This window comes from Podarcis erhardii (assembly GCF_964252035.2).
Source record: "Podarcis erhardii genome assembly, chromosome: 16".
NCBI lineage: Eukaryota > Metazoa > Chordata > Lepidosauria > Squamata > Lacertidae > Podarcis > Podarcis erhardii.
In genome coordinates, this window is record NC_138514.1 from 15,452,314 (window position 1) to 15,522,535 (window position 70,222).

At 42.9% G+C, this 70,222-nt stretch overlaps 4 protein-coding genes and 2 long non-coding RNA genes across 11 annotated transcripts; 2 read left to right on the forward strand and 4 right to left on the reverse strand.

The window, feature by feature from the left end:
* The first annotated feature begins 1,227 nt into the window (after positions 1-1,227).
* Positions 1,228-4,641, forward strand: LOC309331580 (indolethylamine N-methyltransferase-like). The gene is made up of 3 exons (XM_081843844.1): positions 1,228-1,430; positions 3,012-3,219; positions 4,070-4,641. The coding sequence occupies exons 1-3, from the start codon at positions 1,274-1,276 to the stop codon at positions 4,497-4,499; spliced, it is 795 nt and encodes a 264-aa protein (XP_081699970.1). The 5' UTR covers positions 1,228-1,273; the 3' UTR covers positions 4,500-4,641.
* A 10,841-nt stretch (positions 4,642-15,482) lies between these two features.
* LOC309331868 (NXPE family member 2-like) lies at positions 15,483-26,836 on the reverse strand. Of its 2 annotated transcripts, XM_081844408.1 has the most exons (6): positions 26,672-26,836; positions 25,582-25,651; positions 22,971-23,667; positions 20,862-20,923; positions 18,374-18,592; positions 15,483-16,543 (listed from the first exon to the last, which is right to left on the reverse strand). In XM_081844408.1, the coding sequence occupies exons 1-6, from the start codon at positions 26,756-26,758 to the stop codon at positions 16,008-16,010; spliced, it is 1,671 nt and encodes a 556-aa protein (XP_081700534.1). In that variant the 5' UTR covers positions 26,759-26,836; the 3' UTR covers positions 15,483-16,007. The 2 variants fall into 2 exon arrangements, with proteins under 2 accessions (XP_081700534.1, XP_081700535.1); XM_081844409.1 differs by lacking the exon at positions 26,672-26,836 and having other exon boundaries at positions 15,484-16,543; positions 22,971-23,663; positions 25,582-26,138.
* A 1,292-nt stretch (positions 26,837-28,128) lies between these two features.
* LOC309331904 lies at positions 28,129-30,299 on the forward strand. Its single transcript, XR_014151998.1, has 2 exons — positions 28,129-28,946; positions 29,894-30,299. It is a non-coding gene; the product is annotated as an uncharacterized lncRNA (long non-coding RNA).
* A 371-nt stretch (positions 30,300-30,670) lies between these two features.
* On the reverse strand, positions 30,671-31,259 carry LOC309331908. The gene is made up of 2 exons (XR_014152003.1): positions 31,159-31,259; positions 30,671-30,834 (listed from the first exon to the last, which is right to left on the reverse strand). It is a non-coding gene; the product is annotated as an uncharacterized lncRNA (long non-coding RNA).
* Positions 31,260-31,421: 162 nt separating this feature from the next.
* On the reverse strand, positions 31,422-47,064 carry LOC309331863 (NXPE family member 2-like). Of its 5 annotated transcripts, none has more exons than XM_081844394.1 (7): positions 47,024-47,064; positions 38,772-38,879; positions 36,521-36,581; positions 35,121-35,817; positions 34,518-34,573; positions 33,957-34,172; positions 31,422-32,765 (listed from the first exon to the last, which is right to left on the reverse strand). In XM_081844394.1, the coding sequence occupies exons 1-7, from the start codon at positions 47,036-47,038 to the stop codon at positions 32,230-32,232; spliced, it is 1,689 nt and encodes a 562-aa protein (XP_081700520.1). In that variant the 5' UTR covers positions 47,039-47,064; the 3' UTR covers positions 31,422-32,229. The 5 variants fall into 5 exon arrangements, with proteins under 5 accessions (XP_081700520.1, XP_081700521.1, XP_081700522.1 ...); XM_081844395.1 differs by having other exon boundaries at positions 46,950-47,064; XM_081844396.1 differs by lacking the exon at positions 47,024-47,064 and adding an exon at positions 45,711-46,070.
* Positions 47,065-53,323: 6,259 nt separating this feature from the next.
* LOC309331902 (NXPE family member 4-like) lies at positions 53,324-62,954 on the reverse strand. The gene is made up of 7 exons (XM_081844487.1): positions 62,882-62,954; positions 59,088-59,250; positions 58,849-58,909; positions 57,705-58,425; positions 56,828-56,889; positions 55,798-56,019; positions 53,324-54,070 (listed from the first exon to the last, which is right to left on the reverse strand). Exons 2-7 carry the CDS (start codon positions 59,184-59,186, stop codon positions 53,535-53,537), a joined length of 1,701 nt encoding a protein of 566 aa, XP_081700613.1. The 5' UTR covers positions 59,187-59,250; positions 62,882-62,954; the 3' UTR covers positions 53,324-53,534.
* Between the last annotated feature and the right edge of the window lie 7,268 nt (positions 62,955-70,222).

The window sequence follows — 70,222 nt, forward strand, 5'->3', positions numbered from 1 at the left end:
TGCACGGGTGTGCCGTAGTGCTTTGTGCAGAAATTATAATCACATACCACTGGGCAGTTCTGTGTTTTCCCCTTTAAAAGTCCTGGCATGGTTCATGGAAGCTTTGTGAAATCTCTGCCCAGAAGGAGCCTCTCATAAGGGCTCATAGCCAAAAAATGAAGGGAAGCTCTTGCACAATCGAACATTTAACTTTAGCCTTTGGACTGGGTCTTGAACTTCTGTTCCGAAATTCCTGTGTGATTTGAACTGTGGATTCAGGCATGCTGATGTGCCAGACAATTTGAAATTGAACAAAGGTGGCATTCAAAAGCACACCAAAGCTCTTGGAAACTAGAGTGGGAAACGAAGATGTCAAAAGGGCATAGATACATGTTTAGGGTTCCCAGATCTCTAACTGGAGACTGGAGATGCACCCTTCCTAACAACAGCTACATATGAAGAGGCTTCTAGGTGGTGTCACGTATCTCTAGGGTTAGTATTTTTTATTTCCTGTATTTTAATGCCAGAGAAATCTCCACATGGTTTACAAAAACATAACATTAAAAAAATATTCCAAACAATAAAGCTTGAAAAAACCCCTATGATGCTGTGAATTTCAAAACATGAACACGGGTGCAGCAAAGAATAGGGTGTTGCCAGAATGCCTTGGGCTAATGTACCAAAGCATTCTCTCAGTAAAAGTCAACAGGAGAACCTCAACGAGAGTCTTGGCTCAATTCCAGGTGGGCAGGACACTGGCTGACTTCCCCCTTCCCTCCTGATGGAAGGGCCTGGCTGGGAGAAGCTACACCAGGACCCTTTGAAGGCTCAGAGGAATGGCAGGGCCTTGGAGGAGAAAGGGCACATGGCTCCACAGGAAACCTGTTGCTCTTCCTCTTCCACAGCCCCCTCCATGGGCTCACTCTCATCAGCATGGAGCCCCAGGGAAGGTTGCCAAGGCAAATGGCTTGGTTTTGTCTCTGCTGACTGACTGGCAGCTGCTCCCCCTGAGATTCAGGGAGTTTCCAGTCCTACCTGGAGTTGCCATTGGGGATCGATCCCATGGCCTTCTGCATGCACAGAAGTCTGCTGTTTCAACATCACATTTAATTTGGCCCTTGCAGGAGGTATCTTGTTAATAATTCCAAATGTTCCCCAGATGAAGTCCACAACTGGACAGAGATTTCATTCCAGGAATAGGCAGGGATATGTTTTGGGGTGGAGTGGGAGGTTGGATCAATGAGAATGGAAAGGAACAAATGTCATTTGTGTGTATTGCAGACTTGGAGGAAGGATGGAGGGGGACTTCACTGGGAAAGATGTTTACGGGAAGCATTTTGCTCCAAAAGATTATTTAAAAATGTACTATTCCTTCAGCAAGAAAGACGGCTCTCAAGAAGATGCTCTCCTAAATTTTTATCTGCAAAAATTCCACAAAACTTTCACTGTGGGTGAGTACCCCATAGACTGCTTTCTGGCACTGGTGGGCTGGCTGAGCTTTGTCAATTTGTCATTCATGATGTAGAGAATGCTTCCAAATTAATATTCTTTTTTTTACAAGCGTGTCCACCTTTTGCAAAATTTGCAGAGGTCATCCCTTTCCCACAAGAATCATGGTGGGAGGCAGAAGTGGGATCAACCACCCTTTATCCCTGGAGCATTTGTTGTTGGGGCCAAGGACAGTGAGCCTGTGGGTCACTTCTCAGACCAATTAGTTATTTCACTGGGCAAGTGGCCAAGAGGACTCACTGCCCCTTTGCTAGGTCCCCAAGCCGCTATTCAGCCGGGTCAAGAATTTTGTTTTGATCCAAACAATCACTTCCTTGATCAAATTTTCCACAGCCAGCTGGAATAGTTCAGTTCATAGAGTGGCGGCATGTCCAGCTTTGCAAAGAACAGCCCTCACATGAAGGAGTGCCAGAGGAACGATCCTCTCTCTGGACATCCTCTGTCCCGTTCAGTTTTTCCTTAAAGATGCAAAACCCTAAGAAAAGTGAGCAGAAGGATTGCCTTGAAATTGCCCTCCAGTGCTGAGCTTCTAGACAGCAGACTGAGCTAGTCATCCGGCCACAGCAGTCCCACTGCGGTGAAATGGACTGTGATTCTGTTCAAATTATAGTATAATGATTTCAAAAAAGAAGAGATGAGGAAGAAAAGCATGTAGCATTTTTTAAAAAACAAACCAGCTTAATCTAAGCATGCATAAAAATCCATGTGTTGGTAAAGATGCATTCTATTTGGGGAAATTGCTTGGAAAACATGCATGAAATGGATGCACCTTGCTCAACCTTCTGCATGAGAAGCTGCCCTAAAAAATCCCAGTTGTTCTTTTGCGTCTGATCACTGTTGGCCATTGCTGGGCAACCTGTAACCTCCATGGTTGTGCACTCCTCTCAGCCAGCATGGCCAATAGGCAGGGGCGATGGAAATTGCCAGCCAGAAACATCTGGAAGGCAAAGGTTTCTCCTTCCAGGGAAAACTGTATTGGCCACTGACCCTAAAAGGTGTGGCATTAGATGTTTTGCATGAATAAGTGTATGGCAAGCGAGTTCATATCAGAGCAGTCATTCCAGCTTGCAGTAGGATATTCCGTAGCACTGGAAAAACTTCAATTGTCTTCCTGCCCACAGCATAACTGTTGGGTGGGAGGAGTACCCCTTGGAGTATACATTGTCTCCTTTGAGCCTGTAAGCTCCCTGTTGCATTCTATAATGCCCCATGCACAGTGGTGGTTAAATATATTAATTAATATTGTTAATAAGGAGGAAGAGGATATTTTAGTGCATACAGCTGGACATATAGACATACCAAGCTTGTGTTATTATCTAGAAACTTTGCATCATAGAAGAGCATGCGTCTTATGATTCAGACCCCATGAGCAAATAAGTCTACCGACACTTCAATTTGTCACCCTGTGCAAAAGATGCCATCATCATCCCAATGAGGGCAGACAAAATGTGGCCAAGATGAGGAATCGTGCGGGTGTGTGGGTGTGGGTGGAACAGTAACCTCATTATCATTTTCAAATGCAGATGGCGTTAAAGGAGACACTCTGATTGATATTGGAAGCGGACCCACTATCTACCAATTTCTCTCTTCCTGTGGGTCATTCCGAGAGATCATTGCCACAGATTACACTGACCAGAACAGGGAGGAGATTAAGAGGTGGTTGAAGAAGGACCCAGAGGCTTTTGATTGGAGCCACGCTCTGAAATATGTGTGTGAGCTGGAGGGAGACAGGTACTGGGCTTTTAACTTCTATTCATTAATAAATTCATGGAACCCTACAGTTTGAAAGTACTTCAATCTAGTGCAACCTCTTGCCAATGCTGGGAACTCTCTTTTGCAGCATCCTTGATAGATTTGGACATTGCAGCCATCCTTTCCCCACAAGTTTATACCCAGTAACAACATTTATAGAGGGGCACAACACAACATTCTGGTTTCTGATCAGAGTGACCATTCAGGGACCTACACTTGGGAATACTACAGAAAGGGAGGTATTTGTGAATTGCTTTAAATAGCTTGTCCTAACAAACACATAATCTCCATGCATCTGATGAACTGGACTTACTTTCTTAAATCTCTTAGGCTGCAACAGTAACCTAGCAGTAAGCGCTGCTAAATTCAATAGGATTTATTTCAGAGTAGGCCTGATTAGGATTGTGTTAAAGGTGCTGCAAGAATCTTCTGCTGCTGTTTTTAGAATGCATATTCCTTATAACAGAAATATGGCCACGACCTAGGATGGGACCAGAATGTGGCAGCTGGCCTGTACACACCCATCCTCATTTCACCTCTAAACAAGGCTGGCAGGTTTCATACTTCTGCAAAAGCCTGCCAGGCCAATTTGACCAGTGCAACAAAATTAAGGCACATGCTGTCCACCACCAGCAGCAAAGCACTTTTCACACCCCTTCCAGCTCTGTAATCCACTTTCAGCAACTGGGGAAGCGGTAGCTGAATATTTTAATAAACAGGTTGCTTTAGTTCACATGCTCCTGCAGGGGGACGATGGTGCTGGCTTTCCAGAAAAGGAGGTTTGCATGCTGACTGTTTCCTGCTCTTTCTCACCTTTGCTCTTCCCCAGGGAGAAATGGGTAGAAAAGGGAGAGAAGGTTCGAAGCACCATCCGGCGAGTGCTGAAATGTGATGTGACCCAAGTCAACCCTTTGGCTCCGCTGGTGGTGGCCCAAGCTAGCTGTGTGACTTCCACACTTTGCCTGGAGGCTGCGTGCAAAGACCTCACTGCCTACCGTGCCGCCTTGAAGAACATTGGCTCCCTTGTAAAGCCCGGGGGGCACCTTGTGCTCCTGGTAACTCTCGGAGGAAACTTCTACATGGTTGGCGAGCAAATGTTCTTCTGCCTTTACCTTGAGAAGGAAACTGTAGACAGTGCAGTGACAGAGGCAGGCTTTGATATCTTATGGTCTGAAGAGGCCAAAAATAGCTATTCACCAACATATAGTGATTGTAAGAATGTCTATTTCCTAGTTGCCCAGAAACGTATCAAGGTGTAGGTGCTTGTGGGGAAATGACAGGAGGCCAAAGGAAAGCAATAATCTTATAATGTCCAGACATAGCCACACATGCAGATCAATGTGAGGGCAGCTCTATATCTATATCTATATCTATATCTATATCTATATCTATATCTATATCTATATCTATATCTATATCTATATCTATATCTATATCTATATCTACCTATATCTATATCATCTATATCATCTATATCATCTATATCATCTATATCATCTATATCATCTATATCATCTATATCTATACACACACGTGTCAAACCCTCCAATATTTTTCCAGTGAAAATCAGGATGTTCTAAGGAAAAGCGGTACAGTGGTACCTTGGTTTTCGAACATCTTGGAAGCCGAATGTTTTGGTTTTCGAATGTCAAAAATCTGGAAGTAAATGCTTCCATTTTTGAATGCAGCTCAGAAGTCAAACGGCTTCCATTGAGTTTTTTCCCCTTCATTTTTCTCTATTGAATTTGCAGACCTCCCTTTGCACCTCGGTTTTCAAATGTTCAGAAGTCAAATGGTCTTCTGGAATGGATTACGTTCGAAAACCAAGGTACCGCTGTACTTTCGATGATCAAATCAGAAAGTAGGGCGGCTTCTGTAAATCCAGGACTGTCCCTGGAAAATAGGGATATGGAGTCTCTCTCTCTCTCTCTCTCTCTCTCTCTCTCTCTCTCTCTCTCTCTCTCTCTCACACACACACACACACACACACACAAACAAATAACCTTGGAAATTCCGCTACCTGATCACCACATAGGCCTGCCTCTCATGACACAGTCATCCAAACTACAGCTGAAGAACTTAAGAAGAGCCCTGCAGGATCAGGCCAATGGCCCATCTAGTCTAGCATCCAGTTCTCACTGTGGCCCCCCTGATCCCTGGGGAAAACCCTCAAGCAGCAGCTGAGTATCCCACGCTGGTTGGGAGTGGATATTCTTCGTTATGTTCAAAGCTTTGCAAATTCTAATGTGAAATTCTTGGTAGTAGGCATAAGTTTGATATCCTGCAGCAATATGCATAATAATGAGCTACTGCATTACCTGCAGAATTATAATCTGGAATATACATGGCATTGGTTCATTCCAGCATGTAACGCTATAATCACCTCTTTCCTTTTGGCTAATGTATACAGTATGTTTTATGTAATTCTGAACATTGTCAATCATATGCAATGTGACCAAATATATGAATAAAAAATCTGAAACCAGACAAGAGAGCATTTTCTTTTTTTTTTAAGAATAATTTTTTATTAACTGACCAATCACATCAAATCAAACCAAATTACATAAATTCCAAATTACACAGCCGAATTTTAAATTTTTGTTTGGGGTACCCATATTTCAAGTTCCAAAGGGATCCAATCAACTTCTTGCTTCTTACTGCTGTTTTAATGTCCACAAATCTAAGCTTATGATGTTCACAGTACTGTCCAGTCCTTTCTTATTATTTTTCCACATCTCTTGTTGTTATTTTCATACATTTTTCCTTTCTCTTTGTGACCTCTGATAGTCTCCGCAAGCTGGTTAGAACAGTTTGTAATCCTGCGTGGATATTATTTTTTTTATCCAGTAGCCATATCCAGACGTTTTCCATATAACATCACTTCCATACATCAAAACAGTCTTAGCATCATTAATCTTCACCAATCTGCCTCCTTTCTCAAAACCTCTGAGGAGATTCACTAGGAATGCAGTCTGACAAACAAGTCCATTTTTCCTCCCGGCTATAAATCCTTTGGCAAGATGGCGACTCCGAATTAATTGCTGCGCCATTCCCAAAAGCTCTTATTGCTTCTCGGTCTCCATAAAACATACTTTTGGTTAAAGTTTATCCCCACACAGACCTTAATCATCCTGCTTGGGTCAGTTCAACCGACGGTTCTAATGAGGTTCTAATGAGGAGGGGTTCTTGTAAATCACATAGAAGGAAAGTAAAAGAGGTCCCCCCCCCATTCAGCCCCGTTGTCAACATACCCCGCCTTTGGTGTATCTTCATCGTAAAATATTCCTGTTTCTCCAGCCCGTCGTCTTCTTTCGCAGAGGTCACTTAAATTAGCAGACTTCTTCTTTTTTCTTTTTTAAAAATAATATTTATTACTTTTCCAACAATTTAAACACTACAAAAAAACAACAATACAATACAATACAATACAATACAATACAATACAAAAACACCACACAACACCAACACAACAAACTAACAAAACAAAACAAAAACAATTCAAAACACATCAAACAATTTCGGCATCCTATCCCTCATTCACTTATTTCCGCGACCTCCTCACACCTCCCTTTTTGTATTCCACTTCTGTTAATTGTTTCAGCAATTCCTTTCCATCTTCCTCTGTTTTCAATCCTATAATTATCTTAACACATTCTAACCTTATTTTTTCCTTTAATGCTCTATTAATCTATTTATACTTAATTCCTTATAACATTTCTACTAAAGCCATATAACTTCATTCCAACATTTTTCTAGCATTCATTAATTTTACAGTATTTCTGTAAATAATCTTTAAACTTTTTCCAGTCTTCTTCCACCAACTCTTCTCCCTGGTCTCGGATTCTGCCAGTCATTTCTGCCAGTTCCATATACTCCATCAACTTCATCTGCCATTCTTCCCGGGTGGGTAAATCTTGTGTCTTCCAATACTTCATGATGAGTATTCTTGCTGCTGTTGTTGCATACATGAAAAATGTTCTATCCTTCTTTGGCACCAATTGGCCGACCATGCCCAGGAGAAAGGCCTCTGGTTTCTTCAGGAAGGTATATTTGAATACCTTTTTCATTTCATTATAAATCATCTCCCAGAATGTCTTAATCCTTGGGCATGTCCACCAAAGGTGAAAGAATGTACCTTCAATCTCATTACATTTCCAACATTTATTATCGGGCAAATGGTAAATTTTTGCAAGCTTGACTGGTGTCATGTACCACCTATAAATCATTTTCATTAAGTTTTCTTTTAGGGCATTACATGCCGTAAATTTCATACCTGTGGTCCATAACTGTTCCCAGTCAGCCATCATTATGTTATGTCCAACATCTTGTGCCCATTTAATCATATCAGATTTCACCATTTTCATCCTGAGTGTTCCATTTCAACAGCAAGTTATACATTCTTGACAAATTCTTAATTTTTGAATCTAACAATTCTGTTTCCAATTTTGATTTTTCCACCTGGAAGCCAACTTTTTTGTCCAAATTGTATGCCTCCATTATTTGATAATAATGGAGCCAATCTCGCACTTTATTTTTCAATTTTTCAAAACTCTGCAATTTTATTCTGTCTCCATCTTGTTCCAAAATTTCCCAATATTTCGGCCATTTGGCCTCCATATTGAGTTTTTTCTGAGCCTTCGCTTCCATTGGTGACAACCATCTTGGGGTTTTCCTTTCTAACCAATCCTTATATCTTATCCAAACATTAAACAATGCTTTCCTAACAATATGATTTTTAAAAGCTTTATGTGCTTTTACCTTATCATACCACAAATATGCATGCCAGCCGAACACGTTATTGAAACCTTCTCTTAGCCAGCAAAAAGCAGCTGATTCATAATACAGTTTAAGGTCTGGCAGGGCAAATCCACCTCTTTCTTTAGCATCAATTAATATCTTAAATTTTATTCGAGGCTTCTTGCCCTGCCAAACAAATCTGGAAATATCTTTCTGCCACTTCTTGAAACAATCCATCTTGTCCAACGTTTGAAACAATGCAATGTTTGAAACAAAGCAATGTTTGAAACAAAAACAACATCCTTGGCAGCACATTCATTTTTATCACAGCAATTCGGCTTAACAATGATAACTTCAAATTTGTCCATATTTCTAAATCCTTTTTCACTTCAATCCAACATTTTTCATAATTATCCTTAAATAAGTTCACATTTTTGGCAGTCATATTAACCCCTAAACATTTCACTTTCTTAACCAATGTTAGTCCTGTCTCCTCCTGAAACTTCTGTCTCTCATTTACAGTTAAATTTTTCTCTAAAACCTTAGTTTTCATCTTGTTCAACTTAAAACCTGCTGCCTGTCCAAATTCTTGAATCAGTTCCAATACCCTTTTAGTACTAGATTCTGGCTCCTGTAAAGTTAATACTAAGTCATCAGCAAATGCTTTCAGTTTGTACTGTTTAGCTCCCACTTGTATAACTTTAACCTTTCTAATCATATTTAACAAAACCTCAAGGACCGATATAAAGAGCAATGGAGAAATTGGGCAACCTTGTCTTTATGAATTTCTTCTACGAACACCTTTTTTAATCTTTTAGCCAAAATATCTGCAAAAATTTTGTAATCCACATTAAGCAGCGATATTGGGCGGTAATTCTTAAGCTGTGTCTTTTCAGTCTCTGTTTTCGGTATAAGTGTAATGTAAGCTTCCTTCCACGACTCTGGTGCCTTTCTCCCTTCCAATATTTCATCGCAGACTTCCTTCAATGGTTGTATTAACCATTCTTTCAGAGATCTGTAATATCTTGAAGTCAAACCATCTGGTCCTGGAGATTTACCTAATTGCATGTTCTGGATGGCCCCTTCCACCTCCTGATCCGTTATTTTGTAATTCAACATTAGCTGTTTTTCCTGAGAGATTTTGTGTGGTCCATTTATTTTCAAAAATTGATCAATGTCCATTTCTTTCTGCTTCTCCTGTGTATAAAGTTGTTTGAAATATCTCTGAAAACACTTCCTGACCTCCACTGGGTTCTGTATATTCTTTCCTTCCACTTCCAAATTCGTAATAGTATTGAGTTTTTGTCTTTTTTTCATTTGCCAGGCCAACAATTTTCTACACTTATTTGCCGTAAATTAGCAGACTTCACTCCCCTTCTTCACTTGAAGTATGTCCATTTGCTTCTTTTGTAATTAATTATTCCAAATTGCTGCAACTAGTGCGCGATCAGAGACAGTGTCCAGGAGAGCCGAGGTCCACACAGGAGCATTCTGCCTAGGGCCCTCACCCCTTTCTTTCGAATTAGGGGGTGATTTATGGGCACAGCAGGCAAGGGCAGTGTTCCCCATTTCCTTGGGGCAACAAGGGAGGCTGCCTACTCCCATAACAGCCTCTTAATTACCCCATGTGGGTCGGAGAGATGGTATTGTTGGCCATCTTCCAATGAGCCCCCTAGTGGCCCCCCAACAAGAGAGCATTTTCAGATGATGGCAATGTTTACCATTTAGGCAAGCTGTATTTTTTAAAACAAAAAATAATTTTAAGACCATGAGAATTCAGTTGTCAAGCATTGCTGACAACAAGGACATGATTAGTCAGATGATGAGGGTAAGGATGAACCCACCTTTCCCCCTCAGCTCCCACGGCAGTTACTGTACAACAATTAAAACACAATATTAAAAACAACTTACAGAAATGAGGTGGGTCATAAAATTATCTCAGGTGTTAGAAGCCAGAGTTTTTAGGGAAAATAGAGAGGCATAAGCCACAAAGCCACTATGTTCCTAGTACTCCAGGAGGGAAATATAACCAAAATTGCTCAAATCTGCTTTTCACACCATTGGCATATTAGAACACCATCCCTGAAATCAATAGAGGTGAATGAGAATAATGCCAGATGAAAGGATTCTGCTTAAACCTCGTCTATTTTATTTGTGTTACATGCAACAAGCAAAAGGTAACAGCTGAAAATTGCCTGTTGAGTAAACTGCAACAGAACCTTTGCAGGGAGTCACTGCTGAAGTGTATAAAAACCATCAGGTCTAGTTTACGACAGCTTCTGCCATTGCAGAGAAGCTTTGCCTTATTTTGACATTGCTAGAAATATTATTTCCAGGCCACTCATGACATCACCTTATTTGACCCAAACAGACACACACACACAGAGAGAGAGAGAGAGAGAGAGAGAGAGAGAGAGCGCCAGCCAGCAAGAGAGAGCTAAGAGTTCAATCTGGGACAATATAAAACTGCCTTCCATTCAATATCAATTAACACCTCATTTATTCCAGTGGTTTCTGCAAGAAGAAGAAGAAAAATTCTCCAATGTACATTTAGAGGGGGAGAAATTGTCTAGCAAGTTCTCATCTAAATTGTAGAAAGGTTGACTGACCACCTAGCCAATCATGGATATGGTTGCTTTGGAGAATTTCCTATTTGCTTCAAACAAGGAGTATCTGATTTTAATATTAGGTTTTTACACTGTTGTAACCTGCATTGGGACTTTGTGGTGAAGGATAGGCAGGAAAACTAATCATTATTATTTATTCATCATCATTATTAGTAGTAGGCTGTCTCTCCCATTCACAAGCACAGAGGTGAATTTTAGGACTCATTTACTTGTCTCACTGCTCCCTCCTGGGAAAACTCACTGTTTACCTCTCAGTTGGTTTTTCTGCAGATTGATATTTGTTCTGATTCAGCAGTAAACAGCGGGTTTCCCTGGGGAAAGCAGCGGGGCAAATGAAAAATCAGGAAAGCACAGGGCAAATGGCAAACCTCTTGGACCTGAGCTTTCTGGGCACGAGACAAGCAGAAGTGTGGTTGAGCCTGTAATGTTGCACCAACACTGTGGCAATGGAGGAATTCAATGCAATAGCTGCACTTATGGAAATTCATTGCGAAAGAGATTGCACATTTATTCTGCAACGAAGTTACCAGCAACCTGCTTTTGCATTCTCTTCTGCAACAATATTCTGTTGCATGCTCAGGCTCTGCACTCTCTCTGCTCCCCACCTCTTTGATGGAAAGGTAAATAAAGGACACAGTGGGGTCAAGTTTATTGACAGCAAATGTAAGAGGTTTGGCACAGGCAATTGGGCAACCATTTACTTCTGTCCCGCCTGCCAGAAGTGACACCAAGGCTCAACCCAGCAGCGGGGGTTCCTATGACTTACAACAAATAAGGGGGACCCCTGCGGGCGTCACTGCCAGTGCCGGATTTACATATAAGCTAAACAATCTATAGCTTAGGGCCCCACTCTCTTGGGGGCCCCCAAAAAATTTAAAGGAAAAGAAACTGGATGTACATTTCCAAAATACAAGATAAAAAACAAATAAAATAAAACCTACATACATCAACAGTGTTGTGTGTTGTGTAGGCTCCTATTAGGTCCATAAATTGCCTTATTTATAGCATATTTTCAACACAAAAAAACAGCAACAATTTGTTGTTGACAAAGGACAGTTGGACATAGAAAGGGCCACATTACCTTCAGTAGCTTAAAAAGGTAAAGGGACCCCTGACCATTAGGTCCAGTCATGACTGACTCTGGGGTTGCGGCGCCCATCTTGCTTTATTGGCCGAGGGAGCCGGTGTACAGCTTCTGGGTCATGTGGCCAGCATGACTAAGCCACTTCTGGCGAACCAGAGCAGCGCACGGAAACACCGTTTACCTTCCCACCAGAGCGGTACTTATTTATCTACTTGCACTTTGACGTGCTTTCGAACTGCTAGGTTGGCATGAGCAGGGACCGAGCAATGGGAGCTCACCCTGTCGCGGGGATTCGAACCGCCGACCTTCTGATCGGCATGTCCTAGGCTCTGTGGTTTAACCCACAGTGCCACCCACATCCAGTAGTTTAGGGCCTTATCAAATCTAAATCCAGCCCTGGACACTGCTTTGAGGAGTGCTGAGGTCCAAGCTCCTGCCTGGGCATACAGACACAGAAGCAACTCCTCCTGGACCCCTTTAACAAGATACCCTAGATTTTGGGAGGCGCAGGCAGAGATTACAATCTTCTCACTCCCCAACCAAGACTAAGGCTTACCCAATGCCTAAACCACTGAATTGGTGACGTTTCCTTCTTAGAATTACTTTATTATTTCAAAAAGTGAAAATCCAAACATGAGAGTTGTTGGGCTTTTGCAGGGGGCAAAGTTATTGTTGAGCCCTTTTTTTATCTTTTTAGTTGAGCTTTCTAAAAAAGCGTTTTTGAGCTATTTTTAATAAAATTTGCCAAAATCGACACTTCCGACATGGGTTGCCATACGTCCAGATTTTCCTGGACATTTCTGCGATTTCCGCCTGTACGCTGTTTTCCAACTGCCGTATTCTGCCTACGTCCGGGAAATTCTGTATGTATGGCAACCCTAAAATAGAGGACAATTCCCTCTTCAAAGGAGGGTACATGACCACTCCAGCAGAAGTGCATCTTCTTACCACCTCCTGCCCCACCTCCAGGGACAGCGGGCAGGGGAAACAAAAAAAACTGTGACAGAGCCAGTGCCTACAGACAATGTTAGAACCCCTTTAGGACCAGCAGACTACGCAGGCTTTCTGTTGGCTCCACACCGTTGCTGGAGCAATGATTTGAGTATTTAATTTGCCACTCTTTTAAACCAAGTTGTCATTAAGGATTTATGGAAGGATGACTGTACTTTCAAGCCACATCTTATGCATGCATTTAGAGTTATAACCTAGCCTGAAAAGCTTGGAATCGGGAAGAAGAAGCAGGGGATTCAAATGTGATTGGACCTGGTCTCTTGTTACTGTGAGCCAGGCCCATGCTGAGCTTCTCTGAGGCCCAGGTCCTGTTCTTGGCATGACAGCCTAAGTCCGGCAGGCCCCTAGTGGGACCCGCTGGCCAGCTGAGCCCTCTGAAGCCTGGGGCAACTGCATACCCTCCAAGTGTCCCGATTTTCCAGGGACAGTCCCAGAATTACGAAAGCCATCCCAGTTTCTGATCTGATTCCGGAATGTCCCCATTTCTTCCACCAGCACTGCCACCACTGAGCTCAGAGAAGAGGAGAAGCCAGCCCTTGTCCCAAGCAACGACAATGGGGTTGGTGGCTGCTGTGAAGGAGCACACTGTTGCCTCTCCGTAGTCGCCGCTCCCAGTCTCCTCCCTTGGGCGGCTCATAGCGGCTGCTGAAGAACAGGCAAGGAGGAAGAGAGGTTGCCACTGCTGAGGCCTAGCCCTGTGTGATATGCTGGCTCTGAGGTGCAGGCAGAGGGCAGGACCACCCTGAACAGAAAGAAAGGGGAAACGGAGCTCATGGAGCCTTGTTTTTTTTTTTTTTTTTTTTAATGCATTGTGCATCTGCGTCTAATCTTTTCCCCTTTCTAAAATGTGTCTTTCTTTTTTCTAAATCTACCAAAGAATAAAATTCAGTGAGCCCAATAAAAGACATTGCATTATGAAGGAAAGTATTTGTTTCTGCACATGTATCTGCACAAACCGCTCTAAGCTGAAATATTCCTAGGATGTTCAGTTCACAGTTAGTTCACATAAACATGGCATTCTGACCTGTTCTTAATGCATAGTTGATCACATCTATGGAACGTGATTGATATGTCCTTTTAAGTCTTACATTATCAATCATTAAGTAATTGTTTTAGCTCTTGTTCAATTAATCACAAGTTATAATTTAATTAGGAGGTTTTCATGCCTGTCTAGTTCTATGCTCCCTTTCTCAGCCTTTAATCTAGCAGTGATTAATACCTATATGTAACCTTTGCTTTGTACTTGTTTTGTACTTGTGTTAACCAATCAGCAACAAGCACATATGTGGCAAAGTTGTAATATTCAATAAAAGGGACTCCCCGAGACATGCTCAAGAGGATGCCTCCCATATGACACCTGCTACTCGTCTGTCGTTTATTCCAGCCCAACAGCATTAAACATTGGGAATAAGCACTAAATCACTAACCAGTAAGAGAATGTTGCAATGATGACCCTAGGCCCTAAAATCTCTGTTCTCCTTGGTTTGTGATAATGGAACAAATAAAGGATTTGGCTTCAATCAATCTTGAGATTGGCTAACTCAGCGCAGAAAGCAAATTGCCCCACTCTAAGATTTGATTTACATTCTCCACTGTGTAATGTCTGTTAAGCATCAGTGGGTCCTCATGAGGACTTTGGACTTGCGTTTCTTTTCATTTGATTCTGTATGGATTTGCACTCTGCTCATTGCCCAACACACTCATTGTTATCTCTACATTGGCTCCCCCATTTGGCCTCGGTCTGTAGGAAAAAATACTTGTTTCGTTTCTTAATCAGATGGCATTGGGACCACAAAAAGATGTCACTTGGCTCACCTTCAAGATGCTGCAGAATTATCTGTTGATTTTTTTTTTTCCTGCTAGGGCAATACACCAGCTTGGGCTACACCCTCTAGAATGCTAATGAACTCTAATGGCTTGCTCCTTTGGGAGCAAAGGCAGGATACAAATTAAACAAACATAGGAATTAAATAATTATTTTAGGACATCTACCAGAGCTTTCCTCTCAATTCCCAGTGACTTTTGGTTTTACCACATGAAAGGTGGATTGATGGACTTTTCATTCAAAACCTGGACCCAGAGATCACAGCGAGTTGTCTGTACCGTTGGGCAAGGAGACAGTTTCAGTGTGTTGTCTATGGAATATTGACCATTAGTTCTGGCTCTACATGGGTGCTGCTAGATTTAAGAAACGGGGTCAGCTGTTAAACACAGTTCAGAAAAAGGGGGAGTAGGGAATCAGGTATACGTGGTTAGTCCATTGTATATGGATATAAAACGTATCCCCTTTGCAAATGGGGTAAGGGGCATCATGTGGGTGACATTTCTGCTATCACTGGCATAAGGGCAGATCACAATCTTTGTATATTTTAAAGTACTGTACAGTTGGAACCTTTTCTTTATTTTCTTGTAAACTGCTTTGAGTTCTGGGGTTTTTAAAAAAATCAAGTGGTGTAGAGATTTTATGAAATAAGTAAATAAGATTTGCAAAATTTCATGAAATAAGTAAATGAGATTTGCATTCTTTGACCTTAAGATGGGCTATTAAACCCCAGGTAATTCACGTAATGTTAGACTACAGTTCCCATTACCTCCTGGTGCTTGGCTGTACTGGCAGGAGCTTATGGGAGAAACTAAGGACATCTGGAAAGCCACAGGTTAGCTGCTCCTAGACAAAATATTGCAGCGCTACTGTTTTCTTTTCCTGTCCTTTGGTGTGTCATCTGGATGAAGTAGGACACCAAAATAATTTTTGGAGCTTAGGAGGTGATGATGTATTCACAGAATCCTAGGACTGTAGAGTTGGAAAGGACCATGAGGGTCATCTAGTCCAAACCCCTACAATGCAAGAAACTTTCACACAAATTGTTGCCGTATCATGATAGTGTAGCAACAGCAGTTCATTCTCTGGTGCTCCCCTTGGTACAGAATGCAATGACCAGTTTACTAAGTGCTACAGCATGTTGTGATCATATTACATCAGGGGTTCTTTTGTTTGTTTGTTTTTGAGTAGGAACTCAGGGGAACAGAGTTTTTCCTCTTTTTTGAATTTCTTTTTGTTGTTGTTGTTGCCGGGGTGGGGCTGGAATTTTTCATGAGGCTTGGATGAAGTTTACGAGCAAGTTTAGGTGATACTAGATTGACCCTCAGCAAGGCTCTTCTGGGATTCTTATGGAAACCCAATGGGACAAAATCATGCACATGCAACATTTGACAAAGGGTCTCATGCATTAAACAAACATACTTGCTGATCCAAAATATGCTGCTCTGTTTAATTAAAGTTTGCACACTAGCTGTGCTTTAGTGTATTAACAAATATGAGTTAGAAACATAACAATTTGATTCCAGACTACGTCTTCTGGTGGGTGACCTTGGTGAGCTTTGTAGGCAATTGCCATGTCCCAGGCATCAATGAAACCAACATTAAGATGCCGAAAAATATCCTTTGTTGCAAGGTATTGGGCATAGCCATGGAAGTTGCTATATAGCTCCTGGTCATCGTCCATTTCCCGGGTGTTCTCTGCTTTGATGATGACCTTTGTATCTGGGCTCCTCAGGAGAAGGCGCTGGATGGCTCCCCGGATGTTGATCATCCTTCGAACGAAGAGCTCAATGGGGAAGGGGCGGAAGTGCTGGCCCAGGGAGATGACAACCACCGTGTCTCTGTTGCCTTCCATCATGTCAATCAGTCGAGCAATGTAAGTGTGAGATTTCAATGAGTGCATAAAGAAAGATAAAAAGGGATGCCCATGCCTTCTCCAATGGATTGTAATGTTGTTCATCATGCCCACAATGACAGAACTCTGGATTATGCTCTGTCCTTGGGTATCAAAGTACGAAAGCGCTAATATGGGAACAGATGCAAAATAAAGACAAGTTACATATATATATGTAAAATCCTCTGATTAATTACTGGACTATTTCAAGTGGGGCAAAACAGAAATGGAAAAGGAACAGGACAAGCCACTTAATTCCCGTATTTTTCGCTCTATAAGACGCACCAAACCACAAGACACACCTAGTTTTTGGAGGAGGAAAACAAGGAAAAAAATATTCTGAATCTCAGAAGCCAGAACAGCAAGAGGGATCACAGTGAAAGCAGCAATCCCTCTTGCTTTCTAGCTTCTGTGATAGCTGCACAGCCTGCATTCGCTCCATAAGACGCACACACATTTCCCCTTACTTTTTAGGAGGGAAAAGGTGAGTCTTATAGAGCAAAAAATACGGTACCTTGTACAAAGTTCTGAATAAAACACTAAAAGATAATCAGGAGACCAGGAATTGAAAAACCAAAACTGATATCAAGTGAAAATAATTTGCAAATATATTGGTCAGAAGCTATAAAACACAGACTTCTTTGTAAATGCTCGCTATGTAGCCCTGCAAGGTCTCATATTCCATTTGCATAGACCTACGTCTAAATAAAGGTCCTCTTGACAAAAACAGTTGGATCTGTTGTTGTTGTTTTAAAAAAGTTGCTCCACTTTTACAATGAGAAATATATTGAACCTAATAAAACCACCTTTGCAGACTTGGGGGTCCCCCCACTCCTACTTTTTGCGAGGAAAACTTACTGAGCAAAGATGTTGCTTGTTTAATAGAGAAACAGCCAAAAACGTCCACCTGCAGCAAGCCTAGCTCTCTTTCTTAGGCACAACTTACTGCTCTCCCATACACAAGTCCCCCAGAAAAGTTCCTTGCTCTTTGCATAACCTAAATGAGTGAATACAGAACAAGCACATCTGTGTCTACTGTATCTCTCTATTTCTCTATCTAGCTATCTAGCTATCTGGGGATGTGGGTGGCGCTTTGGTCCAAACCACTGAATCTCTTGGGCTTGCTGATTGGAAGGTTGGCGGTTCGAATCCCCACAATGGGGTGAGCTCCCGTTGCTCTGTCCCAGCTCCTGCCAGCCTAGCAGTTCAAAAGCATACCAGCACAAGCAGATAAATAGGTACCACTGTGACGGGAAGGTAAATGTAGTTTGCGTGCACTCCAGTACTCGTCATGGTGTTCTGTTGTGCCAGAAGCGGTTTTTGTCATGCTGGCCACATGAGCTGGAAAAGTTATCTGTGGACAAACGCCACTTCTCTCAGCCTGAAAGCCGAGATGAGCACTGCACCCCATAGCCTTTACCTTTTACCTTTACTATTGATTGATTGATCTATCAGTCTATCTATCTATCATCTATCTATCTATCTATCTATCTATCTATCTATCTATCTATCTATCATCTATCATCTATCATCTATCATCTATCATCTATATCTATCTATCTATCTATCTATCATCTATCTATCTATCTATCTATCTATCTATCTATCTAATCAGTGCTGGATCCTTTCTAACCATACCGCTATAGCCACCAAATAGAACGATCTCTCACAACATTCCCTTCATTTCACAAAGCTCTCCAACTTTCACTAAACCCTCCTGCCATCCAAGGAAAGTGTCTCTAATCAGGCTTACACTGCAACCAGATCAGTTCATGTGGCTCTTTATAGCCAACATCAAGCTGTACAGAAGTCTTCCTACATTACTACTACTACTACTACTATTATTATTATTATTATTATTATCATCATTAAATAATAAAAGTTTCTGGGTACATAGAAGTTGATACTGTTAATAGGCTAAATACTACATTGTGGTTTCTCTGGGTGGGAAAACGTACTGCTCACTCTTTTGGAGAGATACTCGATCCATTGCCACACAGTTGAGTCTCCCAGGAGGAAAACCTGCTTTCCCTGTAAGCAAGAGTAAACATTATCCAAGGTGCTGCCATTGAGCACTTTGCAGAAAGCAGGATACCATTGGTTCTGCCAAACAAAGCCACTGGGAGACGGGGAAGTCATCCCGACTCTGCAGTTCATGTTAGCCATTGTCTTCTTCCCTACCAAAAGGAAAAGAAGAAATGAGAAGATGAAAATAGTATGGAGGATTCTGTTTGAGCTTTAGAAACCCCATCAGTCAACTTGACCAGCTCTGTATTTGGGGGGTTTAACAACTCATGGGAAAGGGGTCCTTGGGGTGGGGGATGTTGTTCTCTTTCAATATCAAGACCCACCTCTCTCCATATGAATAAACTTGGACTCTGTGATCATCCTCTGTAGCCCAGAGGATGGCAACAAGAGAACGGGCCTTTTTTGTGGGGGCTCCCCACTTGTGGAATGCTCTCCCCAGGGAGGCTCGCCTGGAGCCTTTGAAGGAAAAAGAGAGACCCTTTTGGCCTATGGGTCCATAATGTTGGCTTCTCCCCAGTTAGATTATGATTACAAATGGCATGACCTACTAAGTATAACCCATTTAGCTGTCCACAAGGTGCTTTCAAGAAGCAAAAGTCAAACTGTCCACTTGCAAGGGACCTTGTGGTTGCACATTTCCTGAAAATGCTGATGCAGATCTTGTGTTTAGAAATTTCCTGGTAGTGTGTGTACTTTTAGGGGGAAGGTATAAATTGTTCAGACTTTGTGGATGGAGATTTCCTGGCATTTTCAGTAAAGCAATGACCAGGAGGGAAGGAACAAAATAAAATAAAATAATTCCTTCCAGTAGCATCTTAGAGACCAACTAAGTTTGTTATTGGTATCTGAAGAAGTGTGCATGCACACGAAAGCTCATACCAATAACAAACTTAGTTGGTCTCTAAGGTGCTACTGGAAGGAATGTTTTTTGTTTTGTTTTGTTTCGACTATGGCAGACCAGCATGGCTACCTACCTGTAACTAGGAGGGAAGGGACAGTGGCCAAAAGATTCTGGGAATTGAGCCCCATGCATTGAGCCCCAAGGTTTTCTGTTGAGACCTATGCCTATGCTTAATGCCACATGTATGTAACCCATTGTAATCAGGATTAAACGTTTCTCACATGTAACAATGTATTGGAACAGTCTAAGTATTCACCGTGTGCTCATCAGAGGTGCCCAGATTCTTTGGGTGCTAACCCACTCTGTGCCTTCTGCTATAACCGAATAAACTGCTTTTTGTTTTCCACTCCCGGTGTGATCATTGGCTAAGTTAACCCTGTTTGAATTGGATACTTGTCCACAACACTTTCATCAATTCAATTTACATACTGCCCTTTATCAAAAGATCCCAGGGCTGAGTACAACAATAAAAACACATTAGAGAACATCAATGATAAAAACATAATAAAAAGCATACTGACAGACAGCCTATTAATAAAAGAGTCATCATTGTAACAGTCATCTCCTCCGCTTTCACAGACCATAATTTAATAGCCATAGGCCTGGGTAAAGAGGAATGACCTTTGAGTGTAGACAACTGTAAAAAGGGAAGAGTTGTGTTCATTGCTCCATGCTGTTTCAGAGGCGGATTTAGCAGAGCATGACCTGCATTGGTAAAAAGGTAAAAGTAAAGGACCCCTGGACAGTTAAATCCAGTCAAAGGCAACTATGGGGTTGCGGCGCTCATCTGGCTTTCAGGCCGGGAGAGCCGGCATTTGTCCAAAGTCAACTGTCCTGGTCATGTGGCCAGCATGACTAAACTGCTTCCGGTGCAACAGAACACCGTGACTGAAACCAGAGCACACAGAAATGCTGTTTACCTACCCACTGCAGAGGTACCTATTTATCTACTTGCATTGGCATGCTTTTGAACTGCTAGGTGGGCAGGAGCTGGGACAGAGCAACGGGAGCTCACCCCGTCGCGGGGATTTGAACCACCGACTATCTGATCGGCAAGCCGAAGAGGCTCAGTGGTTTAGACCACAGTACCACCTGTGTCCACTGGGCGCTGAGCTGAGAGGGCGCTGCAGGGGTCACTGCAAAAATGACTTGGAACAGAGGGTGAGAGGCAGGGGGTGGGATTTTGGTGTCACACAGGGCGCCTCTGAAATGTGAAAGCCCAAAGTCTATCACTGCGTGTTTCTGCTCTGATCACACCCACCACTGGAATACAACCCTGGAAGGTTATACAAGAGGTAAGGTGGCCCTCACATTGAAAGGATTGCCCATTTATATGTAATATATGGCAGCCATTGTGGTGGTGTAAGCCTCTTCCTGGCAAGTTGGGAGTATAGGATGGTTCTGCCCATCTCAAGGTATTTGAAGGCTGTGATGTGCTAAAAAATGTATCCCAGATTCCTACATTCATTATATGTGCAAACAAAACGTTGCATTGAGAACTGGAAGGTCTAACTCACTTCCACAGGATACAACATGGATGCCCACAAATGGATGCAGGATCTCAGCTCCAACTTTGTTCCTTCAAGGGGGAAAAAAGGAAGTCAGCATATTGGGAATATTTCCATCATCGATGTTTCCCACTAAATTCTCACATCTAACATGTTGCTGCTGTAAATGGAAGGTGAATCTTAATCTGATTTTGCAAAGCCTTTTGTACATTGTCAGGTTTTTATTGGGTCAAGTAGAAAATGACATTAAAATGGACCTGATAAAAAGAAAGAAATTTGGTTCAATTCACTCCTTGTGCAATGAATGCTTAAGGGAAATATTTGTTCTATTACTTGCATTTCCCCTGTAAAGTATTCCACATTACAGTGGTACCTCGGGTTAAGTACTTAATTCGTTCCGGAGGTCTGTACTTAACCTGAAACTATTCTTAACCTGAAGCACCACTTTAGCTAATGGGGCCTCCTGCTGCTGCCGCGCCACCAGAACACGATTTCTGTTCTCACCCTGAAGCAAAGTTCTTAACCTGAAGCACTATTTCTGGGTTAGCAGAGTCTGTAACCTGAAGCGTATGTAACCTGAAGCGTATGTAACCCGAGATACCACTGTATAATGTACTGTTTTTCTGTCTTTTTATTGGAAGCCTTTCTGAATGCTGCACACCAATATTTTAAATAAATGTAAGTTCTGATTGTGACAAGTATGACTTCTATATTGTTGTAATGTAATTTTTTTCATTTATTTTTTGCTCTGGAGCTTCCCCCACAAAAACCCATGCTTTAACGTTGAATTGGAGCAAATGGCAAACCACAAAAACCCAAAATTGCTGATTTTTTGTGCTTCAGCTTTAAGGAGCGAGTTTTGTGGGTGAAACTCTGGGACAAAGAGAAGAGCACTCAGACATGGAGCTATAAAGCACAGATCTGTGCCTAGGAAGTGTAGGAAGAAAAGTGAGTGTGGATAAGCCCAATATTGGTGCTCTGAGGATTGTCTGGGTCTGGATCTTAGAGACCAACCAAGACACGAGTTAACAGAGAACACAGGGTAAAGATGTGCCCACACAACCAACACCACTCCAACCACTGTTCACTTCTATTGCAGAACTTGTCCAATCTTCAGCTGGAAATTAAGCAATTGTTTGCCCCACATAACTGTTGAAAGCCAATATTTTGCAACACAAATGTGTATTTAACTGGTGATGTAACAAACTGCCTTTGTGATGCATGCTGAAGCCTTAGATTCAACAGATGAAACCTTCTTCCCATCTTCTTCCTCAATACTGCAAACAGATTCCAATAATCTTGAGGAACTTGTCTCATCATTGTATTGAGCAACCAAGCCGGGAAGAGGATCTATCTTGGGAGAGGAACTGCTTACCCATTTGTAATCATTTCAGCTTGCACAACCCCAGAAGGGGCACGTACACACACATGGGAACAAAAGAAGAAGAAGAGGAGGAGGAGGAGTTTGGATTTGATATCCTGCTTTATCACTACCCTTCCTCCCCCACAACAAACACTCTGTGAGGTGAGTGGGGCTGAGAGACTTCAAAGAAGTGTGACTAGTCCAAGGTCACCCAGCAGCTGCATGTGGAGGAGCGGAGACGCGAACCCGGTTCCCCAGATTACGAGTCTATTGCTCTTAACCACTACACCACACTGGCTGGATCAGGCCAATGGCCCATCTAGCCCAGCATCTGACCAAAAACCTGCAAGCAGAGCATGAGCATAAGAGGTCCCTCTCCTCCTGTGGTATCCAGCAACAGATATTCAGCATTGCTGACTCTAGCTGTGGAGGCAGAGCATCGTCACCATGGCTAGTAGCCAGCAGTAGCCCTCTCCTGCATGAATTTGTCAAATCCCCCTTTAAAGCCATATCCCTAACTCCTGTTTTTAGATACTTCTAAAAGACACCGCATTGCACCCGCTTATTCATCATCGACCCTGGGGATTCTGTATGGCTTTCTGACTGCCAAAGAGCTCCAGAGAGCAAACACACAGACCCAAATGTCTCAAAATGAAACATTCACAGAATGAGCAGCAGAATTCTTAAAATACCCGGCTGCGAGTTATGAAATGCATTGACAGTTGGCCTTAAGAAGAGACAGGAGAGTGAAATACCTCTTAAAAAGTCTTTGTTCCAAGTCTGTGAGGTAGGATTTGTATGTTAGTTCAGACTGAAGTTTCACAAGAGCTTCACACGGCACCCTCTTTGGTTTCACACAGTAGAAGGCTTCCTGGTCTCGTTCATCAAGATACTCACATAGATCCGCGGTTGTGCTTTTGACAAAACCACACTTAGTGGAGACGTGTGAGGCCCCATTCAGAAATTTGCCCCTGAAATCTATTTTGTCGTAGCCTCTCTTCCTCGCAGCCCACAGTGCAGAAACTCCTTCACTGGGGTGGATGAGCAAGATGGAAACTTGGACATCGCCCTCCCAAAATAAAGTGAAATTGACCAGGTATGTCCCATTCTTATAGTCTGTGATGTGCCCAGAAGCTCCAGCCCCAAGACTTGAAGAGTAGATCCTCACTCGTAAGAAGTCTCCTCCATACTTCTTTCTCTCCCCCAAGTAGTTGTACAAATCTAGCCGAACCATCAAGGGGTCTCCAACACAATAAGAACCCTTCTGATTTAATATGGTGGCCTTGCTGTTCCTGGCACTTGTGGTGGTCATTATATCTGTGAAAGTGACACTGGGCACCAACTGGTTCAGCTTTCTCAGAATGTCCTTTACTTCTTTGTCATTCTTTTCCCACTCTATCCTCATATTCATCAGGATGTCTCCTTTCATGGGCAAAATTCTGTTCCTGCTGTCTTTGATGGAATAATTTTTGTTTAAAGAATAAAAATACTTTCAAATTAATCGAAAAAGTGATTACAAGTAAACCTGAATGCTAGGAAAATATGGGATTCGTTCATAAAAGTCTAGGAAGCATGGGAAGAAAATCAGTCACATTTTTTAAAAAACAATAATATGCTTTGTTTTAATCAAACCCCTACTGGCAAATCTGCTGGGAAAATCTGAATCATCGCATATTAAATATCTTTTGGATGACAGGGCTAATGATATTACACTGGCCGTGGCAAAGTTTCTCTCGGAAGTTAAAAGAATCAAGGATCATCATGCTTGAGACAAAACAAAATGACCGCCTCTGTTCCTCTCTCTTTTGTGGTTGGCTGTCTTAACTGTATTTTGTTCTGAAATTGTTCGATGGGTCTTTGGACCGCAATCAAGATTTTATTTATTTATGCTTTGTTTTAAAATGTATTTTATAATTTTCCCTAATCAATTACTTTAAGTAATGGCTTGTGTGGATATTAATATTGGCATTTTTTACATTACTTTTCAGTATAAAAAAGGGAAAAAAGAGGCTCCTATAAAGGCTTACAAATATCAATTTAAAATATTCACGTAGCATCCTTCATGTTCTAGATTCTCTTCCCCCTCTGCCTCCATGCTGTCAATGTAGGATTGCTCTCAGAATAGCAAAAGCTCATATTTTTGGAGGTTTGTCCACACTTCCTCTAGTCCTGCTCCTTTCCTCAGGTGAAATCTGCTCTTTAGTGCTCAATCAGATCAAACAGCAATTTGGGTTTCCTCCAGATCAGCGTTTGCTCCGATTGAACACGAAATAGCAGGTTTTCCTGGGAAGGAGAGCAGTAAGTTGAAAACTGCTCAGACCCATACCTAAAAAGCATGGATCAAGCAGAAAACAACAGCCCCATGCTTTCTAGGCTGTGGTGTAACGTGGGTTGCCAGGACCACATGGAGGGGTGGGAGGAAGAGAAACCGAAGGAGTACACATGCACATTCAACAGCTTAAAATCATCCATGTCACACAGGAGATCACAGCCACAGAGATAAGAAAAGAAGAGTTGTTCCATACTCCGGAGAGGTCACTTCCTGGTTCACATGTATTGCAGCAGCTCCAGGTGTTGAAATTTGGCGCCCCTAACAATTTTGCACCTGGGGCAACCGCCCCTGTGCCCCCCATGCTATGCCACTGTTTCCAGGCATGGAACAAGCAGAAGGGTAGACGAGCCCAGGGCTTCACAAGCCCATTTGCTCCACTACTTTCATCCAGGAAAACCCGTGATTTAGCATTGCATCAGGACAATTGGGAATCAAGTTTTTCTGAGAATTGCTGTTTGTTCTGATTTAGCGCTAAAGAACTGGTTTTCCAGGAAGAAAGGCAAATCTGCTCGATTTTAGCTGGAAAGAATGGGACAAATGGAAAACTGTCCAGACCCCTGTGCTTTCTAGGCACGAACAAGCGGAAGTGTGGGCGAACTCTTAGGCCCCTAGTATACTTCCCTGCTATGCTATGCATCTACCTGTACTATTCCCCCAATACCTGTTCCTGTAAGGATTTTGCTTTCCTGACTCAGTACTGGGTTATAACCTAGGAAGATTTCCCTGCTGGTTCCACCTGCATCTTCCAGGTTGGGATAATGCTTTGCTTTTGAAGCACCCTTCTCTTTCAAGTATAGATGTTACTGCTCTCGCATCCTTCACTTCTCCCTCACTTTCATTCCAGTATGTGAGGAGGAAGAGAGCATTCCACCCCATAGAGTTGTGAAGCTCTGTGAAGACCAGGCTCAGCTTCGCCTTTGACAAGCACCAGCAGCGGCCAGCCTCTGGCGACATAAGGCAAAAGGGAATGGGAGGAGGAGGGAGCAGGGAAAGAGCTGGTAGGGAATAGATATGAGAACTGAAAAAGGCCTCACCAATGTCACCAGCAAAGTGATTGATCTGATTTGATACATGGCTCATTGTGATACCTCTGAAGATGAGAATCTGGAGCATGGAATGAGAAAGAAAGAATTACAAGCGTTCACAAGGAGAAAACAGAGCAGTAGTAAGGCACAATTCCCAAGCAAAACCTCCACGTGGAAGCATATCTGAATAGCAGGTGCCAGGGTCAAAATAATTAGGGAAGGGCAACTGCCTTGAGCCCCCAACCACACATTTGCGGCCTCCACAACCATCCAGTTGGCTGCAGTTGGTTGATAGTGGACACAGGTTTAAAAAACAATGTTCTTCCACAGGGGGCGGGGGGAGGCTGCAATAAAAGGTTTTCTGAAAAATAGAGAAACATTTACTCAAGGTGAATATTGCATTTAAAATTCCATTCTGCAAAAGTGTCACACTGCAAGAGCCAAACTATTTACTTCTATTTTTAAATGGTCACCAGAATCCAATCCATGTTGTATTCCAGGGCCATCAGGTGCTAATTAACTAAATGTCTTAACAACAACAACAACAACTTTTTATTTAGACCCCACCCACCTGTCTGGGTTTCCCCAGCCATTCTAGGTGGCTAACAACAGAATATTAAAAATACAATAAAACATCAAACATTAAAAGCTTCCCTGAACATGGCTGCCTTCAGATGTCTTCTGAATGTCAGGTAGTTGTTTATCTCTTTGACATCTGATGGGAGGGCATTCCACAGGGCGGGCGCCACTACCGAGAAGGCCCTCTGCCTGGTTCCCTGTAACTTGGCTTCTCACAGTGAGGGAACTGCCAGAAGGCCCTCGGCGCTGGACCTCAACATCCGGGCAGAACAATGGGGGTGGAGACACTCCTTCAGGTATACTGGGCCGAGGCCATTTACAGCTTTGAAGATCAGCACCAACACTTTGAATTCTGCTCAAAAACGTACTGGGAGCCAATGTAGGTCTTTCAGGATCGGTGTTATATGGTCCTGGTGTCTCCACCCCCATTGTTCTGCCCGGATGTTGAGGTCCATACACCATTTTTGAAAAAAATCTTTATGAATTAGTTTGTGTTATTGAATAAGGTAAGACACTTTACCTGGGTATCAGTTTTGTAGATGTGGACAGTGTAGATGATGAAGAAACTGACTCCAAGCACGAGAGCCAGGAAGGCTGTTGAGGTCATGGTACAAACCAAAGATATTCCTGGCACCTCTGTCAAAAGGCACAGAGAAATTCCTTTTCACCGCCTTTGGTTTCAAACCTGTTGCAACCAAAGGCAAGGGGAGAGTAGTAATACTTTCCAACAGACTATTCTAGAATGTATGTTTTTAAAAACTCACTGAAAATTCATTTAACCCAGTAGCCTGTAAGATTTGACATCAGAAAATCATTAGTAGTGTAGTAGGAGCTCTCTCTCTCTCTCTCTCTCTTCTACTCTGTTTCACTCTTACTGATCTTATTATTAGGATATGCATTTCTGTAATGCAAATAAACCTTTTAATAACTGAAAATACTGCTGATTTTCAGATATGAAGACCTCCACCTGGTTGTAGTTCCTGAGTCTTGAAGGATGAATATGCACTCCCTACTTCTCTGAGTTGTAAGAATTCCCAGGTTATATATTGAAAATAAGTAAGTAAAATAATAATCATGTTGATAATAATACTTCCAGGGTAGAGATTACCAGCAGATGGCTTCCTTTGGAGAGTACTTGAGCCTTTGATCCTTAAAAACAAGCAAGCAAACAAACAAACAAACAAACCTTGCTTGTTTACAAATATATGAATAACACAGGTGGAGAGCTAGCCCTCTTTCTGGGTCTATCATTTCCTTGTTCAAAACTGCTTCTGTTGCTGTCTCTCTTTCTCTCATAGTGGGTACAGGGTTCCCTCTTTTTCATCAAAACTGCTGCCAACCACCTGACCTCCCCTCTAACCTCTGGTGTTTGATCTCAAGGATGGAAGAAAGCATGATGCTCAGGCAGGCCCTTTAAAACACAGACTCTCTGACTATAGGAATCAAAGTACAGTGCTGCATTAGGCTCAAGAACTGGTGAGGGAGCATAATATCCCAGAAGACTACAGAAAGAAATAAGGTGGGAGGGGCATAGGAGCCAATGCCTAGAGACTGAGGTCCCCCCCCCCCATTTTTTTATGGGGACAGGCCCTACCAAAGTTGATGGCCATTGCCATTCAAATAGTGTGAATGTACCAATATAATGAAATGATTTTAGAACGTTGTATTATTTTACTGTTGTTAGCCGCTCTGAGCCCAGCTTCGGCTGGGGAGGGCGGGATATAAATAAATTTTTATTATTAGTTTATTTATATCATGTGATTGATTATGCAGGTTAGGGCTTACCTGCCCCCCCCCCCTCAATATTTTATTCTTCCATCTGGGGATGGAAGAATCTTAGCAAATTTGAGACACAGTGTGGAAAAATGCTATGTGTATATCTGTACATTCTTTGCCCTTTGTAAAAAAAACAAAAACGGTTTCTGTGGCCTCCGTGTAGAGCAACACCCTCAAAGTCCAAAGCCTTGAACTCTTACTATGTTGCAGCCTGTTTGGCAGTAGCAGCTTGGCAACAGATTCTGCAAGTGGGAGAGCGCTGCTTCGAGTATTTATAGGGGCCCGGATCAGAGAACTCCATTTTGATTGGTCAAGGGAACAGCAGGCTCTGATTAGCTGGAAGTTCTGGTTGGTGGATAAAGGGTGGATTGTCAGTTGCGGAAAACAATCGTCAGTTCGGAAAGTCGGTTGGGAAAGTCAGTTGATGGGCGGAGTGTGAGGCAAAGATTTGAGAAGACTGAGGGGTTAGGGTCAAAAGTGAAGAGCTGATGTCTGAATATTAAGCTACTCACCCCAGGTGTGTTAGCAATACTTGGCTGGTGAAGAACTGAAGAAGGAAGCCAGTGGTTGGGTTAGGCTAAGATGGTTGCCCTGACTAAAGGTCTCGCCAGAAGACGCAGGCCTTGAAAAATCAGCTAAACTGTCAAAGTTAACCGGAAACACAAATGGGTCAGTTCTGGGGTCTGAGGCTCATTGTGCCCTTTAGCAACACCAGGTTGTGGGTGAATTTGGCTGGTGTGGAGATTTAGTGATATTGGCCTGAGGCAAAAGCCACCAAAAGGTTGGCATTACAGCAACAGCGTCTCTTGAGTCTTTGGAAACTATCAACAAGCACATGAAAGAACCCACTGTCAATATCAATATTCCCTTAACTACATAAGGAAATTTAATGTGGACAGCTTTAGTCCATAGTTCATGCTGTCTCCATGCCCAAGCCTATTAAACCAAGTTACAAGGCAGCTTTATTCACCCTTCTAATTCCTTTTGATGCTTTCTGCGTATCAACTTTGAACATAATGGTGCGTGGGGAACGAAGACCCCCTGGGGATATGCAGGATTACCTCTCTGCACAATATCCACCACATACATACCTTCCGTTAGGTGATAATAATAATAATTTATTATTTGTACCCCGCCCATCTGGCTGGGTTTCCCCAACCACTCTGGGTGGCTTCCAATACAGATTAAAAATACATTAAAATGTCACACATTAAAAACTTCCCCAAATGCCTCCCTAGCTCAGAAGACTTATGTTGGGGACTGAAACCAGGAAGGGGGTATGGGTGGAATGGAAATTGGGAACTCAAAGGGTATACAATATAATTTGTTTTTTTGTTTTTTGTTTTTTTTTGTTTTTATGAGAGTTGGGAAATTCATGGAAGGGAATCTTTTTCGACCTTAGAGAAACGTCTCAAGAATAAGTATTGATATATAGGTATGATGAGAGTTAAGATTGGATAAAGTAAAAGAGGTTTTTAAAAATATTGTAAAATAAATTAAATTACTTAAATGAAAATAAGGTTGGAAGGATTTGCAGAAATAACGATTTGAACTAGAATACAAAAATGGGAGGTGTGAGGAGGTCAAGGAAATAAGTAAAGGAAGAAAGTTATGCAAAGGTTTAATCTGTTCTTTTTCTCTTTTTTTAAGCGAGTGTATTTTCTTTTTTGTTGTTGTTGTTGTATTTTTTTGTATTTTGTATTTTTCTTTTTTTCTTTTTGTAACTCTTAAACTCTGAATAAATATTATTTTTTTAAAAAAAGGGGAAAAAAACTCAAAAAAACCCCCAGAAGGCGTTACCTGCAAATGGGTGGAACCCTGGGATCACTTACTTTAGTCGATAATGGGGCTATCCCATGTCACAGCTAAATTTCTAGGATCCTGGCACTGGTAGATCTGGTACCAAGATCAGGCTGGCATAACCTATCTGCCAAAACATCACATTCTTTTTGTGCTTACTTTGTAGGAGCCAGCTACTCAACCCACCTATTCTATTAGCTACAACAGAATGCTTTAAAACAAGAACTCCAAACTTCAGCAGGTGGAGAAGAGCTTGTGGGTACCAAGGAAGGAGTATATGATTGACACACTGGCAACCCCTGCCTTAGTTTGAGGTACCTCTTAGAGACATGTGTAAAAAAAGGAAGGTGATGATTTCTCCTGGAGGAGGTTTAGCAAAGGTTATTCCACACCCCTTCTGTTCCACGGAGATCTTTTTCCAGCACATTCTGCACACACTCATCCAGTTTTGCAGAGAGGCTGTAATACATATTATCAAACAGCTGGTTGGATAATAGAGAGCTTCAAGGTCCAGACCATTGATTTTATTTTTATTTATTTAATAAAATTTGTAAGTCGCTTCCTTGACAGAAGGCAACTGAGTGACGATCTAAAACTTTCTTTATATATGCAGATAAAAACAAACATGAAAAACAAGTTAGCACAATTTTTAAAAATATAAATAAAACAGTTTCTACATATATATGAAAATTACATGTCATGGTAGGCTTGTGGAAACAAAAATAATTGCTGAAACCAATACAGAAAAGAACCCGACGAAGATCAATGGGAAGGGAGTTCCAAAGAGTAGTGCACATATTAGTAAAAATAACATACAAAACACATTATATTCGGGAAAGTTGCTTGCAAGAATGTGTATATTGGTCAAAACTGCATACAGAAACATGTTTAATAGGAGAAATCTGCACTAATATGTTGGTGGTGATTTGTGAGGATACCTTAAAAAAAAAAAAAATCTAATTGTAGAGGAAATGCAGGTAACTGAATTTAAGAAACTTGGAAACTTGGAAAGCCAAAGCTGACAGATTTCTCTATCCTGAAATCCAAGCCATATTTCTGACAAGGTAGCTTCTGGACACACAGACAAGGGTCAAGCACCAAGTTTAACTGAATACAGTGGTGTCTCGCAAGACGAAAACAATCCGTTCCACGAGTCTCTTCGTCTAGCGGTTTTTTCGTCTTGCGAAGCAACCCTATTAGCGGTTTAGCGGCTTAGCGGTATTAGCGGCTTAGCGGCTATTAGCGGCTTAGCAGCTCTTAGCGGCTTAGAAAAAAGGGGGGAAGGGGGGGGAAGTTGGAAAAAGTCGCAAGACGTTTCCATCTTGAGAAGCAAGCCCATAGGGAAATTCGTCTTGCGAAGCACCTCCAAAACGGAAAACCCTTTCGTCTAGCGGGTTTTTTGTCTTGCGAGGCATTCGTCTTGTGGGGCACCACTGTAGCCTAATGGCCCTCCAGAGGTATGATGAAGCATTCCTTTTGCAAACGAAAAACATTCCGCACAAGCACAAAGGCACATTTTGGTAAACAGAATGTGACAAGTCCAGTGGCGTAGTGTGGGGGGTGCAGGGGGGCCCGGCCGCACCGGGCGCAACATCTGGGGGTTAGGGTTAGTGGGTGCAAATCCACGGGTTAGGGGGCACAAATTACTTGCCTTGCCCCAGGTGCGGACAACCCATGCTACGCCACTGGGCAAGTCCCCCTGCACAACTAGAAATCAATGCAGAGTTCTATTTAAGTGTATGTTCTCAGTGCCTTTAGCTCCCTCTTCTGGTTTCTACTCTGTCATGTGCAGTACTTTTGCCTATGAATAAAAAGCTGAACTGCTGCTCATCTAGTGCAGCCCAAGCAACAGTTGTTGTAACCTGGCTCAGCGGAAGCCACCCTGGGATTGGAAGATTAGGCTATTAGCAAATGCATACCAGGATGTTACACACAAGCTCAGTTTCCCAAGTTACTTCCCGTGATAGATCTTGTTTCTCACTGAGATTTAGCCAAGAGGCTTCCTGCTGGTTACTTACACAGAAGCAGCTGCCCCCAGTCTGATTATTCTCTATTTGAGAGTGATTCCATAGCTAATAATTTAAGGTTTCTAGGAATGGCATCTTTTAGCCAGGGTGAAGAGGAATATTTTAAAGTTTTTCCAGAATGTTAGTGAGGGAGGCAGACACATCTCACCAGGGAGGGCATTCCATAAATGGCAAACTGCCAACAAGAAGACTCCTGTCCCAGATCAGTGCCAACTAGGCAGCATTCGGTGGTGGACTCCCTGCTAATTGTAGGGCTCAAGATGGTTGAGGAAGGCGCTTTTCAGTACTTGGATCCCAAGCTGTTTGCAGGTTTGCATGCTAGTAATGACATCTTAAATTGGGCCAGTGACCACTGCAGTGCCTTCAAGAGTGGAGACACATGGTCCCATCAGGCTGCTCCAGTCACCAGCCTAGCAGCCACAAATGGAACAGGCAAGATGGTTCTCTCTGTTGATCATAAGGGCCAAGGTCATTCTTAACAGAGGTATGTTAGAAACATCATGATTTGGCTCCAAACCACTTGTTCTGGTGGGTGAACTGTGTTTGAATTATAGGCGATAGTCATGTCCCAGGCATCAATTACACCAACCCTGAGACCTCGAAAAATGTATTTCATGGCAAGGTATTGGGCATAGCCATGGAAGTTGCCAAATCGCTCTGTGTCTGCATTCATTTCTCGGATATTCTCTGCTTTGACAATGACTTTCGTGTCAGGGCTTTTCAAGAGAAGGCGCTCAATGGCGCGGCGAATGTTTATAACCCTTCGCACAAAGAGATCCATGGGGAATGGTCTGAAGTGCTGGCCTATAGCGATGACGATGGCTGTGTCGCTGTCTCCTGCTACTTGGTCGATTTCCCGAGCAATGTAATTCAGATCTTTCACTGAATAGAAGGATTTTGTCACAAGGGGGTACCCATGTTTTTTCCACTGGATGAATGTGTTCCTCTTCAGGTCCAAAGCCACACGTGTCTTGAAGACTGGAATGCTTTGGTGATCCAAGTACTTCAGCGCTAACAAAGAAGAGGTTGGAAAGAGGAAATAAAATACTTTAATAGGAATGTCTTGAAAACTAATAGCAAGGAAGTTCTGATGGTTCCAAGGGACAGCTTTTCTTTTTTATAATATTTTTATTAGTTTTCAATTACAATATTCCAATTATAGCCTCATTATAACAATGCCATATTATAATACAATTACTAATACCAACCATTCAGATGCCAAATTATATAATTTAGGTGCCCCCCTGTGTGCTAGAATTGATGGTTTGATGATTTACTTTATTTCTGCATTCCAAAATCTTATTAATTTCAATTACACTCCAGTCAAAATAACAATCCCTTATACAACAACTGCAATATTAATGCCTTTCATTTGTATCAACACATTAAATGATTTATAAATCAACAGGTGAACCATTCAAACTATATCATTTTTCTTCCTGTGTGTAGCAATTATTCTGTCCGTGGTGTTTCTTCCTGTCCTTGTAAAATGTTATGTCTATCTTTTCCTGGTTGTTGCTGTTCTCCATCATGCCTTGGGCGGAGCTATTACCCCATTGTTGTTTCAGATGGGATAACTTTTCTGCCCTACATGTCTTGATCTTCCAAGGCTCCAACAACATTCCCTCCCCAAAAAATATTCAGAGCACTTGAGCTCATTCACAATACTAGGTAGTCAGGTCCAAGAGTCCATAACTTAGTGGTAGAGCACTCGTTAGCAAGCAGATGGTTCCAGATACTTTAACTGGAAATGTCAAGGATTGTATCTCATGTAAGAAGGCACGGAAACTCCTCTCTACTGAAGACCCTAATGCCGCAGAATTATGCAGCTATCTTTGTGTACCTACAGAGGGCTGCATTCCTTAAAGCCAGTGTTCTTCAATTTGGGTCATTGACTAAGTTGGCTGGGTATGATGGGAGTTGTAGTTTGACAACATCTGAGGACCTGAGGCTGAAAACCACTGCCTTAAACTACAGTCCCACCTCCCACATTCTGCAAAGCAAGCTGCTTTGGAAACTTAAGAAAACTGCCCATTGCAATAACAGGTTTTGGGGATCTGCTGTTCAAAGGAGGGTGTAGTCCAAAATTTCTAAACTGAGAAGGAAGGAAGGAAGGAAGGAAGGAAGGAAGGAAGGAAGGAAGACAGACAACATTTTGGATCTCAGAAGAGTGAGAAAATCCAAAACCCAGCCAGGACGTACTTGTCACTCTCTTGGTAAGGTAATCAATCCATTGAAATGATGTTGAATCCCCCATGAGATAAATCATTTTGTTCTTCAGACTCGCACCGATCTTATCCAAAGTGCTGAAATCATGGATGGAGCAAAATTCTGGGTGCCAGGTGTTGCGCAAAACGTAGCCGCTGGGGACAGGAGAAGCCATCCCAATTTTGCACTTGTCTCTCATCACCTTACTCGCTGAAGAAATATAACAAATGTGAGGATGAAGAAGGAAGTAGTCGCTGATACTGCCTCTGACCACACAAGACCTCTCCAGGAAGTGATTGGCTATTCAGATTCTCATCTTTGTAGGAAATCAAGTCATCCTAAGCAATAACTGAATTTTTTCCCTTCCATTATTCTTCCCATGACCTCTCTCTCTTGCCCCTTTCAAACTCTTCCTCCCATCATCTTTTTTCAAATAGTCCTGTTCTTGCCACATTGCACCTCAGTCTTACAATACCAATTAAAAATACAGGCCCTCCCTCAATTTCGTCATTTGTTGCATTCAAGTTGTGACCAGAACCAGATAGTCTAGCTTACTTTTGCAGGGCACGACACGAATGTTCCCGAAATTCTGAGGTATCTGAATTCCAACACTGGACGTTCAAGAAAGAGAAAATATTCATTAGAGAAAAGCAGACGAGGACAAATTAGGTTTTTACACACCTTAATGGCTACTGCTGGAAACTCAACACTTGAGCCAATCTTCCATTGGAAGGGGAGTGGGAACACCTGTTTGTAACTGTTTTGATAACCGAACTTTGGAAAAGAGATGGAAGCACAACTTCTCCCTGTTTTCAAAAGCCACTTTCAGATCCTCTAAGTATCCCTTTTTTCCAGGGACAGTACTGGATTTACAGAAGCTGTCCAGGTTTCTGATTTGATCCCAGAATGTCCCACTTTTCCTTAGGACATCCCTATTTTCATGGGAGAAATGTTGGAGGTGTGCACTTAATGGTCTGTGAAGAAACCTTCCCTGGTTCTGCAAATGGATGGAACAAGGGAGATTTTCTTCCCAGCATGGCCAGCAGAGATGATAAGATATCATCACTCAGATTTTGTTTTCAAAGAACCTTTTAGAGGATCCCATAGGAGTTTTCAGTACTTCCCTAAGATAAAGCATTTGAACAGCAAAGAATGTACCTGTTTAAAAGTCTCTTTTCTATGGCTGTTAAGTATGAGATGGGTCTGTTGTTGGACGAAAGCTGGACGAAAGCTTCACATGGCACATATTTTGGTTTCACACAGTAGAAGGCCTCCTGGTCTCGCTCATCTAGATACTCGCACAGTTCTGCATTTGTGGTCTTGTTAAATCCACATTCAGTGAAGACATCTAACGTTTTGTTTAAAAATTTGCCTTTGAAAACTATTTTGTCGTAGCCTTTTTTCCTTGCAGCCCACAGTGCTGAAACTCCTTCGCTGGGGTGGATGAGCAAGATGGACACTCTGACATCGCCCTCCCAAAATAAAGTGAAATTGACTAGGTACGTCCCATTCCTATAGTCTGTGATGTGCCCAGAAGCTCCAGCCCTAAGACTTGAAGAGGAGATCCTCGCTTGTAAGAAGTCTCCTCCGTATTCCTTCCTCTTGCCCAAGTAGTTGTATAAATCCAGTCGAACCATCAAATACTCGCCAACACAATAAGAGCTTTTGTAGTTTAAGATGGTGGCCTTGCTGTTCTTAGCACTTGTGGTGGTATTGATATCCATGAAAGTGATGCTGGGCATCAAGTCGTCTAGTTTTCTAAGGACAGCTTTAATTTCTTTGTCCTTTTCTGCCCATTCCATTCTAGTATGTCTCGGGGTTCCATCTTTCATTGCCCAAAGTTCACTCCTGCTGTCTGTGATTGAAGCATTTAATAGTATTAAAAAGGAAGCCACCTTATATTAGACACTTAGTGCATGTAGCCCATTATTATGGACTGTCTATATATTGGTGCAGATTCTGCCGGGCCTCAAGCAGATGGTTTTTCACATTAGCTGCTACGTTGTCCTTTTAATGGGAAATGTTGGGCAATCATTCTAAGTCAAGGGTCAACAAACTTTTTCAGCAGGGGGCTGGTCCACTGTCCCTCAGACCTTGTGGGGGGCCGGACTATATTTTTTTTTGGGGGGAGGGGAATGAACGAATTCCTATGCCCCACAAATAACCCAGAGATGCATTTTAAATAAAAGCACACATTCTGCTTATGTCAAAACACCAGGCAAGCCCAACAAATAACCCAGAGATGCATTTTAAATAAAAGGACACATTCTACTCATGTAAAAACACACTGATTCTGGGACTGGATTTAGAAGGCAATTGGGCCTAATATGGCCCCCGGGCCTTAGTTTGCCTACCTGTGTCCTAGGTCTTACTGTTCTACCACCAAGTTGCAATCCCTCCATCATCTTAAAAATGTTTTAATTTACAAGAATCTGGGAAACAGAGGTAGGGAATAAGCTGCACCACATATTTTCTTTATTGAAAATGAACATTGTTCACAATGCGTTGTGTTGATATAATGCCTGGTGTGGTTACAAAATTAACAAGAAAATGCTTACCAATACCTGCAGGAACTTCATTTTCTTTAAACTGCTTCCCAAGGCCTCCAAAGATGGTAAACTTGAGTGTGGAATTAAAAATAAATAATTTCAAGGGTGAGCACAGAGACACTGCCTCAGCTCCAATGGGTTCATTTGCAGCAAATTGGAAATGATGAAACCAAAATGTGGGTTCTTCCCTAGCTCCCCAAAATAATTTCTCATCCTGAATCACCAAACAGAGGGGTGGGGGGAGTTTATTCTCAGGCCACTGATTTCTGGAGGCAGAATCAAGCCAATACCCTCACAATTCAATGGCAATATATTTGCGGAAACAGGCACTGAATGATAGATTCCCACTTTCCTCTTATAACTTGCTGAATAAATACGTATATACATCTTCAGGCTGGATTTGGCTAAACTGTGAAAGCATAGGAGGGGTTGTTTCAAAGAGGTGAACTGGCACAATGTAACAAGAGATGCTTAATATGGTGATGGGTAAAAATGCCAACTTTGTTTTTTTAAGAGGAGCTGTCAGCTTCATGCAGTTCTGGTGTAAGTAGTGATCTGTGATACTCCATATACAAAAGCAGTATACCCCTAAATATCAGGTGGCAGGGACAAAAGGACTGGGGAAGGGGGTCACTTTCACACACAAACACGCACAGTTCCATGCATCCCAGAGGTCTCTGATTGGCCTCAACCGAAAGCTAAATATTGGATTACATGGCAGTTGGTCTGATTTAACAAGGCAATTTATGAACGGACGGCTTACAGGTGCAGGCACTGTGTGGATAAATACAAGAACACTTGGAATGTGTTTATACAAAATGTAGTAGGCTATTAACATTTTCATAAGCACTAGGACAACAACACTATAGCAATTTATACATGAATGTATGGGAATATTGTATACTGTTTCTATATTTTCCCATTTATATGTATCCTTGTTGTTTTTCTCCCTCTCACTTTTCCTTCTTTCCCCCACTTTATTTCTTTTAACTGAAATACCTTAATAAAATATAAATATTAGAAAACAAACAAACAAGGCAACGTAACATTCAGTGCATTTTTCCCAGACATAGGGTGCTGGAACACACTTCCCTCAGAAAACTCACTTCAAGCTTGCTGAGGCTGCTCAGCTGAGGTGAGGGGAGCCTTCTGCACCTTATCTGAGCAGCTGAATGAATCCCTACCTTGCATCTCTGGCTCATGTGAGCCAGAATGGCGTGGGGGGCTTGCTCAGCTGAGGCAGAGCTTTCACACGCATCTACTATTGGCCAGGAGGCTGAAGAGCCTCAACTAAGCCTTGCTGTGCCTCCAACTTGCAAGGAGACCCTTTCCAGAGCTCGTAGTGGATGTCCCCTTTGGCCTCCTGGGAGGGTCTCCTCATGAATCAGAGGCCCAGCGGGGCTTTGCTGAGGCTGGTCAGGTCTCTCCCTCCACTTCCTTGGCCCAACTGAGAGGTCCTGGTACACCGTTCTGGTATGTTCCGGCTGGAAAAAAAAGACCTGGTAAAATTGCTACATTTGTAGCATATATTTAATCTCTTATTATAATGACTGTAGTTTTTGCATCACACTGCCATTCAACATTGTGTGTGTGTGTGTGTGTGTGTGTGTGTATACACAGTGGTACCTCAGGTTAAGTACTTAATTCGTTCCAGAGGTCTGTACTTAACCTGAAACTGTTCTTAACCTGAAGCACCACTTTAGCTAATGGGGCCTCCCGCTGCTGCCGCGCCGCCAGAACACAATTTCTCTTCTCATCCTGAAGGAAAGTTCTTAACCTGAAGCACTATTTCTGGGTTAACGGAGTCTGTAACCTGAAGCGTATGTAACCCGAGGTACCACTGTATATATAATCCTACCTACAAAGATTTCACTTCATGCATCTGATGAAATGGGCTTAAATCCACAGAAGTCTATGCCACAATGCATTTGCTAGATTCTTAAGGTGCTGATTTGTTTTGTTTTTTGCAGCTCCAGATTAACATGGTCATACCTCTGGGAACTCTAAATTAATATTGTGGTGAAAACTCCTCTCTCTCTCTCTCTCTCTCTCTCTTATTTATTTATTTAAGTTCCAGTTGAGATGCTCACTTTATGTTTAAGGGTCACCAGGCACTAAACACATACTGGATGTAACATCAGGGACTGACCCTCTTTTAAAAAAGGAAAAAAAAAACTCTTTAAGGTACTTTATATTCCACTTTTTCGCTTTGCCAACATTTTATTTTCATAGAAGAAACTGGGTGAGGAATGATTCCTACCTTGGTCTCCATTCTGTGGAAGGTGTAGCTGAGGACAAGGACTGCTCCCAGGACAAGGGCCAATAAAGTTGGCGGCCTCAGGATCTGCACTAAAAGCATTCTGATCAGCTGTGTGAGAGGAGAGAGTTACTCTTGATTTCAACTCTTATCAGTGTAGCATATCTGAATGTTGCTTTAAGACTGAAGGGGAACTCAAGCAGTGAATAGAAATTCATGGTAAAAACCAATTTCATTTTTACATGCTTGAGTTCCCCCTGGTGAGTGTAGCAGGAAACCCCCCACCCCAATCATTCTGTTTGTACAAACTTCACACACACTCACACTCACACACTACATACGCCACACTTCTGTTATAAATTCATAAGAAAATCAACCATACATTGGATTTGCACTGTTCCATTTTATTTTACTCCATGAAGGAAGGACTACAAAATGGGGAAGGTTTGATACAGGGCAGCCATAATCCCTTCACCATACCAGCACATCTACAGGAGCCCTGCCCAGTTGCTCCTAGACAGAAGACAATCAAGATCACAAAGAACTTGCATATGGGAGTAGATTCAGCATGGACTGAAACAAAGGACTCTGATCAGATCTTCCCTCAGGGGGCAGGAAACTGCAAACTCCCCTTTGTCTCCTGGAAGTTCCTGGAAGTGACTCATGGGGAGGGGGGAAAGGAGGAACCAGCCAGGTGACAAGACACTCAAGTTACCACCAACTCCTCCCTCAACCCCTCCTTTCTGTAATGTATGCATGATGTTTCTGGGGGTGGGCTTGATCTACAGGGTGGGAATTTCAAAAGTTTTTATAAGGTCTTGCACACCATTTTTCTGGGTCTTTCCTCTCTCCTGCACGTGAGGGGAATACCCTGTTGCAACAGTTCAATAAAGGCCAAGCCTACAGGCTGCTGTTTTGCTCCAAGTTATCCTGGTTGGTGTCTTTGTTTTGTCCAAGGGAGCCCTCGGATTTTTCCTGTAACATGAGGATACATTACTACCCTCTGCAGAACCTTTCTCCCAAAGAGGCATCAGAAGAAGAGTAAACACAGAAATAGTGCTTCGTAAATGTGTGAGGAGAAAGATGTCCAGGTAATAGCTTTATAGCTGTCTATGAGAGGAAACCTGTTCTTAAAAGCTGCTGAGGTTGCTGCCCCCTTTAATGAACATGGGATCGCCCCATACCCTCCCAACATATCACGCAGCAGTAAATTAATCAAGCAGAGTCTTCTTCATGAACAGAATAAAGGTTTACTGAAGAAAATAAACTTGTTCATAAACAGCGTAGTCAAAGAGCATACACAGAGTGCTCATAGCAGCTATCTTAGTCTCCACAGAGGCACAGATCTTGGTTACTGATTAATTGGAGTCCTGGAGCCACCCTGTCTGCAACAACACAACATACTGGCTGACACACACACAGACGACACTGAGGCCCACAGAGATGGCTGGTTACATTTACAGTCATACCTCGGGTTACAGACAATTCAGGTTGCATTGTTTCGGGTTACGGACCCACCGAAACCAGGAAGTACCGGAACGGGTTACTTCCGGGTTTCAGCGGCCGCGTATGCACAGAAGCACTAAATTGCGCATTGCGCATGCGCAGAAGCGCCGCTGCGGGTTGTGAACACTGCGGGTTGCGAACGTGCATCTCACACAGATCCTGTTTGCAACCCCAGCGTCCACTGTATAGGGAGCCCAAGATGAGGCATGAGTCACAGTGACACAGCATTTTACTGCTAAGTTAGCTTTGAAAGATTTGTGTAGGTCTCGTAGGCCACACTGCCTAGGCCTTGCCTGCTTCTGATCTCAAGGACCTTTGTCTCATGACACAACACTCCACAGATGAAAACAGGAACATTTCTCACTCGCCCCATCTGACCCTCCTAACCCCCCCAATTTTTTGTACCCCCATTTCCTATCAGAAGAAGGTGAGTGCCACCACCACTTGACCGATGGGATACAGCACACCCTCACCAGTCCTGAAAAAACCCCTTAATCCAGATTCTATTTTATTTTATTCTTTGGCAGATGTACAAAAAGAAAAGCACACACCAATGAATATATTTTAGAAAGGGGCAAGATTGGATGAGGAAGCACAAGGCAAATATATATATATATATTTATATATATATTCGAGATTCCTTGTGCTCTGCTCGCCCTTTCTCCAACCCCCGGGGGCGGTTCTGCCCTCTGCCTGCCCTTCAGAGCTGGTGCATCACATGGAGTTGGGACTCAGAGGTTGCAGCCTCTCCTTTTGCTTGCCCTCTCTGCAAGGGAGGAGAGTCAGCAGGATGCTCTCTCTCCAAGCACACATACTTAGAAAGGAGCCCCATTGAGTTCAGTGGGGCTTACTCTCAAGTAACTGTATTTAGGATTGCGCTTGAGATTCCTATACTTGTCTTGAAGCATCTCTGGCCGTCTTCTCCCAACTGTGGGCTCCTTTTTCTTTTAACAGCTGCATGTTGTTGTTTAGTCATTTAGTCGTGTCTGACTCTTTGTGACCCCATGGACCAGAGCACGCCAGGCACTCCTGTCTTCCACTGCCTCCCGCAGTTTGGTCAAACTCATGCTGGTAGCTTCGAGAACACTGTCTAACCATCTCGTCCTCTGTCGTCCCCTTCTCCTTGTGCCCTCAATCTTTCCCAACATCAGGGTCTTTTCCAGGGAGTCTTCTCTTCTCATGAGGTGCCCAAAGTATTGGAGCCTCAGCTTCACGATCTGTCCTTCCAGTGAGCACTCACGACTGATTTCCTTCAGAATGGAGAGGTTTGATCTTCTGGCAGTCCATGGGACTCTCAAGAGTCTCCTCCAGCACCATAATTCAAAAGCATCAATTCTTCGGCGATCAGCCTTCTTTATGGACCAGCTCTCACTTCCATACATCACTACTGGGGAAACCATAGCTTTATTTTATTTTTTTAATAATATTTATTGAATTTTACAAAAAAGGTTTACAAAAACAGAAAAACACACAAACACAAAAAGCAAAAACAAAAATTTAAAAAGAAAAATTAAAAATCATTGTTTCAAATATCATACCATTCATTAACTTACTTTCATGACTTCCTCACATCTCCCTATTTTGTATTCCATTTAGAAATTTAATCAGCAACTTCTTATCCTCTTATTTTACACTTAATTAATTGTCCTCTCGAATTTTAACTTCTAAACATATTTGCTAGAACCACTTCATTTCATTTCAACATCATTCGCATTCAAAAATTTTGCAGTGTTTCTGTATATACATTTTAAATTTCTTCCAATCTTCTTCCACCGACTCTTCTCCCTGGTCTCGGATTCTGCCAGTCATTTCCGCCATCTCCATATACTCCATCACTTGCATCTGCCAATCTTCCAGAGTGGGTACATCCTGTGTCTTCCAATGCTTTGCAATAAGTATTCTCGCTGCTGCTGTTGCATACATAAAAAAAGTTCTGTCCTTCTTTAACACCAATTGGCCGACTATGCCCAGAAGAAAGGCCTCTGGTTTTTTAGGAAATGTGTACCTAAGTACCTTTTTCAGTTCATTATATATCATCTCCCAGAAGGCCTTAATCCTTGGGCACGTCCACCAAAGGTGAAAGAATGTACCTTCAATTTCTTTACATTTCCAACATTTATTATCGGGCAAATGATAAATCTTTGCAAGCTTGACTGGGGTCATGTACCACCTGTACATCATTTTCATAATATTCTCTCTTAAGGCATTACATGCCGTAAATTTAATCCCAGTGGTCCATAACTTCTCCCAGTCTGCAAACATAATGTTATATCCTATATCTTATGCCCATTTTATCATAGCAGGTTTTACCGTTTCTTCCTCAGTATTCCATTTAAGCAGCAAACTATACATTTTTGACAATGTCTTAGCATTGGGTTCTAACAATTCTGTCTCTAACTTTGATTTTTCCACCTGGAAGCCCACTTTCTTATCTTGGTTATAAACCTCTCTTATTTGGAAATAATGTAACCAGTCTCGCACCTTATCTTTAAGTTTCTCATAACTCTGCAGTTTCAATTTGTCACCTTCCTCTTCCAAAATTTCCCAATACTTTGGCCATTTGGTCTCCATATTAAGTTTTTTTAACGCTTTAGCTTCCATAGGTGAGAGCCACCTTGGGGTTTTCCTTTCCAAAAGATCTTTATATCTCGACCATACATTAAACAATGCTTTTCTGACAATATGGTTTTTAAAAGCCTTATGTACCTTAACCTTGCCATACCACAAATATGCATGCCATCCAAATGCATTATCATAACCTTCAAGGTCTAAGATGTCTGTGTTTTCAAGAAGTAGCCATTCCTTCAACCAGCAAAAAGCTGCTGATTCATAATAAAGCTTCAAGTCTGGCAGGGCAAATCCCCCTCTATCTTTAGTATCCGTAAGTATCTTAAATTTTATTCTGGGCTTTTTGCCCTGCCAGACAAATCTAGAAATATCTCTTTGCCACCTCTTGAAACAATCCATCTTGTCAATAATTTGTAATGATTGAAACAGAAACAACATTCTCGGCAGTACTTTCATCTTAATAACAGAAATTCGGCCTAGCAAGGAAAGTTTCAAATTTGTCCATATTTCCAAATCTTTTTTCACTTCCGACCAACATTTTTCATAGTTATCTTTAAATAAATTCACATTCTTAGAGGTCATATTTACCCCTAGGTATTTTACCTTCTTTACCAATGTTAAATCTGTCTCTTTCTGAAACCTTTCTCTTTCAATCAGAGTCAATTTTTTTTCCAAAACCTTAGTTTTTGTCTTATTTAACTTAAATCCTGCCACTTGACCAAAGTCCTGGATTATTTCTAATGCCCTCTTGGTGCTAGCTATTGGCTCTTGTAATGTCAAAACAAGGTCATCTGCAAAAGCTTTAAGTTTGTAATGTTTAACTCCGACCTGAATGCCCTGTATCAAGCGGTCCCTTCTTATCATGTTAAGTAAGACTTCCAGGACTGAGATAACCATAGCTTTAACTATACGGAGGACCTTTGTCGGCAAGGTGATGTCTCTGCTTTTTAAGATGCTGTCTAGGTTTGTCATTGCAAGAAGCAGGCGTCTTTTAATTTCGTGACTGCTGTCACCATCTGCAGTGATCATGGAGCCCAAGAAAGTCAAATCTCTCACTGCCTCCATTACTTCCATTTGGGAATTAAGTAGTTATAAAAACAAAAGAGTGGCCAAAACCCAGATAATGCAATCAGGTAACCTGCCAGACAGGAGAGAACACACTCAGCATTCTGTTTTAGACCGCCCCCTGTGATGTATTGGGGGAGGTGGTCCTGGGCTACACCCCTTCTGTGATGTATGTATGATATTTCTGGGGGTGGTCTGGAGTTTAAGGATGTGCAATTTCAAAAGTCTATATGAGGGCAGGCACATCTTTGTTCTGGGTTCCTCCTCTTTCCTGCTGGTGGCGAGTGAGGACTCTGTTGCAACAGTTTAATAAAAAACAGGCTTACTCGCTGCTTTGCTTCTCAATATTCTCTGGTTGGTCTCTGTTATTTTCTCCTACTGATAGAGAACCTACAAAAGGACTCTATATGGGCTCTTGGGTACCCCGTAAGGGAAAATGAGCAGGGTTTTTTTTCTCATAACAGTTTGCAAATACAGAGTTGATGGACACAGATCATCTTCAGTAGCAACTATGATTAAGATGAGCCCCATTCGGTACCAATGAACTTTGGCCAGAGATTTTCGCAGGATGTAGAACACAATGTTTGCAGATCCAAACAGGAGTTCATATGCACTGTGTTGCCGGTGGGGAGGTGTGTGTGTGGGAGATTGAGTAATCTGTTCTGGTCAGGCACAGCGAGGTGAGAAACTGGGTGAGAGTTTATCATTTGGGGAGAAGACCAAAATACAGGAAACCAATCAGAAAGTGGTAGGAGGATCAAAGGCAATGAGCTGGAAGAGCCGAGAGGAGGAAGGAACTACCGGTAAGTCAGTGCAAGAGGTTAGGGGTGAAGGGAACAGTGGAGCTAGAGGAACCAAGTAAGAGAAGGAGGGACAAGGACCAGAAGAGAAACTGGACCCAGGGTCGGACCTGACACTTGTGCTTGCAAGCTAGGGTGCTGTTCCATGTAAGAACCAATTGGTTAGCATTTGTTGCTCTTTCCTTTGTGGATACTTTTGGGGGCTTTTCATATATTAAAAACCCCCACAAAACTCAACTCCTTTGAACTTGTCTGATATAGCAGTGCTTGGTTGAGATGATGGGATCACTGCAATGGCATCCAGGACAGCAGTAGAGTAGGATCCCAGTTGAAGAGTGATTGAGGCCTCCTTATAAAATATCTCATAAAAATCCCGACAGTTACATCATTTTGGAGCTATTTGGAAGCTAGATCTTAATGCTAGTCCTCTTAGAATTTCTGGTGCTCACTGCAGAAGGATCTCAGGGAAGCAGGAATGAAAGGAGAAGTGTGGACTTTTGGCTTGAAAAGGTTCCCTGCCACCACCTTTAACAAATTCCCTCTGTCACAAGAAGAAAGTTGGCTAAAGGGATTTGGATGTTTGGTTTTTCTTTTATTTATGCAGCAGTTTCTACCATGCCCCTCTAACGCAGAAGACAGCGATAGCCATCACAGTACCCTCCAAATGGTGTTGGACTGGAACTCCCATCACCAGCCTGTATTCGATTATGTGGGGCAGGGCTTACCTGCCCACCTCCCAATATTTTATTCAAGTTGGCACCTCTGCCAGCGGGCATGCTGGCTGGGGCCAGTGGGAACTGGAGTCTCCAAATCTGAAGGCCACCATGTTGGCTACCCCTGGCATAAACAATACCGCAACAGTTACTGTATAAAAACAGGTAACAGAACAATATAAATTACAACAGAGGTAGGCACAAGCAGATAAAATAGCACGTTTTAACACCACCAGCTACCTACCTGACCAGGCAGAAGCCTAGGATGCAATAAGAATGTCTTCACTCACCGGAAGAAGAGCATCAGAGAAGGGAAATCACCCAAGCCTTGTGGGACGGCCACTGCATAGGTTCTGTTTTTGAACAGCCCTACAGTCTGTGATTCTGTGCTTGAGGTAAGACAGATAAGGGCTTCCGCCCCCATACCCACCCAGATCTTAAGCATTGGGCTGGCTGGTAAATAAAGAGGCCCCTGAGTCACCCTGAACCCAAGCCATTTAGGGCTTTAGCAGAAATTAATCACCAATATTTGGAATTGTGCCCAAAAGCAAATTGGAAAGGAGTGCAGGCATTGCTGAATCCATGTAACTTAGGCTGTGTTGACGTGGCAGTTTATTCCCTTTTCACGACTTTCCCCTGTTAATTTCCATATGACTGTATATTTAACAACAACAACAACAACAATTTTATTAATTATAACTCCCCAATAAAATATTAGAGGGGGCTTGAATGGCCATTGCCATTCAAATGCATACCTTTCAACATTTCTCTGATGAACACAGGGACATCCTATTCCGTAATAGTAGTGGTAATAGTAATAATCAAATTTATTATTTATACCCCACCCATCTGACTGGGTTGTCCCAGCTACTCTGGGTGGCTTCCAACACATATCAAAGCATAATAAAATATCAAACATTAAAAACATTTTTGATACAAGGCTGCCTTCAGATGTCTTCAGTTGTATAGTTAACTATCTCCTTGACATCTGATGGGAGGGCGTTTCACAGGGAAGGTGCCATTGCTGGGAAAGCCCTCTGCCTGGTTCTGTGTAACTTCATTTCTCGCGTTTGACTTTTCACATGATGCAAAAAACAGTTTCAGAAGTATGGGGGCATTATAGTGCAAGTTGAGCCCAGAAAGCATAGGGCTAAATGGGTTTCCCACTTCTCATGTGCTTCCTAGACATGGGTCTGAGCGGTTTTCTGCTTGTCCCACTGCTTTCTCCAGGAAAAAATGGCTGTTTAGCCCTAAATCAGAACAAATGTGGACAACCCAATTGATGTTTGCTCCGATTCAGCACTGAAGAGTGGGTTTTCCCAGGGGAAAGTGGTGGGAGAAGCAGAAGTCTGGATGAGCCCATGGTCTCATTGGTATGCACCCAGTAAACCCCAATTGAGTCTAAGCCATGGTAGTCCCAGAGGCAATTTGGAAAACCCATTGCCACCCTTCCAGTTGCTAGCATTGCTTTTTATAAACTGTAACCCTTGCTTACAGAGATCTAGCAAAAATGGGTTAGCGATTCTTACCTAGCTGTTCCACAAGAGATGGGGAAGGGCTTTGGACCCAGATCCTGTCCTGAGCCACTTAATCCCTTACTCACCAATCTCATTCCCATCTGGATTCCTCCATGTCCTCATCACTGATGTCGGCAACAAAAGGTGAGAAAAACTGTGCTAGTCAGACGGTATATTTCTCTTCTCCTTGCTTGGCAGTGAAGTGCCTCTCTCTTTACCCTGGGGGGCGGGGTGGAGGGGAGAGAGTGTGTCGCAAATAAAGTCAACTTAAATGTGAACATTGGAATTAAGCCCACGATAGCAGAGTCAAACTGGATTGCCACCCACTAGGCACCCACTATTCATTTTTCATCCACTTTTTTTTTTATTAGCATATGTGTTTGTGTATCTCAAAACAAGAGTAAGAGAAATGAATACTGGTCTGTCTAGCACAATTTTCGCCCTGCTACTCTCATCTATAGGGACGCGGGTGGCACTGTGGGTTAAACCACAGAGCCTAGGGCTTGCTGATCAGAAGGTCAGCGGTTCGAATCCCCGCGACGGGGTGAGCTCCTGTTGCTCGGTCCCTGCTCCTGCCAACCTAGCAGTTCGAAAGCACATTGAAGTGCAAGTAGTTAAAAAGGTACCGCTCCGGCGGGAAGGTAAACGGCGTTTCCGTGCACTGCTCTGGTTCACCAGAAGCGGCTAAGTCATGCTGGCTCCCTCGGCCAATAAAGCGGGATGAGCGCCGCAACACCAGTGTCGGCCATAACTGGACCTAATGGTAAGGGGTCCCTTTACCTTTACCTTTACTCTCATCTATACAGTCGTTTCTTGGTTGTCGAATGTTACCCATTCTGGGACTCCTGAAATGGTTTGAAAACCAAGGTGCGGCTTCCAATTGACTGCAGGAGCTTCCTTCACTCAATCAGAAGCCATGGAAGGAGCGTTGGACCTTCGGCTTCTGAAAAACATTCGCAAACCAGAACACTCACTTCCGGGTTTGCAGCATTCGGGAGCCAAAACGTCCAAGTACCAAGGCATGACTGTATATATTTGCATTCATACCCCACCTTTCCTCCCAATAGCTGAAGGTGGTGTAAATACTTCTTCTCCCCATTTTACCCTCACAATAACCCTGTGAGGTAGGTTAGTCTGAGAGCAAGTGACTGGCCCAAAGCCTCCCAGAGAGCTTATTGGGTGAGTGGGGTTTAAACCTAGTCCGACATTCTGCCCACTATGCCACACTTGCAGTGAGGAATTTGTCTCAGGGATAGATAGGTTGGGCCATGGAAAAAAGAAAGGGGAGGGCCAGAGGAGACAAACAGAGAACGCAGTTCATAAGTATTCGTTGCAAGCCTCTGAGCATGTGCTGAACACTTTTCATTCACTAAGAAAAGCAAGATAGCAATCTCAAGATTCCCCCAAATTTGGAATCAGGGCAGAATAAATGAAGTAGTTGCAATGGAGAGGCAGGCTTAGACTTCCACACCTCTCGCTACAGAGAGAGGTCTTGCACTTTGCAGGGCTAAAAGACTGGGGCAGGGGTGTGGAGCGCTTTTGGGAGAAGGTATCTTCAACATTTTTTAACCAAAGTTAGGCCGCATTTTCAATGCCAAGGCTGGATGCAGGTGAGTATTCCTGGACATGCCTTTACCTCTGCGCCAATCTACTTGGTGTTAGGGAAGGAGCTGAAGGATCATAGATTCCTCATACCTGGTTTATATTTTGTCTTGAAATCCCAGAAAGCTACTACCTGTCTTTCTCAGTCCTACCTGGAGATAATGGCCAGGATTGAACCTGGAACCTTCTGCATACATGCCATGTCCCCTCTCCACATTAACTTTTTCACCCCCTCCCCAATTTTGTCTCTGTAATTTTGTGTATTATCATCTGCGTTTTTATTACATAAAGAACCCAAAGGTTTCTGGGTAATCCACAAAAGTTTAAGAACCACAAAGTCATTGCTCAAAATCTTAAAAGCCAAATACCAATGGATCCAGAAGAAAAGGGAGACTGAGAGGGAACAGGAAATCAGGCTTAAGGAGGCTGTAATAAATCCATAGCAGCAGCAGTGGTAACAGTAAAGGTAAAGGTAAAGGGACCCCGGACCATTAGGCCCAGTCGTGACCGACTCTGGGGTTGCGGCACTCATCTCGCTTTATTGGCTGAGGGAGCTGGCGTACAGCTTCCGGGTCATGTGGCCAGCATGACTAAGCCGCTTCTGGCAAACCAGAGCAGCGCACGGAAACACCGTTTACCTTCCCGCCAGAGCGGTACCTATTTATCTACTTGCACTTTGAAATGCTTTCGAACTGCTAGGTTGGCAGGAGCAGGGACCAAGCGACGGGAGCTCACCCCATCATGGGGATTCGAACCGCCGACCTTCTGATCGGCAACTCCTAGGCTCTGTGGTTTAACCCACAGAGCCACCCACGTCCCTAATAATATTGAAATATTATTAATAATAAATAGCAGTAATGATTCCTCTGATTTAAGGTTGGGGCAGGGTGATGATGTGAGTTTTGGAGCATCTTGCTTCTGGCAGCTTGTGTAAAGAGTTGCTGTTCAGTTCCTTGCAGGGCCAAAATACAACCTCGAGAAGAGACACTGTCGTCAGTTTGTTGCAAGAAAAGCAATACAGGGTCTTGTGGCACTCTAAAGGCTAAACAGATGTATTTCACCACAAGCTTTCATGAACTTCTACTTCATCGGATGCCTGGTATGCTATCCTCTGCAGGCAGGGCGTAGAGAGAGAAACAAAATTATTAGGCAGCAAAGAACAATGGGCTCCTTCCAAGTTCTTTAGTAAAGAAATAAAGCTAATCTACTGAGTCATTGTTTTCTGCCTTCTAATTGATGAGTTTCCTTGCACTTGGTTGCCCTTTGACTTCACTGCTTTCATTTATTTCTCTCTCTACGCCCTGCCTGCAGCGGATAGCATACCAGGCATCCGATGAAGTAGAAGTTCATGAACAGATGGTTCCCTCTTCTCAATAACTGCAGTACATATGATCTCCATATTTTTCTAGGGAAAATAATGCTAAGAGTTGACTCTAAAATAACAGGAATGGAGTTAGCACACTCACTGCTTTATTTTAACCTGAACATTCGCAGAAATGGAGTGAAATGTACATATTTAAATTGAAGTCTCACCAGGGCTCTTTTTATGCAAACCGTATGCTTTTAAATAACACTATGTGCTTGCATAAAACTAGAATGACATGGATTTTAGAAGGTAGCGGTTGAATTGTATTCTCTTCAGCTGCCACATATGCAAAACAATTGAAAATTCTTTTTGTGTTTTTTGCCTGTAAAGAAGTGTAGCTGAGCTAAGTATCTATTAGGAATAATTCTTTGGATCATAGTCCTAGTCTTTAACTTGATGTGAGCACTGCCTCTTACTTTCTGTCTGATGTTTTGTGTTGCTCTCCCTTTTCCTCTACAAAAATGACCCAGGTCAACCCTTGGGCATGGTGGGCAGGGCACAAAGGTGTTCTGCTCTCTGTACTGGGGCTTTTTGACCCCCCTTCCTGTGCTGGCCACCATATGTGTCCAGGCCCGGATTTAGGTTTGATGAGGCCCTAAGCTACTGAAGGCAATGGGGCCCTTTATATGTCCAGCTTTCCTTTGTCAACAAAAAATTGTCAATGTATCTTGCGTTGAATATATGCTACATGGTATTTAAAGCTAATGCTAATAGGTATCTAAAGCCATTTGCGCATAACAAAATATGTATTTTATCAAAGTAATTGCTGAACTGAAATACAATTAAGAAGAAATATATTAATAATGAAATACAATTAAGAAGAAGTATATTAACAGTGAAATAATTGTTAAGCCCCACATCTAAATAATGACTATCGTCAATGCAGGTAAGAAAAAAAAAAGTGTTTTATTTATTTTATAGTACAGTACATTGATAATTGCTTTCATTTTATGGACCAATGGTCTCATTAGATAGTAAAATTCATGTTAAATTGCTGTTTTAGGGGTTGTTTTTAAAAGTCTGGAACGGATTAATCCGTTTTGCATTACTTTCTATGGGAAAGCATGCCTTGGTTTGGGAATGCTTTGGTTTTGGAACAGACTTCCAGAATGGATTAAGTCTGAGAACCAAGATACCACTGTACTACCTCCTTGCAAGGAGGGGAAGGAACTCTGTTGCAACAGAAAAATAACAGAAATGCCTTGCTTTCCCCTGGATCCTGCCTCCATCCATTCTTCTCTGACCAGTCATGGACTTAAGGGACTCAGAGTCCCATGGGGAGTTGGCCCCAAGCCCACCTCAAATTAATGTCCCAGAGACATAGTAATTAAATGTCATCAATTCCAAACGAAACATAGCATTATGAGAATGACTCACAATGCACCTAATTGAACCTGGGGAGGAGTAGAAATCTGGATCTTTCAGGATTGCAGCAGTGAAACACTGTGAAAAAGGCAGGAACTTTGAAAAATTAGAGAGCAACAAATCTAGAGGGGACTTGCCCTTTAAATTAATAGCATTGCAGCATGGCACTCCCTTAACTGCTACCAATAACAGAGATGCAAAGGAGTTGTTTGCTGCCATGAAATTGAACAATAAGACAGTTGGGAGAAGAGGAAGATAATATTCAAAGGGTCCATGGCAGCGAAAGACAAGGAAGAAGAAGGAAAAACATAGATGGCAATGCCTGAATACATTCCTTTTTGGCCTTTTTCAATTACTGGAAACTGCTCTTATATTTTACCTTCTCTATTAATATGTCTGAAAATCAAAGTTGAACTTGCTTAACTGTTCAGTGCCTTCAAGAGGAAAACAAAGAGGACAGCTATGACAAGTACATTTAAGAATTTTTTTAAGGGAGCCAGCAAACATCTTAATGCTGGGCGGTCTCATACAGGAAAGAATATGAAGTCTAATGTTGTAAAATGACGAAGACACTGACATCCCAAGGCTTCACCTTCTCAAACTTCAGAGGGTGCTTTCTTAAGAATCCTGCTCATCCTCTCATGATATTAGGGTTGCTTCTGTAATCTAAACTTGTTCAAGCTCATTCATTTTCCCCTGTAATGGGAACATGATGCTGTGCAGCAAGTTGTGTAGGTAAGAAGAAAGGGGAAAGGACGTTGTGATGTATCCCGGGCTTCTTCAGAGTGTCTTTACCCCTCTCTTTACCCCATCCCCCTGCTGGGTGGGCAAGGGGGTGTCACAAAGAAAGTCAGCTTAAAGATGATCATTGGAATTAAGGCCACAATAGAATAGCTGAATTGCATTTCCAAGCCCTACTGAAAGTGTGCAGGTTTCTCTTCCTACATGACCCACAAGGGATGGAGAAGGGTTTTGGACTCGGATCCTGCCCTGAGCCCAGTTAACCTCTTACTCACCAACCTCCTCCTCCAGCCTCCTCCATGCCCTCCACTCTGTCTCTCACCTCCTCCCTTCTTGCTTGCACGCTGTCCTCCCTGATGTCAGCTGCAACAGGTGAGATCAGCAGGATAGGCAGGCTAGTACAGTATTTGATTCTCTTCCCCTTGCTTTGCAGTGAGGAATTTGCCCTGGGTAGGTTGGGCCATGGGAGAAGGGGAGGGCCAGAGGAGAGAAATAGAGATCCTCTGAGCATGTGGCACTAAGCTCACTAAGAAAAGCAAGCTAGCAATCTCAAGGTTTCCCCAAACATGGAATTAGGGCAGAACAAAGGAGAGTGCTGAAATAGACAGGCAGACTTAAACCTCTCACTTGGGAGAGCGAGAGCAAGAGAGATTTCACTTTGCAGATAGGCTTATCCCTCAGCTCTGGCAAAAGGCATCTAAACATATTTGAACCAAGGATAGACATTTTTCCCAGCACAAAAGTTAGCCATCTTTAAGAGTGTGATGCTGGGCCTGCCTCTGGGCACAATGAACACACCTGCCTCTGGTTTTAGATGTGAGCGTGACTTGCATACAGTGTTTTTAAGGCCACAGAAATCTCCCTTATACCGGGTCAGGCTATTGGTCCATCACTGGCGTTTCAGGCGAGGAGATTTCTTTCCCAGCCCTACCTGTCTGTAAATGCATGTGGGAAGAGGTAGGAGGGTTAGGGCCTCAGACATGGAGAGTAATTCACTGATACAGAGGGAAGGCATGGATACAGGGGTGCTGGTAATCAAAGAAAAGGCTTAACAAACAACGGATCCATCTGGGGTGTATGGCAGGAGGGCACCAGTAGGGGGAGTCAAAGCCAATGACAGGCACCTTCTGTTTCAACTTTTAAACACCTCAAAACATTTCTATTCTGTCAGGCTTATGCGGGCAATACCATTTTCCAACATTGTTAGCTGATTCCTGCTTTATTTTAGATAGATGCTAACTAGCTAGCTAGAATGGTTTTATAGGTAATTGTTGTAAACCACTCTGATATATATATGCAGCCCTCGCCTCAGCCACCAAGTGTGTCCCATATCCTTAATTGCTACATTTTCCGATCCAAAATTTTCTGCTTCATCTGTTATTTGTTTTGGTGCTTTATTACATCCTTAAGTGTCTAAACGCAACTGATAAAAATGTTCCACATATTTTGCTGACTGTCTTGCCCCATTCAAAATCCTTTCCTTTGCATAATTAAAGCTTTCACTCTGGGTTTATTTTACTGCCTTAACATATGTAAGACAAAAACATATCAATCTGACTTCCGACCACGTGATCTGGTGGGTGAACCAGGTTTGTGCCATAGGCAACTGTCATGTCCCAGGCATCAATGAAGCCCACCTTCAGATCTCGAAAAATGTCCTTTAGCGCAAGGTATTGGGCATAACCATGGAAGTCCCCAAATCGCTCCTGGTCTATTGATATCTCCCGGGTGTTCTCTGCTTTGATGATGACTTTTGTGTCTGGGCTCCTCAGGAGAAGACGTTGGATGGCTGCCCGTATGTTAATCATTCTTCGAATGAAGAGCTCGATGGGGAAGGGGCGGAAGTGCTGGCCCAGAGAGATGACAACTGCTGTGTCTCTGTCACCTGCCACAAGGTCGATGTCCCAAGCAACATAGCTGTGGTCTTTCACTGTGTACTCAGAAGAACCTACAAACGGGTGAGCATGTTTTTTCCAATTGATTTGAATGTTTCTAGCCATGTCCACTGCGACCAGTCGGTCGGGTTTCCCGATTGCATAGCGCTTGAGATATTTCAGTGCTAATGTGGGAATAGAGAAAAAAAATCAGTACAAGTTTTTTGGTCATTGCCCTTAGAAAAATAAGGGGACTACTTCTTGTGGGGAAAACTCTGCATGGCTGGTGTACTCTTGGATCTGATGGTGCTATTTTGTTTCAGGACAACTACAGAGACATTTATATCAGCCTGATTCCCCCACTACTTCATAAGTACCTAGGCCTCACAGAGCAATTCTATACCTCCCTGCTGCTCTCAGATACCAATCCTGCTCCAACAATGTTGCTAGATTCTGCTACAAAGCAGATTTAATGAACATATCAGAGTGCTCTGTAAATTGGTAAAGTCTTTTATATATCCATCTTTTATGCTCTTCCACACCCACCCAATGCTCCTATCCCTTCTTTTATATTCTTTTAGCTCCTTTTAAATTCTCATAGACTTTTATATTCACCTTCTGTTTTAATACCCTTTAGTTTTCCGAAATGCTTTTCAGATTTTAAATGACTGTATCCCATCTTTTTATGCTGGTCTATGACTGTAATAAATATTTGTACTGTATTGTATTGTTTCAGGGCAAAGACTTTATCTCTGTCCTATTTGACAGGCTGGGCCCACACTGCAAAGAACTCCCACAGAGGACAAACATCTTCTAGATGTCCTTTCTCCAAACAGGAACTGAGCAGAAAGAGCAAACTGTCTCTCACATACAGTTCTACCTTGGTTTGCAACTGTTTTGGATTAGAACCAAGTCAAACCAGGAAGTGCGTGTCCCTTTTTTTCAGATTACAACCAATTTTTTTATTTTTTATTTTTTAAGGCCCCATTGGCGAAAGCGCGCCTTGGGTTGAAACCTGTTTTGGTTTACAACCGGGCCTCCGGAACTGATTATGGTTGTAAACCAAGGTACCACTGTATATGTGGATTTATGGGGGGGGGGAGATCTTTACAGACACCTTTTGTAGGCACTGTAGGGGGTGCTGGTTGTTACACTGCCACCCCAAGGTGCCATGCTGGTGGTTGTGGGTCATGCATGCCAGCAGCAGAGCATGCTGTCCTGGTGCCCGGTGCGTGCAGAGGGATCTGGGCTTGGAGGGTGAACGGAGCCTGCCGTGTGCCAGCCCAGCCCTCACTGCTGAAGTGACACTTGAGCTGCTTTGGGGCTGGCTTGGGGAGGGCGGCATGAGCATCGCCCCCCCCCCCACGCACCCAGGCCAATTGCCCTGGCAGCCCCCCACAGCTGCTACTCTCTTGGTGCATGCATAGGCAAAGACTAGAAAAGGATCAATCAGGGATCAGAGTGGCCCGTGTATTGTCATAACTAGGTGAGGATCAAGAGCCAAGGCAGCAGTGAATAACTGGAAATAAGCCCTATAGTTGAGCAGACTGAGGAGGAAACTCTGAGCCTTAGCTGGGTGGTTGTTCTCCAAGTACAGAACAGATGCCTGTTGCGTGTGTCAGGCAGGGGGTGGCGATTGTACAGGTGACAAAGGAGGTAAAGTTCTGGGGTGTGACTGCTGGGGACCTGTTTGGGACACTCTTTCCTTTCCATCTTATACCTTGCTACTCAGTCTTTTATATAATGAATGTCGTAGCCAAGAAAAAACGACAATATGGTTCTTACAGCCCTAGATTTAAACTAGGAGATGGCTCTTTTGCGGGTAGAAAGGACTGTGAGTTATCAGAAGCAGGCACTGTGTGTTACTGGAAGCTTTGCTACGTTGAGATTATATCTAGGTGGGAGAACGTACTATTGACTCTCTTTGTGAGATACTCCATCCATTGCCGCACAGTTGAGTCTCCCAGGAGGTAAATGATCTTTTGTTTCAAGCAAGCGTTAATCCTATCCAAAGTATGGAAAGCTGACATGCTGCAGAACACAGGATGCCACTGGTTCTGCCAGACGAAGCCCCTGGGAGATGGGGACCTCATGCCAATCTTGCACTTCTCGCTCGCAGTGGTCATCGCCATGCCTATCAAAAGGAAATGAGAGACAAGCAGGTGCCAGTGAGCTCTGTGACTACAGCACTGTAAGGGGGAAAAAACAGGGTTGAAAGTGTGACTGGTCCCACAGCCTCCTGGGCAATCACTGGGGATCCCAAAGCTATAGGAAGAAGGACAGTAGCCAGCAGGGAAAACCCTTTATTGCAGCCCCTCAATTCCGCACCTGGCAAACTGTGTGCAAGCCCTGAAGATGGCGTCATTTTCAAGGATGGGGAAGAACCAGAATAGCAATGGAGTTATTTGTAGTAATTATTTGGCCTCCTGCTTCTACGCCAAGAGGTTTCGGAGGGTCTGAGGACAAGAGCAGCAATAAAGGATAAAATTAAAAACTGTGGAAGGCAGGAGAGCAGCCCAAAAGTCTTAGCTTAAAATAGAGGAGAAGACGCCAAGATCCAAAAGGTCTGGCTGAATGAAAAGAGTCTTTCTTGGGAATCTCCTAAAGCACACAAGAGGTTGGGGTGCAGGAGGAGGTTGGGGGCCAGAGTCACTAGGTTGGGTTGAGCCCAGAAAAAATATGCTTGGGGATGGCGAACCTAGGCTTTCTTGCACCCTTGGCAAAGAGCTGTATCTGCACCGCCTGTCCAGAGCAGTGGAGGAGAAGCCCAGGGAGTGTGTGGACAGGCGGGCTAGGCTACTAGCCACTTAAAGCCAGAATGGACAGGCATGGTTTTTGTGTCATCCCACCCCCATTGGCAGGGGCCAGCCTCACCAACCCTTAGGTATGCCCCTGGATGGACCACACAAAAGTTGTGACAATAATCAGAATGTCCAGCTCACTTCCACAGGCAACAACACGAATGTCCCCAAATGTCTGAGGGATCTCAGCTCCAGTGTTGGACCTTTATGAGAAAAAAAAATGGCCATTAAAAATCAAGTTGGAATATAAGTCCATTACCCAGAGTGCTGTGGGCTTTATCCCACCCCGTTCTCACACCTCAGTGGCCTCTATCGGAAATGGAAGCCTTGGCTAGATGGTTCTTGGTGTGTTCCGGCAAGATGATTATTGTATTGTCATGTTCTCATTAGGTGCAAATGGAAAGTTATATTGGAGTTTCTTTAAGACAGACCCCAGAGTGTTCCAGCTGTGGAGGATGTGTGTGAAATCAAGGAAGCTACCTGTCAAAGCATTGCTCCATCAAGTTCAATATTGTCTACACTGACAGGCAGCAGCTCCCCTACAGGGAGATGCTGGGTATCAAATTTAGAACATTCAGCTTGCAAAACAGATGCTCTACCATGGAGCCACAACCACATTCCCATATTACATTGAAATGTCTCAAGACTGACCCCAGAGTGCTCTTGATTTGGAGGAACCCAAATTAATAGTGTTAATAGTCCTATCCTCCAGAGCAGGAGAAAACAAGCTTGCTCCATCTTCCATATGACAGCCCTTGAGATATTTAAAGATGGCTATTATATCTGGAGCACATAACTTCCTCCAAAGAATTCTAGGAAGTGTAATTTTCTAGAGCTGCAATCCCCAGCACCCTTAACAAACTACAGTTCCCAGGATTCTTTTTGGGAAGCCATGTGCTTTAAATACATGGTACTCATGTAGACTGTGTAATATCCCCCCCCCCCCCGGTCAGAAAACAATGGTAACAATTGGCTGGTGGGACCCAGGTGTTTTAAAGCCTGAAGCGAAGAACAATACCTGCTAAAAAGGCTGTGTTCCAAGGCAGTGAGGTAGGAGATGGGCTTGTTGTTGGACTTCAGGCTAACAAAAGCATCGCAAGGTACATTATTTGGTTTCTCACAATAGAAGGCCTCTCGGTCTCGTACATCTAGATACTCACACAGTTCTGTGTCTGTGGTCTTGTTAAATCCACATTCAGTGTGGATGCTTGATGTCCCATTTAAAAATTTGCCCGTGAAAACTATTTTGTCGTAGCCTTTTTTCCTTGCAGCCCACAGTGCTGAAACTCCTTCACTGGGGTGGATGAGCAAGATGGACACTCTGACATCGCCCTCCCAAAATAAAGTGAAATTGACTAGGTACGTCCCATTCCTATAGTCTGTGATGTGCCCAGAAGCTCCAGCCCTAAGACTTGAAGAGGAGATCCTCGCTTGTAAGAAGTCTCCTCCGTATTCCTTCCTCTTGCCCAAGTAGTTGTATAAATCCAATCGAACCATCAAATACTCGCCAACACAATAAGAGCTTTTGTAGTTTAAGATGGTGGCCTTGCTGTTCTTGGCACTTGTGGTGGTATTTATATCCATGAAAGTGATGCTGGGCATCAGGTCATCTAGTTTTCTAAGGACAGCTTTAATTTCTTTGTCCTTTTCTGCCCATTCCATTCTAGTATGTCTCGGGGTTCCATCTTTCATTGGCCAAATTTTGCTCCTGCTGCCTGCGATTTCAATGCTAGAAATGTCTAAAAACATGGGGTTCATTTATCATTTGTGGGGGAGGTGACATTTGAATTGTTTTTTCTTTATTACATCAACAGAAGTGTTCTCCCCCCCCCCCACCGGTATATTGCTTTTCACTTTCCACACAAACTAAGACTTTTAGCATAATTGCCTAATATTTTGGACACCCCCTTTGCATTGACATTAGAGAAACACCCACAATTTTACCATCTGCTGGAAACATTTCTGCTTTGCTAAGCATTTTTGTAGAATTAATTTGATTTGACGCCGGCCGTTTCTTCTATATTTTATGATTTTATAATTTAATGATATTTTAGTGATTTTATTGCACATCAGTTTTTTTTTAATGAGTTGGTTGTTTAGGAATACTCTTATGAATAAAATAAATAAATGTTTTATGGATGTTTGAAAGCAAAAGCCCTTACCAATATCCATAGCCATTTTGTTTGCTGCTGACTGCTTCTTCAGCTCTCCACAAATGAAATTCTTGAAAATTGCAACAAGAAATAACGGTGAGAGTTTGCACACTACCTTCGCAGTCTCCACTCTTCATTTCCACCAGATGAATGTTCACAGTGCATTTACACACACAAAACTTCAGAATTATTTATTTCACCGGACAGACATGAGCTTTAATGGAGGGGGAAAGTCTGAGGATTCCTACCTTTGTGTCAGTTCTGTGGAAGATGTAGCTGAGGATGATGATTGCTCCCAGCACCAGGGCCAAGAAAGCTGTCGGTCTCCAGGTATGTGCCAAATACATTCTGGTCTCTTCTGAGAAAGAAGGAGGGGGGTTTCCGCAAGGGTTGCCACCTTTGATTTCAAGCCTGCCACATACAACATGAACAAGGGCAAGTTGGGGGGTAGGCGATGACATAACTACACAAGATGGTAGTTCAGGCCATCTGCTCACACCACCAAATAATATCATTTTGCGACACTGATTAGCCCTCATCATGCTATTTCAAATTTTGAACAAGAAAGGAGATTCTCCGGAGCTTTAGCAGGGCAAAGAAAAAGTACTAACAACTTTATTCGCAGGGTGAACAGCTAATCCAGAGCTTCCCAAACTGTGTATTGCGACACATTAGTGTGTAGGTGTCTGTCACACAAATGCTCCCCACTGTCCTCCTAGGGCTGAAAAGGGTTAGTTTAACCTCTGGTTTGCTAGTAAAACTGAATGGTTGTGTCGCGAAATGATGCATGTCCAAAAAGTGTGTCACCAACCTGAAAAATTTGGAAAGCTCTGAGCTAATCTAAAGATTTCAGACCTAGCAGTGGATGAAGAAGAGAGGCTTTTAATGCCACAAAAATCAAACCAGACCTCTAAGGAGGATCTAGATCTTGTTGTGGAGCTCTCCCAGAAGGACCTCAAATATTTCTCTGCAGTAGGAGGGTGGGGAAAACTTTCCCATTGTCTTTTCACTTGCAAATCCCATTCATAAAACTGCCTGAGAGGTAAGGGCTTACCCCTCCCTGCAAAACCAGTCTGGCAAGTTTTTGTTAAGTTGTCAATAGGTGTTAGTTCTTGGGAGAAAAGCAATGACAAACCTAGAGAGCATCTTAAAAAGTAGAGACATCACCTTGCCAACAAAGGTCCGTATAGTAAAAGCTATGGTTTTCCCAGTAGTGATGTATGGAAATGAAAGCTGGACCATAAAGAAGGCTGATGGCCGAAGAATTGATGCTTTTGAATTATGGTGCTGGAGGAGACTCTTGAGAGTCCCATGGACTGCAAGAAGATCAAACGTAGCCATTCTGAAGGAAATCAGCCCTGAGTGCTCACTGGAAGGACAGATCGTGAAGCTGAGGCTCCAGTATTTTGGCCACCTCATGAGAAGAGAAGACTCCCTGGAAAAGACCCTGATGTTGGGAAAGATGGAGGGCGCAAAGAGAAGGGGATGACAGAGGACGAGTTGGTTGGACAGTGTTCTCAAAGCTACCAGCATGAGTTTGACCAAACTGCAGGAGGCAGTGAAAGACAGAAGTGCCTGGCGTGCTCTGATCCATGGGGTCACGAAGAGTCGGACACGACTAAACGACTAAACAACAACAAGGTGTTAGTTTGTAAAAAAAGGAAAAAATAGAAACTAAAATATTTACCATCTGAAAGGAATGACCTGGCTATCCTGGAAATGCATTATCAGATATCCTGGCAGACAGGAGAGAAGCTTCATGCTCAAATTTCTGTGGGAGATGACCTCCTGTGATGTATGTATGATTTATTGGAGTGGTATTGGGTTAAGGGGTGGGCAATTTCAAAAGCCTTTATAGGGACTTGAGCACCTTTGTTCGAAGTCTCTCCTACTTTCTTGCAAGGAGGGAACTCTGTTGCAACAGAAAAATAACAGAAATGCCTTGCTTTCCCCTGGATCCTGCCTCCATCCATTCTTCTCTGACCAATCATGGACTTAAGGGACTCAGAGTCCCATGGGGAGTTGGCCCCAAGCCCACCTCAAATTAATGTCCCAGAGACATAGTAATTAAATCTCATCATTTCCAAATGAAACATAGCATTATGAGAATGACTCACAATGCACCTAACTGAACCTGGGGAGGAGTAGAAATCTGGATCTTTCAGGATCTCAGTAGTGAAACGCTGTGAACAAGGCAGGAACTGAAAAATTAGAGAAGCCTAGAGCAACAAATCTAGAGGGGAGTTGCCCTTTAAATTAATAGCATTGCAGCATGGCACTCCCTTAACTGCTACCAATAACAGAGATGCAAAGGAGTTGTTTGCTGCCATAAAATTGAACAATAAGACAGTTGGGAGAAGAGGAGGATAATATTCAAAGGGTCCATGGCAGCGAAAGACAAGGAAGAACAAGGAAAAACATAGATGGTAATGCCTGAATACATTCCTTTTTTTGCCTTTTTCAATTACTGGAAACTGCTCTTATATTTCACCTTCTCTATTAATCTGTTTGAAAATCAAAGTTGAACACGCTTAACTGTTCGGTGCCTTGAAATGAGATCAAGAGGAAAACAAAGAGGACAGCTATGAAAAGTACATTTAAGGAAATTTCTAAGGGAGCCAGCAAACATCTTAATGCTGGGCAGCGTCATACAGGAAAGAATATGAAGTCTAATATTGTAAAATGACGAAGACACTGACATCCCAAGCCTTTGTCTTCTCAAACTTCAGGGGGCGCTTTTTAAAGAATCCTGCTCATCCTCTCATAATATTAGGGTTGCTTCTGTAATCTAAACTTGCTCAAGCTCATTCTGATTCGTGGTCAAGTCGCTTGAATGCTATCACTGGCAAAATTCTATTAGGGTTGTTATGCCACCCTAAATGTAGGGATGGTGTCGCAGGGTGAGGGCACACCCACCACCGCAGCATAAGACATGCCACACCTGTCTAGCCGCCATGCTCATGCCCATCCTTGACCTTTTGTCTCCTCAGCAGCATTCTGTTTCCTGACCTTTACCTCCTTTGCAAAGGTATTGCTCATTTCCCCCTGTAATGGGAACATGATGTGGTGGAGCAAGTTGCGTAGATAAGTAGGCAACACCCAGGGGATTGCATACAGGGGTGGGGTTGAGGCTGGTCAAGCGTGGCTTACAACAGTCGTGCAATGCAGTCCACTATTCTGTTGAATGAGAGGGGAGAGACCTAGCCTTTCCCTCCCAAAAAATATTGGGCAAGGCGATCCATCTAAGAAAAAAAAACTTACATAATTGTAGTTTCTCTTTAAATCACAATGATTATTTCTCTCTCTTTGTCCCAGTTTCACAGTTTCATTATTTCTCAGTTTGCATCTATACATATAAATCAATGCAAGTACATGTTATGCAAATCTGTCTGCTCTTTGGTCCTCTTTTGGGTGACCTTTCAGTGGCCACTCCCACTCAACAACTCTGTATTGCGATTTGTCACTTGTGCCGTCCTCTAATACTGAACTTATGTGACCCTGTCAGTTTTGAAATGAAATGTTCCCACCCAGAAGAAAGAAAGCTGGTTCCCACACAATAATGTTAGCTTAGAAATTAAAACCAGTCCCTCTCTGCCAGCCAGATGTAGACCTTTGGATTTTTCCAGGGGATTTGGGTCAGGCAGGTGAATACTGTACCATGAATTTAAGAAATCATGAACATTTCCTTCCCTATACTATATGGAGAGGTTCCAGGTGAGAAGAAAGGGAAAAGGACATTGTGATGTAACCCGGGCTCCTTCAGAGTGTCTTTACCCCTCTCTTTACCCCATCCCCCTGCTGGGTGGGCAAGGGGGTGTTACAAAGAAAGTCAGTTTAAAGGTGACTATTGGAATTAAGGCCACAATAGAATAGCTGAATTGCATTTCCAAGCCCTACTGAAAGTGTGCAGGTTTCTCTTCCTACATGACCCACAAGGGATGGAGAAGGGTTTTGGACTCGGATCCTGCCCTGAGCCCAGTTAACCTCTTACTCACCAACCTCCTCCTCCAGCCTCCTCCATGCCCTCCACTCTGTCTCTCACCTCCTCCCTTCTTGCTTGCACGCTGTCCTCCCTGATGTCAGCTGCAACAGGTGAGATCAGCAGGATAGGCAGGCTAGTACAGTATTTGATTCTCTTCCCCTTGCTTTGCAGTGAGGAATTTGCCCTGGGTAGGTTGGGCCATGGGAGAAGGGGAGGGCCAGAGGAGAGAAACGGAGAGCCTCTGAGCATGTGGCACTAAGCTCACTAAGAAAAGCAAGCTAGCAATCTCAAGGTTTCCCCAAACATGGAATTAGGGCAGAACAAAGGAGAGTGCTGAAATAGACAGGCAGACTTAAACCTCTCACTTGGTAGAGCGAGAGCAAGAGAGATTTCACTTTACAGAGCTAAAAGACTAAGTGGGTGGTAGTCCATCTTCCCAGCTGGGATATGGTTCAGATAGGCTTATCGCTCAGCTCTGGGAAAAGGCATCTAAACATATTTGAACCAAGGATAGACATTTTTCCCAGCACAAAAGCTAGCCATACTTAAGAGTGTGATGTTAGGCCTGCCTCTGGGCACAATGAACACAAATGCCTCTAGTTTTAGTTGTGAGCATGACATGCAGACACTGTATTTAAGGCCACAGAAATGTCCCTTATACCAGGTCAGGCTATTGGTCCATCACTGACCGGCAGTGCCCACAACCCAACAAGTGTTTCAGACGAGGAAATTTCTTTCCCAGCCCTACCTGTCTATAAGTGCATGTGGCAAGAGGTAGGAGGGTTAGGGCCTCAGACATGGAGAGTAACTCACTGATACAGAGGGAAGGCATGGATAGAGGGGTGTTGGTAATCAAAGAAAAGGATTAACAAACAACCGATCCATCTGGGGTGTATGGCAGGAGGGCACCAGTAGGGGGAGTCAAAGCCAATAGGGGGAGTAGGGGGAGTCAAATCTTCTGTTTCAACTTTTAAACGCCTGAAAACATTTCTATTCTGTCAGGCTTAGGTGGGCAATACCATTCTCCATCACTGTTAGCTGATTCCTGTTTTACTTTAGATAGATGCTAGCTAGCTAGCTAGAATGGTTTTATAGGTAATTGTTGTAAACTATTCTGTTATATATATGCAGGCCTTGTCGCAGCCACCAATCACCCGTCCAATCGCCACAGAAAATCTCCTGCTCATGGCAGCAACCAGTCCCCTGCCCCACCTCTGCACTTTCTGCGTATAAGAAGACACCCTATTTGTGACATTAATTCATAAGAAAACAAACATCGTCTTATACAAGGGAAAGTATGGTATATTTTTTATTAACATGCATTTGAATATATAGTCATGGCGTTTATGAGGGCATTGTTTGAATTGTGTTTTCTCCTTGCCCCCTACCAAAACACTTCTGCAAATCCCTCTGCAGAAGAGGCGGCTGGCACGTGAGGTCTTCTGCTCCACTCTCCATAACAACTTACCCGCACCTCCAAATCACCCTACCCCACCTTAGTCTGAAGTGGCACCCCATGAGATATTAGTGGCACAGGGAAAAGCTTCTCAGAAGGATCTGCACAGGCACTGCTGGAAAATGATTCCAGGCGGACCCTTGGGAAGGATCTGGCAGTTCCGTATATATAACTGACAGTTTTGCCAATCCAAAATCCTTTGCTTTGGGTAATTGAACTTTTCACATTTGATATCCCTTAGCGCTTCAACATATGTAAGTTAAAAACATATCAGTCTGATTTCCAACCACCTGATCTGGTGGATGAAGTATGTTCACACCGTAAGCAACTGTCATGTCCCAGGCATCAACAAAACCCACCCAAAAATATCCTTTTGTGCAAGGTATTGGGTATAGCCATGGAAGTCCACACATTGCTCTTGGTCTACTGGCATCTCCCTGGTGTTCTCTGCTTTGATGATGACTTTTGTATCTGGGCTCCTCAGGAGAAGGCGCTGGATGGCTCCCCAGATGTTGATCATCCTTCGAATGAAGAGCTCAGTGGGGAAGGGGCAGAAGTGGTGGCCCAGGGAGATGACAACCACCGTGTCCCTGTTGCCTGCCGCATTGTCAATCTCCCGAGCGATGAAAGGAGACTGGTTAACTTACAGAGACCTAGTGATAGAAGAAAGTAATATTCTTAAAATTAGGCTTTATGGGGATCTCAAAACAAAATTAACAGGATGGTTGGAATACCACCAGTTCAATAATATATTTTTAAAGGACAAACAACAACAATGGCTTCGAACATGTTAGATCAAGGATAGAAATGGATGTAATACAAGGAGGTACAAAAACATTGTCTAGAATTTATGAGTTTCTGCTGGAGTGGCATACAAAGGATGAAGAAGTTAAAGAGGTCATGACAAAGTGGACAATTGACATAGGTTATAATACTGAATATGATAAATGGTTAAAGCTATGGAACATAGGATTAAAATTTACTGCTTGTGTGACCCAGAAGGAAAATATATTATAGAATGAGAAATATATTATAGAATGTGTGTATAGAATGAGAAATAAGAACTGTTGGAAATGTGAATTGAAGGAAGGAAACTTTTTCCACATGTGGTGGTTATATGCAAAAGTTAAAACCTTCTGGGAAAATATTTATAATGAGTTTTTAAAGTTTTTTAGATACACTTTTCAAAAAAACCACACACAGAGGCATTTTTGCTAGGTATGGTTGGAGATGATATAATAAAGAGTGACCAGAAACTGTTCCTTTATGCTACTACCGTGGCAAGAATACTACTTGTACAGAAATGGAAGCAACATGAAATACCCACAGTTGAAGAATGGCAGTGGAAACTCATGGAGTACACAGAAATAGCAAAATTGACTGGAAAAATCAGAGAACAGGGTGACGAAACATTCCAAAGAGACTGGATGAAATATACAACATACATAGAAAAGAACTATACACAAATTTGCGGAACTGAAATAGACCTCATAATGTTTATTAAAAATCATTCATTTTGGATTTAAGAACACTGAAGAAATATATTACAACAACTGAAGGATATATATTTAATGAAATTTTGAATAGTATTATTCCATAGTATTAAGTACACATAGAATGTAAACACGACAAATGCGTAAATATAAAGAAAATATAGAGAAATCAGAAGAAGGAGGGAGGGAAGTACAAACTTGTTTAGAGTTAAAGTACTAAGGTTAAAAGGAAAACATATATATTATGTATTATGATGGTGAAATTTGTAAAATCTGTAAAACCAATAAAGGTCATTAAAAAAATACTATTTTATTTATTTGTACATTGATTATTGCTTTCATTTTATGGATCAATGGTCTCGTAAATCCGGCACTGTAATGTGTCCAAAAGCCTGCTCTGGGCCAAGATTGGAATGGCATACCATAAAATATAAGCAGCTGATACTACCCAAAGCAAATATTTGCAGAGAGGGAAGGCACACCAATTATTCTTTCTCTCTCCCAGACAGCTTCCCAGAAGCATCTCAACAGGAATTGTTGGGAAATGATCCTAGCCCATAAGGATCTTTGGGAAGACCTAGCAAGGCTCTCCTGACATTTTAAGGGAAACCCAATGGGACAAAGTTTATCCATCCAATATCTGATAAAGTGTCCCATATCCTTAATTGCTACATTTTCCGATCCAAAATTCTCTGCTTTGTCTGTTATTTGCTTTGGTGCTTTATTACACCCTTAAGTGTCTAAATGCAACTGATAAAAATGTTCCAAATTTTTAGCTGACTGTCTTGCCCCATTCAAAATCCTTTCCTTTGCAGAATTAAAGCTTTCACTCTGGGTTTATTTTACTTCCTTAACATATGTAAGACAAAAACATATCAATCTGGTTTCCAACCACGTGATCTGGTGGGTGAACCAGGTTTGTGCCATAGGCAATTGCCATGTCCCAGGCATCAATGAAGCACACCTTTAAATCTTGAAAAATATCCTTTAGCGCAAGGTATTGGGCATAACTGTGGAAGTCCCCAAATCTCTCCTGGTCAGTGTCTATCTCCCGGGTGTTCTCTGCTTTGATGATGACTTTTGTATCTGGGCTCCTCACGAGAAGGCGCTGGATGGCTCCCCGGATGTTGATCATTCTTCAAATGAAGAGCTCAGTGGAGAAGGGGCGGAAGTGGTGACCCAGGGAGACGACAACCACCGTGTCTCCGTCGCCTGCCACATTGTCAATCTCCCGAGCGATGTAGCTGTGATCTGCTGTCATGTATTCAAGGACGGTGACGAAAGGGTGGCTGTGCTTCTTCCACTGGATCTGGCTGTTTCTTTTCATGTCCAGAGCCATCATATTCTTCTGCTTACCCGTTCCATGGAGGTCAAAATACTGAAATGCTAGTGCAGGAATAGAGAGGGTGGGGGTGGGGGGTGGGGAATCAATACAAATCTTTGAAAACTATCCTCTGAGAAATCAATGGACTACTTCTTCTGGGGGAAACTGCAGAATGACTAGCCTACTCTTGTTGATCTAATAGTACTGTTCATTTCAAAGAGAAATATGCAAAGATTCCTGTGTCTGCTATGAGTTTTCTTCGTCCTCCCTGGTACGCATGCTGTTTCCCTTACAGTGATTGCACCAGTTTCTCTTTGGAAGTAGCAGTTTATGGCTGCACCTTCACTACCAGGCAAATGAGGGCAAACTTTCCCCTAAGACATCTTCATTGCTGTCATCTGCCAATTGGCTATGGAGTGGTAAGGAAGGGGAGCATCTGTGCACATCTGTGGCTGCTGGGAGTTTAGTCTCACTGTGGGATGTAATCCACTGGTACAGTCAAATGCAACATTCCTTATTTCCCTAGAGTGGGCACAGGCAGGGGACATCCAGTCAGTGTAACTTCCTGTTCCACTGGTCTGGAGCATCCTCCCCCCCCCCCTGCATGTGACCTGGGAGATGGGCATGGCTCTGGCTGGCTCCATAAAAGAGCCAAGTCACGCAGCCATTTTCTCAGTCTTGTTCAATCCAGTCATCTCATGTTGTCTTCTCTCTCACTTGCTTCCTGCTCTCTTGCTGCCATGCTGCTCTCCTGCAGCCATTTTGTTATCTTAACAAAATGTTATCTTTTGCTGTCTGCTGGCTCTCAGCCAGCAGCACATGAGCACAGTCTCCATATGAGATGAACTCACAGTTTCTTTGTGCAACTACAGTGGTACCTCGGGTTACATACGCTTCAGGTTACATACGCTTCAGGTTACAGACTCTGCTAACTCAGAAATATTGCTTCAGGTTAAGAACTTTGCTTCAGGATGAGAACAGAAATTATGCTCTGGCGGCGCAGCAGCAGCAGCAAGAGGCCCCATTAGCTAAAGTGGTGCTTCAGGTTAAGAACAGTTTCAGGTTAAGTACGGACCTCCGGAACGAATTAAAAGTATTTAACCCGAGGTACTACTGTACTAGGTGAAGCCTGCCTTTCAGGGATCAAATCTTGAACAGAAACGTGAGTAACCCTTTTGTTACTTCACCCAGAAAGCCTCCTGTGTCTTTATTCTTTTAAGAGGGATTAAAGGGGAAACCAGGAAATAATCTTAACTAGGAGATTCAAACAAAACTATGAACTAACTTCCTGCTGTATTGAGGGGAATCTGCTCTGCTACATCACTTCACTAGCGAGTGAAGGAAGGATAATACTTATTCAATATATCCTTTCCTACTATCCTTAACATTCCCACAACATCTGGTAGGCCACAAATGTCTGCTTTATTCCATTAGCCAATACTGTTTGCAATATGTTTTATATTTATGACTATATTTCTTGAATTAACAGTCGATGAGGTCATGAAAATTATAGAGTCCTTACCAAGAGTTGTAGCAACTGTAATGTTTTCTACTTGTTTCTTGAGACCTCTGGAGTTGGTTATCTGAAGCATGCAATGAGAAAGAAGCAATTGCAAGTGTTCACAAGGAAAGAGGCTGGCTCATTAATGGAGAATACTCTTCACCCCATGAAAGTCGCATGCTTAGCACAGTCACATGCAGAGTGAAGCTTTAGGTGGTTAGGGCTGCACTTAAAATGACAGCAAGGCTGAGCACTTAGTTAGCAAAACTTGTGGGTTTACCAGAGACACTTCAGTTGGTTAGAGTGTGATGCTGACAGTGGCGTAGCGTGGGGGGTGCAGGGGGGGCGGCCGCACCGGCCGCAACATCTGGGGGTTAAGGTTAGGGGGCACAAATCCATGGGTTAGGGGGCGCAAATTACTTGCCTTGCCCCGGGTGCTGACAACCCACGCTACGCCACTGGATGCTGATAGCACCAAGGTTGCAGATGATCCCCATATGGGACAGCTGCATATTCTTGTGTGCAGGGGGTTAGACTAGTTGATCCTCAGGGTCCCTTCCAAATCTACAATTCTATGATTCTATGAATGCTGGATTCGAGAATGCGTTAATGGGTCCAGCAAGGCAACCAATACATTCATTTTTTCTTCAACAGAGAGAAAAGCAGCAGGAAATCTTTACACACACACACAAATACTGGAACAAATTTACTCTAAATTAATATTGCCCTTAAGCACCATTCTGTCAAGACATTAATGTTTTCAAAAGCTTTATTTATTTTCAAATGGAAGGTCAGCAGAAAGCTTGTCAAGGTCTGTATTAGGGGGATACCTATCAGTTAAATTGTTTAAATCTACCTGGATCTCAGATCTGTGGAACGGGTAGCCGAGGATGATGAAGGTTACAATCACAAGGGCACAGAAATGTGTCTTCCTCATGGGGGAGGTGTAGCTATTCTAACCTCTGAAAAGAACAGAGAAACTCGTTTTCACCTCATTTGGTTCCAAGCCTGTCACACACAAAAAGGGCAGCAGGTGAGTAGCAATGCACTAAAATCCCCAGGTATGGTTGAACTTCTACTCACATCATCCTCAACCAGCTTAGCCAGTGCTCATGGATGATGGGAACTGTAGTCCAACAAAAACATTGAACTCTGTGCAGTTTGAGCCTGTAACACCAACCGTGGCACAACTGCACTGGCTTCCGATCGGTTTCTGGGCCCCATTCAAAGTGCTGTTGTTGACCTATAAAGCCTTACATGGCTCAGGACCTCAAAACCTTAAGGATTGCCTCTCCCCGTATAAAACAACCCATATTCTTGTCATCTAAGGCCCCTTCTCTGTGTCCTCCATTCCAGAGATGTTTGGAGGGTGGCAATAAGAGAATGGGCCTTTTCTGTGGTGGCTCCCCAATTGTGGAATGCTCTCACCATTGCTACATGTCTTTAGGCGTCAGGCAAAAACATTTCTCTTTACCCAGGCCTATGGCTGTTAAATAATCTATGGCCCATGAAAGTTTTTGGGGGCGGTGGGAGGAGTGGACTGTTATTATGATTGTTTTACTGCTAGGCTGTTATTATGATTGTTTTACTGCTAGGCTGTCTGCCATTAGGCTTTTTATTATGTTTT

What these genes read in the sequence shown, in the direction of transcription:
- LOC309331580 (XM_081843844.1), top strand. Translation starts at nt 1,274, where the DNA reads ATGGAGGGGGACTTCACTGGGAAAGATGTTTACGGGAAGCATTTTGCT. An exon ending in CCACAAAACTTTCACTGTGG is followed by an intron (nt 1,431 to 3,011) that starts GTGAGTACCCCA and finishes TTTCAAATGCAG; the next exon opens with ATGGCGTTAAAGGAGACACT. An exon ending in TGTGAGCTGGAGGGAGACAG is followed by an intron (nt 3,220 to 4,069) that starts GTACTGGGCTTT and finishes GCTCTTCCCCAG; the next exon opens with GGAGAAATGGGTAGAAAAGG.
- LOC309331868 (XM_081844408.1), bottom strand. Translation starts at nt 26,758, where the DNA reads ATGACCTCAACAGCCTTCCTGGCTCTCGTGCTTGGAGTCAGTTTCTTC. An exon ending in TCTACAAAACTGATACCCAG is followed by an intron (nt 25,652 to 26,671) that starts GTAAAGTGTCTT and finishes TCCATGCTCCAG; the next exon opens with ATTCTCATCTTCAGAGGTAT. An exon ending in CCATGTTGTATCCTGTGGAA is followed by an intron (nt 18,593 to 20,861) that starts GTGAGTTAGACC and finishes TCCTTTTGGTAG; the next exon opens with GGAAGAAGACAATGGCTAAC.
- LOC309331863 (XM_081844394.1), bottom strand. An exon ending in TCCACAGAATGGAGACCAAG is followed by an intron (nt 36,582 to 38,771) that starts GTAGGAATCATT and finishes TCCACACTCAAG; the next exon opens with TTTACCATCTTTGGAGGCCT. An exon ending in GAAAAGAGACTTTTAAACAG is followed by an intron (nt 34,574 to 35,120) that starts GTACATTCTTTG and finishes TTGAACGTCCAG; the next exon opens with TGTTGGAATTCAGATACCTC.
- LOC309331902 (XM_081844487.1), bottom strand. Translation starts at nt 59,186, where the DNA reads ATGTATTTGGCACATACCTGGAGACCGACAGCTTTCTTGGCCCTGGTG. An exon ending in CAAAATGGCTATGGATATTG is followed by an intron (nt 58,426 to 58,848) that starts GTAAGGGCTTTT and finishes CCATGTTTTTAG; the next exon opens with ACATTTCTAGCATTGAAATC. An exon ending in GAACACAGCCTTTTTAGCAG is followed by an intron (nt 56,890 to 57,704) that starts GTATTGTTCTTC and finishes TTTCTCATAAAG; the next exon opens with GTCCAACACTGGAGCTGAGA.